This window comes from Vicia villosa, unplaced genomic scaffold (genome assembly GCF_029867415.1).
Source record: "Vicia villosa cultivar HV-30 ecotype Madison, WI unplaced genomic scaffold, Vvil1.0 ctg.002096F_1_1, whole genome shotgun sequence".
Classification (NCBI taxonomy): domain Eukaryota; kingdom Viridiplantae; phylum Streptophyta; class Magnoliopsida; order Fabales; family Fabaceae; genus Vicia; species Vicia villosa.
Window position 1 is genome coordinate 7325 of NW_026705836.1, and position 72089 is coordinate 79413.

The following is a 72089-nucleotide window of genomic DNA, read 5'->3' on the forward strand; positions in this document are numbered from 1 at the left end:
CTTGTTGATTAATTATTCTGAGAGAAAGACAAAAATAAATTATGCCATGCATATGATAATTGGCGGTGGCTTCTAGGGTGAGACACCAACTAAGTCCCTCATGGTGTACCATTCAATCTAACCATTAGATCAAAACAAGTCCACATAAGCTCATTAATCATTGTCATACTAGATTCGTGTTTCTTTTAATTTCAAATACTCTCCATTATCTGCACAACAACCACCATGAATGTTTCAGAGTGCGGCCACTGCAAACTTTTCGGCGTGAGTTAAACCACAAATATTTCAACATAAAAATCATCAACCGAAAAATAAAGATTCACGCACAACAGATATTTGGTTTAATTGAACAAACTTTTCCATTCAAAAGAAAAGAATTAAATAGTCATAAAATAATCTTGACATTATGTTGAACCTTTGCCTGAATTTGACAGTGAAATTGCAATTAAAATGAAAGCTTTAATTGTGATGTCAGAAATCAAAATTATGCATCTCCATCCTCTTCCTCTCATCATGGTTAGAATAAATAGATTTTTTACATTATTTACACTTCTTGTCAGGGTTACTGCTGCGGAAATTGTGTTTATATGAAAACTTTGATTAAAGTCTTTCATGCTAAGATCTACAAAAATTATTGTATTAGTAACCTTGTGAATAAATTCTCTGACAGAATTAAAAACGTAAAACAACCTTCTTCTTACTATTATTTTGGTAATAAAAAAAACCTTTCAAATGCATGGCTGTCATTTTTTCAACTAACTTTTCTAGGTGTGCTTGAGACTTAAAAGTCATTTCTTTATGGGTTTAAATCTATTATTGTTTTAACTTTGATTTATTAAAGTTTTAAATCTGATGTTTGTAAAAAAAAAGCTTTCTAACAATTATCTTCTTCAGTTTTTTTTAAGTTGAAGACAAAACAGAAAAGAGAATGAACGTGTGAGGAATTACATGTTTGTTCTTATTTTTAATATCGATATTGTTGGTTAAATCTAATGGTTTGTCTTTACTGGTTCACCAGTGAACCATTTAATTACTGCCTCATTTTAAACATCACTGATAATTGGTAATTTGATAAAAATAAAAGAGATTAAGAAGGTGAAATGTTGAATTAGAATATAAACTAAAAAATAAAATATTTTTGGAACTATTGATTCTTGCAACATGTTGACCCTGTAAAGACAAACCATTAGATTTAACCAACAGTTGAGATTAATAGATAATAAAAATGAGAACAAACATGTAATTCCTCACACGTTCATTCTCTATCAATTCTATTATTGATGTTGTCTCCTTAGTTGGCCTAGGAATATTATATTTGTTGTTGTCTAGATGGTTGTGTAATCGTGGTCCCTTCCATTATTCCAAATAGGATTGAAAATGTCGACATTATTTTGGTCGCATTGCTAGATAATTTATATATATTATAGGAGTATCATCTATTGTCTGTGTGACCAGTTATGTTTTCACACTTAATTATGAGCATATACATTTTTGGGTTTTTTGTATCAATTGTATTTTTTGTTATGACAAGAGAAAATAATAATATTATAATACCCACGCGAGCCACGCTTTGAATAGACAACAAAGTGATAATTGATCGTCTAAGCTTACCTACTTACTTAAAGTCCTAATTCATCAATTCATTTTGTTCTTGTTGATTAATTATTCTGAGAGAAAGACAAAAATAAATTATGCCATGCATATGATAATTGGCGGTGGCTTCTAGGGTGAGACACCAACTAAGTCCCTCATGATGTACCATTCAATCTAACCATTAGATCAAAACAAGTCCACATAATCTCATTAATCATTGTCACACTAGATTCGTGTTTCTTTTAATTTCAAATACTCTCCATTATCTGCACAACAACCACCATGGATGTTTCAAAGTGCGGCCACTGCAAACTTTTCGGCGTGAGTTAAACCACAAATATTTCAACATAAAAATCATCAACCGAAAAATAAATATTTACGCACAACAGATATTTGGTTTAATCGAACAAACTTGTCCATTCAAAAGAAAAGAATTAAATAGTCATAAAATAATCTTGACATTATGTTGAACCTTTGCCTGAATTTGACAGTGAAATTGCAATTAAAATGAAAGCTTTAATTGTGATGTCAGAAATCAAAATTATGCATCTCCATCCTCTTCCTCTCATCATGGTTAGAAGAAATAGATTTTTCACATTATTTACACTTCTTGTCAGGGTTACTGCTGCGGAAATTGTGTTTATATGAAAACTTTGATTAAAGTCTTTCATGCTAAGATCTACAAAAATTAATGTATTAATAACCTTGTGAATAAATTCTCTGACAAAATTAAAAACGTAAAACAACCTTCTTCTTACTATTAGTTTGGTAATAAAAAAAAAACCTTTCAATGCATTGCTGTCATTTTTTCAATTAACTTTTCTAGGTGTGTTTGAGACTTAAAAGACATTTCTTTATGGGTTTAAATCTATTATTGTTTTAACTTTGATTTATTAAAGTTTTAAATCTGATGTTTGTAAAAAAAAAAGCTTTCTAACAATTATCTTCTTCAGTTTTTTTTAAGTTGAATACAAAACAGAGAAGAGAATGAACGTGTGAGGAATTACATGTTTGTTCTTATTCTTATTATCGATTAATCTCAACTGTTGGATAAATCTAATGGTTTGTCTTTACTGGTTCACCAGTGAACCATTTAATTACTGCCTCATTTTAAACATCACTGATAATTGGTAATTTGATAAAAATAAAAGAGATTAAGAAGGTGAAATGTTGAATTAGAATATAAACTAAAAAATACAAATATTTTTAGAACTATTGATTTTTGCAACATGTTGACCCTGTAAAGACAAACCATTAGATTTAACCAACAGTTGAGATTAATAGATAATAAAAATGAGAACAAACATGTAATTCCTCACACGTTCATTCTCTATCAATTCTATTATTGATGTTGTCACCTTAGTTGGCCTAGGAATATTATATTTGTTGTTGTCTAGATGGTTGTGTCATCGTGGTCCCTTCCATTATTCCAAATAGGATGGAAAATGTCGACATTATTTTGGTCGCATTGCTAGATAAATTTAAATATATTATAGGAGTATCATCTATTGTCTGTGTGACCAGTTATGTTTTCACACTTAATTATGAGCATATACATTTTTGGCTTTTTTGTATCAATTGTATTTTTTGTTATGACAAGAGAAAATAATAATATTATAATACACACGCGAGCCACGCTTTGAATAGACAACAAAGTGATAATTGATCGTCTAAGCTTATCTACTTACCTAAAGTCCTAATTCATCAATTCATTTTGTTCTTGTTGATTAATTATTCTGAGAGAAAGACAAAAATAAATTATGCCATGCATATGATAATTGGCGGTGGCTTCTAGGGTGAGACACCAACTAAGTCCCTCATGATGTACCATTCAATCTAACCATTAGATCAAAACAAGTCCACATAATCTCATTAATCATTGTCACACTAGATTCGTGTTTCTTTTAATTTCAAATACTCTCCATTATCTGCACAACAACCACCATGAATGTTTCAGAGTGCGGCCACTGCAAACTTTTCGGCGTGAGTTAAACCACAAATATTTCAACATAAAAATCATCAACCGAAAAATTAAGATTTACGCACAACAGATATTTGGTTTAATCGAACAAACTTGTCCATTCAAAAGAAAAGAATTAAATAGTCATAAAATAATCTTGACATTATGTTGAACCTTTGCCTGAATTTGACAGTGAAATTGCAATTAAAATGAAAGCTTTAATTGTGATGTCAGAAATCAAAATTATGCATCTCCATCCTCTTCCTCTCATCATGGTTAGAATAAATAGATTTTTTACATTATTTACACTTCTTGTCAGGGTTACTGCTGCGGAAATTGTGTTTATATGAAAACTTTGATTAAAGTCTTTCATGCTAAGATCTACAAAAATTAATGTATTAGTAACCTTGTGAATAAATTCTCTGACAGAATTAAAAAAGTAAAACAACCTTCTTCTTACTATTAGTTTGGTAATAAAAAAAAACCTTTCCAATGCATTGCTGTCATTTTTTCAATTAACTTTTCTAGGTGTGTTTGAGACTTAAAAGACATTTCTTTATGGGTTTAAATCTATTATTGTTTTAACTTTGATTTATTAAGGTTTTAAATCTGATGTTTGTAAAAAAAAAAGCTTTCTAACAATTATCTTCTTCAGTTTTTTTTAAGTTGAATACAAAACAGAGAAGAGAATGAACGTGTGAGGAATTACATGTTTGTTCTTATTTTTATTATCGATTAATCTCAACTGTTGGTTAAATCTAATGGTTTGGCTTTACTGGTTCACCGGTGAACCATTTAATTACTGCCTCATTTTAGACATCATCGATAATTGGTAATTTGATAAAAATAAAAGAGAATAAGAAAGTGAAATGTTGAATTAGAATATAAAGTAAAAAATACAAATATTTTCAGAACTATTGATTTTTGCAATATGTTGAACCAGTAAAGACAAACCATTAGATTTAACCAACAGTTGAGATTAATCGATAATAAAAATGAGAACAAACATGTAATTCCTCACACGTTCATTCTCTATCAATTCTATTATTGATGTTGTCTCCTTAGTTGGCCTAGGAATATTATATTTGTTGTTGTCTAGATGGTTGTGTCATCGTGGTCCCTTCCATTATTCCAAATAGGATAGAAAATGTCGACATTATTTTTGTCGCATTGCTAGATAAATTTAAATATATTATAGGAGTATCATCTCTTGTCTGCGTGACCAGTTATGTTTTCACACTTAATTATGAGCATATACATTTTTGGCTTTTTTGTATCAATTGTATTTTTTGTTATGACAAGAGAAAATAATAATATTATAATACACACGCGAGCCACGCTTTGAATAGACAACAAAGTGATAATTGATCGTCTAAGCTTACCTACTTACCTAAAGTCACAATTCATCAATTCATTTTGTTCTTGTTGATTAATTATTCTGAGAGAAAGAAAGAAATAAATTATGCCATGAATATGATAATTGGCGGTGGCTTCTAGGGTGAGACACCAACTAAGTCCCTCATGATGTACCATTCAATCTAACCATTAGATCAAAACAAGTCCACATAATCTCATTAATCATTGTCACACTAGATTCGTGTTTCTTTTAATTTCAAATACTCTCCATTATCTGCACAACAACCACCATGAATGTTTCAGAGTGCGGCCACTGCAAACTTTTCGGCGTGAATTAAACCACAAATATTTCAACATAAAAATCATCAACCGAAAAATAAAGATTTACGCACAACAGATATTTGGTTTAATTGAACAAACTTGTCCATTCAAAAGAAAAGAATTAAATAGTCATAAAATAATCTTGACATTATGTTGAACCTTTGCCTGAATTTGACAGTGAAATTGCAATTAAAATGAAAGCTTTAAGTGTGATGTCAGAAATCAAAATTGTACATCTCCATCCTCTTCCTCTCATCATGGTTAGAATAAATAGATTTTTCACATTATTTACACTTCTTGTCAGGGTTACTGCTGCGGAAATTGTGTTTATATGAAAACTTTGATTAAAGTCTTTCATGCTAAGATCTACCAAAATTACTGTATCAATAATCTTGTGAATAAATTCTCTGACAGAATTAAAAACGTAAAACAACCTTCTTCTTACTATTAGTTTGGTAATAAAAAAAAACCTTTCCAATGCATGGCTGTCATTTTTTCAATTAACTTTTCTAGGTGTGTTTGAGACTGAAAAGACATTTCTTTCTGGGTTTAAATCTTTTATTGTTTTAACTTTGATTTATTAAGGTTTTAAATCTGATGTTTGTAAAAAAAGTTTTCTAACAATTATCTTCTGCAGTTTTTTTCAAGTTGAAGACAAAACAGAGAAGAGAATGAACGTGTGAGGAATTACATGTTTGTTCTCATTTTTATTATCGATTAATCTCAACTGTTGGTTAAATCTAATGGTTTGTCTTTACTGGTTCACCGGTGAACCATTTAATTACTGCCTCATTTTAGACATCATCGATAATTGGTTATTTGATAAAAATAAAAGAGAATAAGAAAGTGAAATGTTGAATTAGAATATAAAGTAAAAAATACAAATATTTTCAGAACTATTGATTTTTGCAATATGTTGAACCTGTAAAGACAAACCATTAGATTTAACCAACAGTTGAGATTAATCGATAATAAAAATGAGAACAAACATGTAATTCCTCACACGTTCATTCTCTATCACCTTTCACAAATCAAGAAAATCCCTTGCAATGCTTTTTCTTTTTGAGGAACTTAGACTCCTTGCAAAAACGCATATTATAACTTTTTTGTTGAGTGATAAATCCTGTCTTTTTTCTAAGTGTAAAATCCCTCACAATGTTCTTTAGGATTACAGATAAATTGTCAGCTATGTAGTATATATATTTGACATGATTTGAAGGGATTATATTCCTCGTAACACATAATTTTATCAAGTGAAAAATCTCTCGCAAACACATTATACATGATGTCGTGTCAGATACGTTGTTGGAGTTTTTTACCTCTCACAAATATCATATTTGTAATTAAAAAGAGTAGTTATTATATTTATATTCTTATAAATATTAAAATAAATACTCATGCACTACAAGAAAATTGACTTTTTGTGACACTCAAAAAGTGTCACTAAAAGTCAATAATCCGTAGGTAAAAAGCTTGCAGACATTGAGTGACGCCCACCCCTAGCGTCAATTATAAGGGGGTGTAATGCTACGGTATAATAAGTGTCACGATAGCTTTTAGCTACGGGCAAATATTTACCTGAATGTCACTATATCATAGGTTACTGTTACAAATATTTTTCTTTTTACCTACAGTTTTAGTTTTAATAGGTGTCACTAGAACTCTGTTAAATAATATTTTTTAATTTACCAAAATATAATAAAATTATAAATTATTTTTTTTTTTTTTATAATTGAAGAATATAATATTAAAATTCAATTACTCGGTAAAAAATTTTACAATACATTTTCTATTATTTCAATTTAAATATGACTAATTAACTTAATATTAAAATTAAACTATTATATTAATTTCAATTAAATTCAAATATTTCAATATAATAACAAAGAATTTCAACTACATTTTCTTATTTTCTATTTGAATAAGTATAACTAGAAAGACCACTATTTTGTATGAATCTACAATTTTGAATGGTATTGTATCTTCACTTTCATATATTTGAATCTAAATTGTGGTCAATAGGTGACACAAAATCAAACCTCTTCAGCTATAGCTCGTAAGACCTCGTTAACTTGTGGATCTTCAGAAAACCGCATTTGAAGAACAGAAACTAGATTTCCAAGCAAATTCTCTAATGTTGCAACTCTATTATCTGCATTGGAGCTAGAACTAGCATGTCGGGGAAGCTTGCCAAGACAACGCACTCTTCCTCTCTTTTCAGGTCCTTTAACCTTTGAATAAGCATCATTCTTCCAGCTTGTAGAATCTTTGGTGGCTTGAGAATCATGTGAGCTGCCTTCCTCCTCTACCATTAGCTTCTTTAACTCTTCCTACATGCAACACAAGTAACTTTTCAAATGTAACTCAATATTATTTCTCGCAACCTATGCTATCAAAACGACAAATAATAACTCAATAGCAAAAAATGGACATTAGCAGAACTCAATATTATTTCTTCTTTGACTCTCTATTGCAACCTTTCTTAGATCACGACATTTTAAAATCAAATTCTGCATTAAAAGGGGATTTGCAAAATAAGCCAAACGGTTACACATAAAAAAGATCAAAATATTTTATGACAGACAATTTGCATCAAGTGGCCATAATAGCTACTGTAACAACATCATTGAAAGGTCTTGTAGCTGCCAGGGGAGAGTCTTCTTCTATAGTTAGCTAATGTTAAAATACTAATTCATTTATTTTAAACAATACATCAAAATATATTAAAGAAAGGAAAATTCTTACAATCACATATGCTGCACTTTCAGTCACAATACTTCCATCTTTTCTAGTTCGAGTATCAATGTAAATTTGTGCCCGTGAAGGTTGCACTCCTCCAGCTTTTGTTGTCTAACATTTATAACAATAATATCATTCATCCAGTATGTATTGAGAAATTAATCAAATGTTATTGATAAATACAAACCATTTCATGAATTAGGCTTGGAAGATTCTTGGTTCCCATGCAATGAATGTCCCCATATTTTTTGCGGTTCATTTTGTTCATGCCACTGATTTTCTATATCCGGTAAATATGTAAAGTCAACAATAAAATCAACATATGATAAATAATTTTTATGTGAACAAAATATTAATGAAATTATATATATATATATATACCTGTCCGTCCTCAGAACACCAATAATGTACTAAATCACGATACTGAGAAGGATCAACCCTTCTATTAGGAATATAGCTTGCCATTTCTTCTTCTTTCTTACTAGCGTCATATCCCTTTGACTTCAAATGATACTTGAATTGCCTCCACTTAATACTCATATTATCCTTTAGTATTTTCTCTGTTCTCTCAGTGAATTCGGGAACAAAACAAAATTTAGTCTGTCAAAGGAACCATTACCAAATCAATAATTTTGTTAGATATATTGCAAGAAAAATTAACAATAACTAAAATGAAATCAAACTTATTATTATTATTATTTATACAACACCTGAATTAGTTCAAGCATATCAGTAATATTTTTCTCAGGCATATCACTCCAGCACACATAATTGATTGGAGCACATTGGTGTCTCCTTACCAAACTTCCAATTGCATTCAATAGAGTTTTTCCTTCCCAACCGATAGGATTTCCCAAATGATCTACATCAACTAGTATAAAGTTTCCAGCCGGCATGTCCCATACATCTAGCATATGTGAATAATCTCTTGTTCTTTATGGTGAACAACATTCAACTTTCTCCGTCTCCCTAAGGCACTTGCTGTAATTAAGAGATCAAACAATTAGCTTAGTTTCCAAAAAATAATCATGAAGACAAAAGGATGAAAAGTAATTCAAAAGTTAAAGATTGCATCTTTAGTTGTTTACTACAAATCCAGCCTCAATCAAGTCATCTCCAAGTCCCTTCCAAAATTAAATAAGTCAACAATGTTGTGATTCCAAGCATTCAACCATAAAATGTTTGATTTATATATTTTGAACTCATTTTAAATCATATTTTAAAATAAACATCTACATTGAAATATAGACTCTTCAATCTTAATCAAACTATATCTTGGAATTCCATAGCTGGGAGTGTTATCCCCTTTTTGGTCAATATGCACACCTATATCTGGAGTAAAATAGATTAAAAATCTAGAATTGTATTTAAAACTTGATGCACTAAACTAGAATTGTATTATAGGACCGCATCTATTCGAACAATATACCTCGCAAAGGTGAAGGCTGGAGTTGACTGTGGTCACTCTCTTGACTCCGTCTAGCTCCCCTACCTTGGATTTTCATGTTAAGATATCTAGAAACAATTGATATTACTTTAGTTAATTAAGATGTCTATTGAACACTAATTACCGTATACACTATTTGATACCTTGACTTGCTTTTGAATGATTTATTCTGCTCCTCATCCTCCAACATCTCTCTAGCTGCTTCCAATTTTCTGCGTTTCTTTCTATGCATATTTTTCTGCATCGTAGATATTTCCATCAAGTAAACATGTAAGTCGGAACAAAGCATACAAGCAATTTTATGTACCTTCTATATCTCACAAAACAAGTCGATTCGTATGTAGAACAACATTGAGAAACACTTCTTACCTCTCGCTCTCGTTTCCTCTTTTTCTTCAATTTGAAGTCTTCAGCTTTCTGAGAAGAACCATTTTCCTTATCCATAGATACCTGTTATCAGTCAGTTCACATCTTATTAACATACGCGAGCATCCTATTTTGTGGGAGCATAAATAACAAATTATCTTTTCAAAATCTACAATCAAATTTTCTTGAGTTTGTCATCCCCAACATGACTTTTTTTCAAGAATATCCCAAAGTTTCCCTTAAATCCTATTACATTCTCACTTTTTCTAAATATTAATTGTATCTATTCACTTTCTTGAAGTCCTTATCCTTTAATTCTTTGTACACAATATATTAAAATTTCATTTGCATCACTTGCCAGATCCTTTAGGTCACTCTAAACCACTCTTATCACATCTTTAAAATCAAATATCACTTTCTTTTGCTTTCCATAGTCATTCAATGATCAAGAATAGTTAATGGACACTTGATCTTGAATGATTATAGATCCAAGATTTTGAAACTCTAGTGATCAAACATATTGATTATTTCATAAATCTTAAAAAAAGAATTATTTAGCTTTAAATCTATCTTGACCTGTAGTATTTTTATAGATAACAACAATAAAAAGTAAAATTTTGGAATCAGACTGCAAAAAAGGAAAATGCAAAAATCTAAAAAAGTTAAAAAGCCAATTCATACAACTTCTTCCTTTATGTTAGGATCCAAAAGTTTGAGAGTTCAAATGAAAAAGCAAAATTACAGATAAATTAAAACTGTCACACATCAAATGCAACAAATAGAGTAGCACAAGCTTTGATTGTATGAGCAATTACTTGGATCCAGATGCTCGGCACAACAAAACTAGTATGCTGCACCAAGAGAACTAACACTAGATCTGTCGAACCAACCATATATCAGAAGTACCTGCTTTAATCATCACTTTCTAAACAACCCAAGTTTAAACTAATGAAACCCCTAATAAACCATAGTTATTGCAACATAGATGATTACAACAAGACATATAACCAGACATATAAGCAAAACATCATTACATATCTAAAATTTCCATAACAAACATTAAGGCTACAGTTTAGATGCATTAGAAGAAAATCAATTGATAAATTGAGAGTGATGAATTGTATGGTTGTGAAATCAATGTAATGGCGTTTGGAGGCGGAAATGTGGTGACAGCACAAAATCCGTACTATGATGCCATATTGATGTAAAGGGCAAGAAAGACAGGGCACCCTGTAGAGAACCTACGGGTATTTCAGAGCCACAGATTAATACTGCTCTCCCCTATATGCTTCAGCCCTAACCTTAATCACTAACAATTCATAAAATCAAACTAACTTGAAGTAAATTAAACAAATTTGATGAAAATGTTTGTTATCTAAAGAAAATACAAACTTGCAAAGTGTAGCCGCGGCAGGATGAAACCCTAATAACTTATAGATGCCGTGCCTCTTCGTATTTAGCCGCGGTAAGATTATTCAGCTATGTCATAGTTCATGCTCAACACTTTCACTTATATCTCTAAATTCTAATACATACATCATACATGTCTAGAACAATGCCACTCTAACCTAAACACATTACACCAAACTTCTCAACAACTCAAAAATCACCAATCAAATTATGATGGATACCAATATCGACAAAAGTAAAATCCGGAAGACGAAGAAAATTAAGCAGAGATGTAGGAATTGAATCCAAATGACATAGCTGAATAATAAGACATGAATTTTAGAATACTCTGACTATGGTTTAACCTAATAAAAACTTCTAATCATTTTTCTCATCTTTGACAAATCATCAAACAACAACAACCACTACACTGTTAATGATGAAGAAAATAAAAACCATCGAAATCGTAAATTGATTTCAAGATACATAAATTAACTACACAAGAAATTGAAAGCAATCGTGAATACATATCGTTATGGTTTCCAATGATTTCAATTACGATAACACAATTCAACAATTACGATTCGGTGCAATTTGAGAGGGCGAGAGAAAACCTTAGAAAGAAAGAGTCGAGTTGTGTGGCGGCGATTGAACAGAGAGTTGACGGTGGCGGCGATTAAACAGAGAGTTGACGGTGGCGGCGATTAAACTGAGAGTTGACGGTGGCGGCGATTGAACAAAGAGTTACGGTGAATTCTACGATTTCAGATTTACATCGCTTCTACAAGCAAGTTGCAGGCTGAAATTGAAATGAAAATGACAATATTAACCTGTTTGTCCTAACTAGTATAAAAACATATATTTTATAATTAAAATTAATTTTTAATTTTTTAATTAATAATTAGTAAAGTTGAGTTTTAACAATGAAAAAAAAAAGTTTTACATTTTTTTAATGAAAATAATAATTTTATAATTTATAAAAAAATATTATTTATTTATAATATAAAATTATTTAAAAATTTAATAAAGTAAAATATAGCCGTAGGTAAAAGTAATATGGGTGTAGGTAAAAGTAATGTATAAAATAATTCAAAAAATTAATAGAATAAAATATCTCAGTAGGTAAAAGTAATATGACTGTAGGTAAAAGTAACATGTAGTGACAAAATTAAGCGTCACTAAATCTGGGTGTCACAATAGGTCAATTTTCTTGTAGTGATGTTAATATTTATAATAATATAGATATAATAAATATTGTAGGCATATTTTTTTTTCAATAAGCAAGATATATTGAAGAGAGAACAATGGGTTCTCTAAACCATTACAAATTAACATAAGATCATAATCTGCCAAAAAGAAAAAATTACAAACCAAATTAACTTACGAGAGGAAAAACAACGGATCCTTAGAGAACTCGTAAAAAGAAAAATCGGAATGTGTAATTTTTCCACAAAATGTCCACCTCCAAACAATCATCTTAATATTTCAAATGGTATCATTAATACTCCATTTATCCTTCCGGAAAGACACCCCATTCCTTAACAACCAAATAGTCCAATTAGTGGCTAGCCAAACAACACCTAACTTCCTCTCTTTCACCTTTTTTAAACGAAAGAACCGGTGCCAATTCATAAAATGTTGTAACATTAAATTAAAACATATTTATAAATATTAAAATTTTGTAAAAATTAAATTACAAATCCTCGCTTATTGTTCCTTTTCCAGAAGACTTAGAAAAATATTAATTTATTATCTCTTTATTCTCCCAACTAGTCTAAAGGACTATGTATTGTTGGAAAAAGTTTTGGATATCATTAGTCCAACAGCTAATCCGAAAGTTTTGAATTTTTTGGTGTATGAAAACACTAATTATGAAAAGGCTAAGGTAGTCAAATCAATAGTCATATAGATTAAGAGCTTTTAAATATTCTTGGAAAACTTATGTGAATTGTGAATGCCCTCATTATTTTGAAAGAAAATAATCTCGTGAATTCGGTTATGAGGACGAAGACTCAAATGAAATTGTCTTTAAAGTCCCGAAGTATCTTGCAAATGAAATTGTCTTCAAGGTCCAGAAATACCTTGCAAATGAAATTATCCGAGTATTAGACATTTGAGGTAGCTTAAAATTAATTCAAAGCTCCAGAAGAGCTGCCATATATACAAGTCCATGAAGGATTAAAGATGTATTGTATCTAGTGAATGATGAATTGAATCACTATACATCATTTTTCAGAGCATGACTAATTTGCTTAACACAAATATTGCAAATCTTAAAGTGGTGGTATTTTCATACGTACCCATGATTTTATTATATAAATGATAATCACTACATTACTGTAAATGAGTTCAAGGGACAAATTGAAACTGTAAATGAGTTCAGGGGACAAATTAAAACGAAATACAAAGTTTACGGAGCAAAATGCTAATTAGCTTAAAATAATTTAGAGTGAAAGTCGTTTAATTAAAAAAAAAAGGAATTTTGCTTTTACATCGCCGTCTTTGAAAACGTGTATTTTTTGTTTTCTATAGTGCTTTATATTGCGGTTTTTTTGTCTAATGTAATGAAACATATAGTTTTTTGACTTAAAAAAAAATGGAGACAACTTCTCTACCCATCACAAAAAGTTGGGTAGTGTACCTTCCACCAATTACATTGCATCATTTTTTACTCCTTTTTTATTGTAAAAAATATTTGCAAACAAACCCCTCACAGCAATTAACTTTTTACCTCACCAACACTTGTACTATAAATGTGCTGACATAGAAGCATTTATTTGAGCACAAAAGGTAGTGCACTTAAAAAAAAAGAGCACAAGAAAGAGAGGAAAAAAGGAAAGAAAATAAGACCATGAGTGCTTTTGGAGTACCAATAACAGATGAAACCTTAAAAGCTATGTCGAGGTATAAAGGCAAAACAATAACACAAGAAGATAGAGCAAGAGAAGCAGTGAGGCTGATCCATTCAGAAGACAAAAATTTGAATGCTCTCAACCATGCATTGACTCTTAAGTTTAATTATGGTGACGGAGTTTCCACACTTTGTCTTCTCTATAATGCTACTGGGGATACCCTTGAGATCGTGGATGGCCAAAAACAGGATTGGCATGGTTCTGTTGAGAAGGAGGAGCCGCCTCGGTCCTTCGACAACGGCCAGTGGGTCGCTTTCCTCCACACACATCCAACCTCGGAAGCTTATGGTTGCGAAGCTGCTCGGGTATACCGCGGAAAGAATATTAAAGGAGATGTGCGTGACTTCATGGTTGCTTGGTCTACCCCATGGGGCTCCATACAAAATGCAGTAAGTTTTCTATTTGCCTTTTTTTTAATGGTCTATAATGCACATATTTTTATATTTTTAGTGATTTGAGCCCCTATTTTAGCTTTTAGAGGAGCTGATGTACATTCTCTTAGCTTTCAACTTCAAATTACTCCAATTACACAATTTAACGTGTTATAACAAAATGATGCTATATCGCTTATATGTTCAATATATGAAGATAGGAAGATAGGAAACAACTCTGTTAAATCTTAATCTTCTTCATATTATGCTGATAATTTTATTTTCTTTCTCATAAATTCTTTTAGGAATATATATAATCAAAACAACTTTTAGGCCCTATTCCTTTCACTTGAATTTTGCAAAGATGATATTGTTTTTACTTATTAAAAATAAATAAATACTTGATGAAAATGATAGTTAGTTGTTACAAGAACTGATTTCTACTGACTCGTTGTTTTTACTTATTAAAAATAGATAAATACTTGATGAAAATGCTTGAGTTTTTAATCAAATAGCCATAAAATGATCATAGAATGGTTTATTGTAGGCTTACACCGAGGTCCGTGAAAGGGATCACTTTCCACCTCATTGGGATTATATTAAAGTGCAAAAGCTAGAAAAAGCTGGCAAAATCACAAAGGATGAAACAGACGAATACTGTGCCTCAACCGTCAGTATTGGTGGCATCACTTCGCCAGAATTCATTGCAATACTCCAGCACAAATTTAGCCCATTGCCATGAGGCAAATCAACCCCTGAGTTCGTTGCTCAATAATTAATAATTAATAATAAAAGTGCACTAATCGTGTTTATGTTATGAGTTGTATGCTTGAATGCTCAATAATCAGTAGGCAAAGTGCACTAGTCGTGTGTATGTTATGAGATGTATGCTTGTATTTTTATTTCTTGTATTTTCTTTTCTGTTTTTTTTTCTTTCTTCAGTGATGTACTCATGTACAAGTATCATTTTAAATTTGTGTTAATGCAGCGAGCTAATATTCTCAAGAGACTTGACATGCTACACATATACTTCCTCTTTTTCTAAATAAGTGGAACATGCCCCTGAGAAGTGATTATCAAGTTCATAATAAGATCTTTTGTAACAATTTGCTATAAATCATATTTCCAAACTAAAATACACAAGTTCACCATTGACTTGAACACAGAATCAATCTCTTATATATTTTGGATAAATACAGTTAAATTGAATAGTAAGAACATAACAGTAACGCCTAAGAAGGCCAAAAATAGAAAAATCACAATCTTGCAAGCAAATTGTCTTTTTGCCGACCACATCTGGTAAAAAAACATACAGGGAAGGAAAAAAATCACAAAGTTTATATGACAGATGCAATTCAATGATACTACTATGTCTTCCCACAAGGAAAGAGGACCTTGGATATTTACAAGTGTGACACAAACCTCATGATCATTCACAACACTATTTTCACTTTTCTTTTCAGAAAATAAACTTCAAACTTTCCAATAAATCATTTTCTCCCCCAAGCAAAGCAGCAACACTGAAGAAGCAAAGAGTACAAAGATTATCATTAGTACAACGAAAACTTCAGAATTATCAATCTGCCAATGTTTTAAAAACCAAAGCGAACAAACCAGTTTCAGGTTAACCGGAATTGAACCAGTTCAACAACAGTGGTTCAAGCTTTGGAAACACTTTTATTTATTTATTTGGTAGAACCTGACTCAGAGGTTTCACCAATTTGACCTCTAGTTGTGTTTTTAAAACATTGAGTTAAACAAGAACTACAGGCATACCTGGACTTTGCCATTGGAAGGTTGGTTGCGGATAACATGTGGCCTCTTGTTAGGTGTGCCGGGTGCATGTCCGGGCCCACCCTGTCTCTCTGCTCTCACGTTGTTGAAAATGTGAGTATAGCCCTCGGCTGATGCAGGGTTACTCAAATCCCATTCACCGAATTTTGGAACAGTCGCGCCTTTCTCAGGCTGTAACATCACAATGCTAAAATCAGAACATATTTGCAATGGAAAATTTCATAAAGATATGCACTTTTTTACTCTTCATGTCATGCATGGTAACAAAATAGGATGGCAGGAAAGAAAACTAACGGTTTCATCCCCTCGATTAACTGGTCTTAGCCGAGATCTTCCTGGTGTACCATGGCTGCTGTCGTAAGAATTCTTTGTTTCCAACGAGGGATTATCTTTTCCCAGAGGTTTAGCTTGACGATGAAGGGGTGATCGTTCAATGTTGTACTCAGACCCAGCAGTACTTTGTCTTGAAGGTCTTCGTCGGTTATCAGCAGAACCTACTCCAAGATGAGGTGTAGAGTCATTGGAACTCTGATTGCCTACATTGTCATGACGAGCTGGAGAATCAACATATTGCTTAGGATCACCATCTACGAGACTTTTACATGTCTCAATTGTTGCTCGAGGTGATCCCTTTCCATATAGATCCTCTGAATCGACTATAGGTTTGGATTTGGACGGAGGTGGTTGTTTAGATGATGAATTATCAAAAACTAAATCAGGATTTTCCTCAGGGTCATTTGGGTTTATCATCTTTGTGCCAGTTCTGCCCTTCCGAGCTTTGTCGAAATATGCCGTATAAGGAACATTGTCACTACCCTCCCAATTGCCAAATTTTGGTACATGAGTACGTTGCTGCCAAATTGACACGTTGAAAACATTCTGTTATGTAGATTTTCAATAAAATCGATTCCAGAATACAAGTTCCAAACACTAATGATTTTCTTTTAACATGGTATCAGAGTCAGGCTAACGATGTCATTGTGAAAATTGTGGTTACTGAAGTTGTATGTCAAAAATGCAAGATTCAGTATATACCACCAAAGTGAAAAAACATCTCTAAGAATTTGCGGATTAAGATTTTACTTAAAAAAAAAGAAAAGACCAAAGTGAAAGTACAACTCAACTAGCATCTTGTTTTGACAAAGTTTGATTCAATCAAAAACTAAAAGTAACAAGTAATCACACTTCCCATTAGAATTATGACTATTAATTATCAACTAGGTAATTGATTTATACTTTAAGAAAAATAAGTAAAAACTCTATTAAGTATTCACAAGGCTAAGCTAAATTAGAAACATATAGCACATACACCCCGAACACGATCCAACACTGACACGGTAACACCGATAATAATTTAAAAAAATGAATAAAATAAATATAATCATAAGTATTAGTGTTGGTGTTCGATACAGACATAGGTATGCTTTTTTAGGATGTGTCGGTGCAACATAGTAAGAAACCTAGCATGATTTAAACTACGAAACTAGCATATTGATAAAAACCTAGAAAACTAACACAATATGATTCTAATTTGAATTGAATTGCTTCATGTTTCTCAGAAACCAAAAAAAGAAAGTTGACCAAAAGAAACTAAAGTCTAATTTTGTTCTAGGGGAGTTCTCAAGAATCTTATATGTCATTTCAACTGACTGTAACAGAGATGGGGCCAATCATACAACCTATAAGAATGTTAGCTAGCAGAACTGTTCTAAGAGGATCACATCAAATTGAACAAGTGTTGGTACAATGGGAAAATGGATTAGAAGGTGAAGATACTTGGGAAGATTTGGACGACATTAAGACCAATTATCCCAATCTCAACCTTGAGGACAAGGTTGGTTTTATAGGGGAAGGTAATGTCATGCATAACAAACCATGTGGGCAAGGAGAGAAGGCAAATGAGGAGGCACATGGAAACAATCATAACAAACTTGCAGCAGTAGTGGAATTGGGACGTGGGAAGAGAGAGAAATTTGCCAGCTGGAAGCTAAGGGAATGAATGGTTATAAAAGAGAATATTATCTATCATATAAGAAAAGTCACTCTACTTATTCCAAAACATGCCAAGTGGATGGCCTCACTTTTCCTCATTGATTTCTCAAATTTTCTTATTTTAATTTCTTTTTCCTCATCGACCAAAAAGCTTCTGAAACTTACAATCTTCATATTCCACATTCAAAACGGTTTCAACCTCCATTAATCTTTATAAACCTTATTGTCTCCATATTCCACATTCAAAACCGTTTCAACCTCCATTAATCTTTTAACAGCCCCATCTACCAAAAACCTTCTAGAACCCATCTACCAAAAACCTTCTAAAACGTTACAATCTTCATATTCCACATTCAAAACGGTTTCAACCTCCATTAATCTTTAGAAACCTTACCATCTCCATATTCCACATTCAAAACCGTTTCAACCTCCATTAATCTTTCAACAGTCCCAGTCATGCGTCTAATATTTATAACCCTCCATACTTTCACCTTCTGTATCATGTTCTTCGCTCAGAATCCTCAAAATCTAGTTTTTTTTTTCATTTATCCATTCCACCGCTATTACATGGCCAGACCTGAGTAAAAAAATCATTGACATTAATGATAGTGAAGAGCTATGGAAGGCGGTTGTCAGAGTGTATCATAGCTGAAACGTTGACTCTAACAACAAAGAACATTTTGAGATGATCTTTGTAATCAATGATAGTGAAGAACTATGGAAGGTGGCTGTCATAATGCATCACAGATGGAACGTTGACTATAACAACAAAGAACATTTTGAGATGATCTTTGTAGAAAAGCTATAATTTAACCTTTATGTGCATCTGTGCATCACATTCTATTTTTTTGTGTTTTGTTATTTTTTGGTCGGCATTTAACTTTTCTATTCATCTGTGCATCACAGTGTGGTGATACACAGTGTGGTGATATACAGTGTGGTGATATTTTTTGGTTGTCCCTCCTAAGTTCAAGACTCCCGACTTCCAGAAGTACAAGGGTTTGAGCTGTCCGAAGAGCCATATCATCATGTATTGTCGTAAGATGGCTTCTCACATCCACAACGACTCATTGCTCATTCACTGCTTCCAAGATAGCTTATCTGGGGCATCTCTGAACTGGTATATGAATCTGGAGCGTAATAGAATCCGATCTTGGAAGGATTTGTCTGATGCTTTCCTCAAGCAATATCAGTATAACATTGACATGGCACCGACTAGGTTGCAACTTCAAAATCAAGTGCAAAGGACCAATGAGACATTCAAAGAGTATGCTCAGAGGTGGAGAGAAATGGCTGCTCAAGTGAATCCACCACTTTCTGAATCCGAACTGGTTGACATGTTCATGAACACTCTTCAAGGACATTACTATGAGAGAATGGTTGGTAGTGTTTCTTCTGGTTTCTCCGATCTAGTCAGGATTGGTGAAAGAATTGAGAATGGTTTGAAAATTGGTAAGATCCAGAATCCCGCCAATGCTGCTGCTGCAAACCAATATGGGTACAAGAAACCTCAGGGTAACTTTGTCAAGAAGAAAGAAGGCGAGACCAGTGCCACCTATGCTCAAGATCAAGCTCCTTGCTATCGAGTGGCCGCCACCGCCCCTCAAGCTTATGTGGCACCTGTTGGTCAACAACCTTGGGTCCCTTATCGACAATATGTCCAACAACAACAACAAGGTTTCCACCAACAAGGTTATCAACAAAGACAAGGTCAACAGAGGCAGAATAGGCCTAAAAGGGTGTATGATCGTGTACCAATGACCTATAGCCAACTTCTCGCCGCCTTGCTTGATCAAAAACTGATTCAATTAGCTGAAGCGAGGCCTCCTCCTGATCCTCTCCCTCCAAATTACAAGATTAATGCCAAGTGTGAATTCCACTCTGGAGGATCTGGTCACACCACTGAAGAGTGCAGAGTTCTCAAAGACAAGGTTCAGGATCTGCTTGATGCAAAGGAGATTACATTCACACCTGTGGCACCTAATGTGGTCAACAATCCCATGCCACCTCACAATGGAGCTTCCACCAGTGGAACATGAAGACTTTTATGTTTGTCAGAAAACATTTCATTTGCATTAGAATAAGGCCAAACTTGCCATTGTATAGATTTCTTTAGTATTTTCAATTGTACTACTTTTGTTGTTATCAAGTACTATCCATTGTAAGAAACTCATTCTGTTTGAATAAATAAAAATGTAATATACATGTTTTTCTCAAATCATTTCATCTTTGTCATTATGTTCATTGATACTTCACTCATTTGTCTTAAGCAACTAAAAAAGGAGAATGATGAAAATCAAAAACACATGAATCACTAATTGTATGCCTTTGGAACAAGATCCTACTGACGATGTACAGGCATTGTTTCCATTCCTAAACACCGGAGTTATAAGGGAGTGAAACCTTCGTCAACCCCTTTGAGCCTAAGGAGTAGTAGTTTCTTTTCAAAAAATAACAAAACCCTCAATCTTAACCAGGGGCAGGGTAGTCTTCAGTTAGTGCGACCGAGCGCTCAACTTTCAGGTATTCCATCAAAGGATCAATCATATCTCAGATCTCACAACAAAAAAAGAAGAGCACAATCCACAATGGATGTCTCCCATTCACTAAGAAGAAGGCAGTCACAACCTTTTCATCAAGTCAATCACCAAAGTCATACAACTTGTTCCCGAACGAGACAAAAAAGAGAATGAAAAGAAAGTTATGAATCATGATAAAAAAAGGGAAACAATAGCCCGCTAAGTCAAAAGAAAAAAAGCTTTGAAGCAAATGACTTAGGCAAAAATCAGGGCATATCCCGCTGGACAACGAAAACCAAAATCAAAAGAAATTTTGTCCAGGCAAAAGTTAGGGAATGCAAAAGACAAAGCAAAAGAAAGGAATCCTCCAAGGGACAAGTTGTTGTGACCATCAACAAAAGCACCAAAGGGTGACTGCCACCTCCATCAAAGCTAGATCCTCATTCATCACAACCTTCCTGAAAGACGAATACTCGTGTCAAACTAACTGAACGTAGGAATGGAGGACATCACGAAGAAGGGGTGGGTTAAGTAGAACTTGAGCCTTTATCCTTTGTTTCTCAAACCGTGAACCCGGCCACGTTACAACCCTCAAAAGTCCTAACTGAAGTAGGGTTCGTTCCGAAAGCATACAAACTGTAAGATCATGTCAAACTGACTCCTTATGTTGCTGTGTCATTTGTGTTAGTATCAGTACAACATTTTGGACTAATAAAAACTTCTCCTTTGAGATTAACATGTGCATTGCATTCTCATTATCTTTTCAAAACAGAATTGTCTCTAACCTGAAAGTAAGTACTTGATACCAAGGAAAGTTCAACATAGAAATTCCATCGAGTAATCTTACAAGGGAAAAGTTTGGTCATCCACTGAGCAAGTATCTGAAGAATATATTAGGTGGAAGAGTTCCTTTCAATCTGGGGCATTCATTCCATGATCAACACTGGGGCATACCATTTCAAGCTTATCAAAAGTTCTATCTCAAAAGATCACGCAAGCTGGGGCAAGATAGAAACAAGTCGTTTCTTCATCTTCAAGCAAGTGTCAGATATGTGTCGAGGAGTCAAGCCAAACACCTCACCCTCAGGAGTCCTATAGTTCAAGCTATGACCTTTCCATAAAGGCATTCTCCATCCACTCCTTGTATCTTGGAAACAATCATTCCATTCATAATCATACATGCATCATGCATATCATTGCATTCCCATGTAACTATGATCCAATCATCAATAAAGCAGGGGCATCCACCCTATCTTGAATCAAGCAGAGTTTCATAACTCCACCTAATCTATCCCTGAAAGTAGAAACCCTTATCAATCAGTACACTGCATATAGAATTCATTGCATTGCATCTCCAAAAGTGCATAAAACAAATCAAGCATCACATATGAAGCATAAGCCAAGTTACTCGTCAGATGAGGTCCCTACAAGTATTCAACTGATATTCCACTTGATCACTCAGAGTTACCATTGTGGTGTCATCTCCCAAAGACAGTCATGTTCATCTTTCTTCAATCCAGAGTTGATGATTTTTGTGTTCAACCCAGAGTTGATTTTCCCTTCATCTCTTAACTCCGAGTTAATTATCTCTTCCCTCTCACCCAGAGTTGATGGATGTCTTTTCTTAGTTCCTCTCTCAACCCAGAGTTGAAGAGTACCTTTTCTTTCATTCAACCCAGAGTTGATCTTTTTTCTTATTCCCCTCTCAACTCAGAGTTGAAGGTTATCTTTTCTTTTATTCAACCCAGAGTTGATCTTTTTTCCTCTTTACCCTCTCAACCCAGAGTTGATGATTATTCTTTATCTCTTTTCCCTCTCACCCCGAGTTGACGGATATTTCTTATCTTTTGTCTTTTCCCACTCAACCCAGAGTTGACGGTCACCTTTTTTCTTCCCACTCAACCCAGAGTTGACGGTTATTTCTTTTTTCAACCCAGAGTTGACGGTTATCTTTTATTCAATCCAGAATTGATTTCTTCTTTTCCCACTCAACCCAGAGTTGACGGTCATCCTTTATCCTTTTCCCACTCAACCTAGAGTTGACGGTTATCATTTACCTTTTTCCCACTCAACCCAGAGTTGACGGTTATCCTTTCTCCTTTCCCTCTCAACCCAGAGTTGACGGTTATCTTTTGTCCTTTCCCACTCAACCCAGAGTTGACGGTTATCTTCTTTCTTTCCCACTCAACCCAGAGTTGACGGTTATCTTTTATTCAACCCAGAGTTGATCCTTGTCTTCCTTTCCCACTCAACCCAGAGTTGACGGTTACCTTTTTTCTTTTCCCACTCAACCCAGAGTTGACGGTTATCCCTTTTTCAACCCAGAGCTGACCTTTCCTTTATTTCTATTATTCAACCCAGAGTTGATCCTTTCCTTTTCCCACTCAACCCAGAGTTGACGGTTATTTCTTATCTTTTTCCCACTCAACCCAGAGTTGACGGTTATTTCTTATCTTTTTCCCACTCAACCCAGGGTTGACGGTTATCTTTTGGTCTTTCCCATTCAACCCAGAGTTGACGGTCACCTTTTATTCTTCCCACTCAACCCAGAGTTGACGGTTATTTCTAATTGTTCATCTTTCCACTTTCGACTCACAGTCATTATCCAACTACTTTCTCTCAACCCAGAGTTGATCTTCTTTCTTTCTTTCTCAACCCAGAGTTGACTTCCCTTTATTCTTCGACCCAGAGTTGACCCACTATTCTTCTTCAACCCAGAGTTGAGTTCTATTTCATTTCTAACCCAGAGTCAATTTGTTCAATCCAGAATTGATACACTTTTCCTTAGTGGAGTTGACACCATTTCTTCCCCAGTGGATCTTATCTCTCATCAGGCAAATTTTCAGGTTCTCTTGGTATTTAATCTTCTTCAACCTTGAATGATCGAAAGGCTAGCGCCAATCTCACCTTCAGGTTTAAGAAGATTAAATAGGGGCAGCTGTTGCACCCCAAAATTTGCCCATCTAAAATCCATTTCTAATTGGTTTATGTTTTTCCATTTCATCTGCATTATCGCCCCATCATTTGCATTTTAGGTCATCTAATACAACTCATACAGTCATTCAATCAATAAACTCAACATGAGATCAAGGGCTCTTGGTGTTTATAATTCGATTGGGTCTTAATAATTGGTTTTTAATCAGAAGATTAGGATTTCTATGGATGATTGCTTGGAAAAGAAGTTATGGTGGTACAATTTATCCTGACATCAAAACCAACTTGATTGCGAATGATTTTGTTCAGGACATGAGTTTTCAAGTACAAGATGGAGTGAAAAGAATAAAGTTCAAATTTATTTGAATTTGTCACATTCAAATCAAAATTCAACATTCTATTATTTAAAGGTCTTCATTCAAGATTTATACAAATGTGATTCAAGCCAATTCTATCAAACTCCTTTCCATCCCATACAAAAGATCATTCAAAAAGAGCATTCAAGTATCTACTACAAAGATTATACATATTTCCATCAAGAAACACTATACAAAAAATCAGTGGCTTTGCTAATCTATAAAACTCCAAGCATCTTCATCATGGCCTTCGTATTGTCTTGAATCTGTCTACACCATTCCATACCCTGCATGATTAAAGAAAAAAGACAGCCAACACATTAATCCAAACAACCCTGCTGCATTCTATCCAAACCCCATACACTCATAGCATTAAACCAGCTCTGCATTTGCTCGTACATGAAAAAAGAAATCACTATTCTGCAGCCTCGCATCAGAGAAGAATACATTCTACCAAACATTCACAATGCATCAAGAAACCAGTATAGAATCAAATACATTTAATACAGGCCCAAGTTCAAGAACCTGTCACATGTTATCCTGCATTCTACAAAATAAGCACTCAATCAGCATTGTATGTCCACAAGTTTCATCTATTCCTCTCCGAGACGGTGCGCTGCCAGTTATGTTCTCAACAAAAAAAAAAGAACAATTTGTAACTACTTAACAGAAGTTAATTGTTCCACTTAACTATAACAACCACTTAACAGAACCGTAACTAACTCCAACACAGCTATAACAGAATCTATGATATCCTAACCATTTCATAACTACCAAAACAGACCCTGCATATATATTTCAGTCACATTCAGTTCACAATTAATCCCTAACCTCTACCCACTTGTTTACTAACAACTTTTTAACCGAAATAACAGAATTCATAACCACCAAGCAGTTACTAACCTAACCACTTCACAAACAGCCTATAACAGTTATAAACCTTTAACTACCATACAATCCCATAACAGAATCAGTTATTAGTCTCTAACCACCTAACTTCTATAACTAACTTCTAACAGAATTTTAACCGCTTTCAACCAACCTCTAACCAACCTCTAACAAACTCCTAACTTCCTAACAGCCTAACAGATTTAGAAACAGAAGCATAACAGAAAATCAGAGATTGAACTAACCTTCAGAATCGATTTTCTCCACCTATATATTCTCTTCTCCACCTTCATTCAAGGGCCCCCACCATTCTTTATCAGTTTCAGATTCTCCACCATTTCTCACTTTCATTCATCATCATCTTCATCTCTTCACACTCTCAATCACCCTTCTCCAACCTCACCTGCAACCATCATCCACTCTTCATCATCTTCACTCTACCTTCATTCTTCATCTCTTTCTCTAACCTTCTTCACCATTCCCATCTTCCCCATTCATCAGATTCAATCTCTAAACCATCTCTTCAATCAACGCCTCCGAATACTGCTTCATCGTCATCACTGCTCATCAATATCACCTTCGACGCAACATCACCATCTTCACAATACCAGCTTCAATTACAAATAATAGCTCACGTAATCAGGATAGAGGAAGATAGCACAAGGAGAAGAAGAGTTAAAAATATACAAGAAACAAATGAAGCACGTCACCTGAGTGTCTCGGAGGTCGTGAATCTCCGCCGCTGTAAAAGGAGCTCCGGTCTTCGGAACCAGGTTCTCCCGATATCTTTCCTTAATCTTCTTCGCAGTTTCATGATGCAATTAATTTCACCTTCGATTTCTGGAAATGCTTGCTCGAATCCATGATTATCGTGGCTTAGGTTTTAGTTTTTGTGTTGCTCGATCCGGATGAACGACGAGCTTTCGGTGTGAATTGATGTTAGAATTGGACTCGGGGCACTTTTTAGCTTAGGGTTATGTTTGGAAATCGTTGATTCTCGATGGAGTGAGGACGGCGATGGTGGTGAGGCCTACCGGAAATCGCTCCGGCGAGATCGAGAGAGAAAGAAGGAGGGTTTACGTCGAGTGAGCTGAATCGTCACAATCTATAACCCTAAATTTACCTTTTTACTTTTTTATTAAGCTAATTGAATAATTGAATTTAATTAGAATTAATTAGGATTAACTAAAGTTTAATTAAGATTGATTGTGCTAATTAGGATCATTAAGCAAAAATCTGATAGATTAGCAAGCATGAAGGTTAACAAATGCATTTGGATCATAATAATATTGGGCCAAAACCCTGGGCCCCTGTGCCTTTGCTAATCACCACCATCAATCTAGTTTACACCCCCTGGCTCTTTAAAAATTAGTAAAATTTAGGTTTCTACTTAGATTTTTCCCATTTCTTCTTAGACTTTGATACACATTTTTGACATATAAAAAATAATCAAAAACAATATTAGTTTAGGCTTGTATTTTGATTCTTTTGCTTGATTAGAATTCTTGTTCTTTGTCATATAAAAATCAATAAATAATAGTCCTTTTAATTCGATTTTGGTACTATATTTTGAATCATTTGTTTTTATGTTTTGTGCTATATTTTCAAGTCATTCCTTTAATCATTTTGTACTATTTTGTATCATTTGTTTACATTGATTCTTTTGACTTATAATATTGTGGTTTCACTTGCGTGTTCCTTTAGAATTTTAGGACCCATAATTCGTAACTTTTAGGTTAGTCTTCCCTTTAGGCAAATCCTATAATTTTAGGTAGAACTTTAATAAGACAATTTAGGACTTAGAATCATTTCTAGATTAGGTTCTTTTCTTTTTTCTTTTCAACTTTAAAACATTAATAAAGGACGACGCGAATCATGCTAAATGCCTTTTTTAGTGGGAAAGAAATGATTGGGGCGTAGGCCCCGATGTATGTTCTTTCCCACTTAGCGGAAGAGAAATGATTGAGGTGTAGGCCTCGGTGTATTTCTCAACCGTTATTTAGAGAAACGATTGTGGCGTAGGCCTCGATGTGCATTCTCTAAATATTTAAAAACTATATTTTATTTAGAGAATCGATTAGGGCGTAGGCCTCGATGTGTATTCTCTAAATATTCAAAAATTGTATTTCATTTAGAGAAACGATTGTGGCGTAGGCCTCGATGTGCATTCTCTAAATATACAAAAAAAAACTCTTTTTTATGGCATGATTCAAGTCACAAATTAATTTCCCTTAAAAAACACTTAACCAAAAAACACTTCAAAATATCTAATAAAGGCTCAGAGCTAATCAAAGTGAGGAAGTGATCCGATGCCTTGTAGTAGGTTTTCGTCCATCATGGAATCACACATAAAAGACACAAACCAATCTCTTTTCTCTCTTGCCTCCGAGGCATTCTTTCTCTTGCCTTCAGGGCATTCTTTCTCCTAATCGGACACGTTATTTCCGCTCCATCCCCAGCTTAAGACTCCAGAGGTCGAGCAGCGGAGTGCGAATGTAACGCCGTCCACTAAAAAACACAAAAACAAACAAAAACTAAAGAGCCGAACTACGGCGCTCTGATTCCTGAAAAGGATACGTAGGCATTAGGTCGCGGGGCCTAAGCGAGCACAACTATTTATAAACCTTTTTTCCCCGTGTTTCTTTTTCTTTCATTTGCATGCATTCCCTTAGTAATTAAGCTTTAGATTTATACACCCTTAGAATAGAACAAACATAGGTGGATACCATCGAGTACGATGGGCGTGAGGGGTGCTAGCACCTTCCCCTTGCGTAACCGACTCCCGTACCCTATCTCTGGGCGAAAGACCTTCTCTTATCCTTATTCTAGGTTTTCTGATATTCCTTTCCCTTATGGGATAAATATATTGGTGGCGACTCTGTTCATTTTCGCGAGCGTGCGGCAGCTGGCGACTCTGCTGGGGACGTTAGACCTATTGCGGGTCCGTATTTAGCGAGTCGATCCTAGCCTTTGTTTGTTTGTCTGTTTTTTGGGTGTGCTTATATATTGCTTATACTTCGCTTCATTTATTTTATGCTTGCATATCATGACTATTTATTGCTCGCATATCATGTTTATTTTCTCGCATTCTGGACTATATTATGGGTCCCCATGGGGGCCACATATTTTATCTGTTTGCAGGTTGGGTGGGTTATTTCTATGAGGTAAAAGGCCCAATACCCAGGCCAGAGTTGACACATAGGATACCTAGGATAGAGTGGATAGTCATGACGCCGATGAGATGTCAGGTCTTGTCTAGTGCGATCATGAGACCCACGCCCAGTCGAGGTTCAAATGGGGTATCATCGTTGGCATGTAGATGCAACAATGGTGGTATCTTAGGAGAACTGATAACGCTTGTTGCCATATTGACCTACCCTGACCTAGACTACACCCGTGAGTGGGGAGGGAATCATATTCTTAACAGGTACAGGTACATGTTCTGTTGGTGACTATTGATCCTCCTGGTACTCAAAAGAATGTCGAACCTTTGATCCTGGAACATTTGACTTATACAGAAGCTCTACATCAGTTATATATCAGAATCAACGTCGAACCTCTGAATCTGGAGGTTTGACCTTATGTGACTTATGCAAAGGTTATCTATCATAATCAACGTCGAACCTCTGAATCTGGAGGTTCGACCACCTTTGACTTATGCGCAAGCTATTTATCTAGAAAGCAACGTCGAACCTCTGAATCTGGAGGATTCGACCATATCTTATTGACCATGAGAAGTTGTTATCCAAGAGGCCTTGATCCTTGATCCTGATTTATGATACATTTGCATCTTCATTAACATTTTTGCATTCATGCATGTGCATCCATGGTTATCAAGACTCTTACCACTCTTCCTCTCCATCAGATCAGTCAAGACGATTCCTCCACACCGATATCTGACAAGAGCTCACAGAAGAAGAATCATGGAGAACTATGAACAAGATCAAGCTGCCATTAGAGAAGAGATGGACCAAATGAAGGGCAAGGTTGATGCTATTTTGGAAGCCCTCCAAGCTTTGAGGAATGAAAGGATTCCTGTTGCACAAGAGGTTCCCGTCGATGCTAATCAAACTGCTGCTAGTCAACCTGATGTCATTCCACCTTCTACTAATCCACTTGAGTTCCAACCAAGGACTAATGCTACTCTTGGAATGCCATTTAACTTCATGACTGTTGATACTCTTGGAGCTTCAAACCAAGGAGTATCTATGCCTGTAACTTCTAGAGTGCCAACTATGACTGGGCCTGTTTTCCCATTTCCTACTCCACCTCCTCATACAGAGATTCCCTATCCTGCTTTCTGTGGTCCTCAATTTGCCAATCCAGAAATGCAAACAATACCAACTGCTGAAAGAGCTCGACCCGTTGAGAAATCTGCTGAGAAGTACAAAATCCTTGAGGAAAGAATTCGAGCCATTGAAGGATTTAGTGCCTATGGGATGGATGCTGAGGATATGTGTCTGGTTCCTAATCTGGTTGTCCCTCCTAAGTTCAAGACTCCCGACTTCCAGAAGTACAAGGGTTTGAGCTGTCCGAAGAGCCATATCATCATGTATTGTCGTAAGATGGCTTCTCACATCCACAACGACTCATTGCTCATTCACTGCTTCCAAGATAGCTTATCTGGGGCATCTCTGAACTGGTATATGAATCTGGAGCGTAATAGAATCCGATCTTGGAAGGATTTGTCTGATGCTTTCCTCAAGCAATATCAGTATAACATTGACATGGCACCGACTAGGTTGCAACTTCAAAATCAAGTGCAAAGGACCAATGAGACATTCAAAGAGTATGCTCAGAGGTGGAGAGAAATGGCTGCTCAAGTGAATCCACCACTTTCTGAATCCGAACTGGTTGACATGTTCATGAACACTCTTCAAGGACATTACTATGAGAGAATGGTTGGTAGTGTTTCTTCTGGTTTCTCCGATCTAGTCAGGATTGGTGAAAGAATTGAGAATGGTTTGAAAATTGGTAAGATCCAGAATCCCGCCAATGCTGCTGCTGCAAACCAATATGGGTACAAGAAACCTCAGGGTAACTTTGTCAAGAAGAAAGAAGGCGAGACCAGTGCCACCTATGCTCAAGATCAAGCTCCTTGCTATCGAGTGGCCGCCACCGCCCCTCAAGCTTATGTGGCACCTGTTGGTCAACAACCTTGGGTCCCTTATCGACAATATGTCCAACAACAACAACAAGGTTTCCACCAACAAGGTTATCAACAAAGACAAGGTCAACAGAGGCAGAATAGGCCTAAAAGGGTGTATGATCGTGTACCAATGACCTATAGCCAACTTCTCGCCGCCTTGCTTGATCAAAAACTGATTCAATTAGCTGAAGCGAGGCCTCCTCCTGATCCTCTCCCTCCAAATTACAAGATTAATGCCAAGTGTGAATTCCACTCTGGAGGATCTGGTCACACCACTGAAGAGTGCAGAGTTCTCAAAGACAAGGTTCAGGATCTGCTTGATGCAAAGGAGATTACATTCACACCTGTGGCACCTAATGTGGTCAACAATCCCATGCCACCTCACAATGGAGCTTCCACCAGTGGAACATGAAGACTTTTATGTTTGTCAGAAAACATTTCATTTGCATTAGAATAAGGCCAAACTTGCCATTGTATAGATTTCTTTAGTATTTTCAATTGTACTACTTTTGTTGTTATCAAGTACTATCCATTGTAAGAAACTCATTCTGTTTGAATAAATAAAAATGTAATATACATGTTTTTCTCAAATCATTTCATCTTTGTCATTATGTTCATTGATACTTCACTCATTTGTCTTAAGCAACTAAAAAAGGAGAATGATGAAAATCAAAAACACATGAATCACTAATTGTATGCCTTTGGAACAAGATCCTACTGACGATGTACAGGCATTGTTTCCATTCCTAAACACCGGAGTTATAAGGGAGTGAAACCTTCGTCAACCCCTTTGAGCCTAAGGAGTAGTAGTTTCTTTTCAAAAAATAACAAAACCCTCAATCTTAACCAGGGGCAGGGTAGTCTTCAGTTAGTGCGACCGAGCGCTCAACTTTCAGGTATTCCATCAAAGGATCAATCATATCTCAGATCTCATAACAAAAAAAGAAGAGCACAATCCACAATGGATGTCTCCCATTCACTAAGAAGAAGGCAGTCACAACCTTTTCATCAAGTCAATCACCAAAGTCATACAACTTGTTCCCGAACGAGACAAAAAAGAGAATGAAAAGAAAGTTATGAATCATGATAAAAAAAAGGGAAACAATAGCCCGCTAAGTCAAAAGAAAAAAAGCTTTGAAGCAAATGACTTAGGCAAAAATCAGGGCATATCCCGCTGGACAACGAAAACCAAAATCAAAAGAAATTTTGTCCAGGCAAAAGTTAGGGAATGCAAAAGACAAAGCAAAAGAAAGGAATCCTCCAAGGGACAAGTTGTTGTGACCATCAACAAAAGCACCAAAGGGTGACTGCCACCTCCATCAAAGCTAGATCCTCATTCATCACAACCTTCCTGAAAGACGAATACTCGTGTCAAACTAACTGAACGTAGGAATGGAGGACATCACGAAGAAGGGGTGGGTTAAGTAGAACTTGAGCCTTTATCCTTTGTTTCTCAAACCGTGAACCCGGCCACGTTACAACCCTCAAAAGTCCTAACTGAAGTAGGGTTCGTTCCGAAAGCATACAAACTGTAAGATCATGTCAAACTGACTCCTTATGTTGCTGTGTCATTTGTGTTAGTATCAGTACAACATTTTGGACTAATAAAAACTTCTCCTTTGAGATTAACATGTGCATTGCATTCTCATTATCTTTTCAAAACAGAATTGTCTCTAACCTGAAAGTAAGTACTTGATACCAAGGAAAGTTCAACATAGAAATTCCATCGAGTAATCTTACAAGGGAAAAGTTTGGTCATCCACTGAGCAAGTATCTGAAGAATATATTAGGTGGAAGAGTTCCTTTCAATCTGGGGCATTCATTCCATGATCAACACTGGGGCATACCATTTCAAGCTTATCAAAAGTTCTATCTCAAAAGATCACGCAAGCTGGGGCAAGATAGAAACAAGTCGTTTCTTCATCTTCAAGCAAGTGTCAGATATGTGTCGAGGAGTCAAGCCAAACACCTCACCCTCAGGAGTCCTATAGTTCAAGCTATGACCTTTCCATAAAGGCATTCTCCATCCACTCCTTGTATCTTGGAAACAATCATTCCATTCATAATCATACATGCATCATGCATATCATTGCATTCCCATGTAACTATGATCCAATCATCAATAAAGCAGGGGCATCCACCCTATCTTGAATCAAGCAGAGTTTCATAACTCCACCTAATCTATCCCTGAAAGTAGAAACCCTTATCAATCAGTACACTGCATATAGAATTCATTGCATTGCATCTCCAAAAGTGCATAAAACAAATCAAGCATCACATATGAAGCATAAGCCAAGTTACTCGTCAGATGAGGTCCCTACAAGTATTCAACTGATATTCCACTTGATCACTCAGAGTTACCATTGTGGTGTCATCTCCCAAAGACAGTCATGTTCATCTTTCTTCAATCCAGAGTTGATGATTTTTGTGTTCAACCCAGAGTTGATTTTCCCTTCATCTCTTAACTCCGAGTTAATTATCTCTTCCCTCTCACCCAGAGTTGATGGATGTCTTTTCTTAGTTCCTCTCTCAACCCAGAGTTGAAGAGTACCTTTTCTTTCATTCAACCCAGAGTTGATCTTTTTTCTTATTCCCCTCTCAACTCAGAGTTGAAGGTTATCTTTTCTTTTATTCAACCCAGAGTTGATCTTTTTTCCTCTTTACCCTCTCAACCCAGAGTTGATGATTATTCTTTATCTCTTTTCCCTCTCACCCCGAGTTGACGGATATTTCTTATCTTTTGTCTTTTCCCACTCAACCCAGAGTTGACGGTCACCTTTTTTCTTCCCACTCAACCCAGAGTTGACGGTTATTTCTTTTTTCAACCCAGAGTTGACGGTTATCTTTTATTCAATCCAGAATTGATTTCTTCTTTTCCCACTCAACCCAGAGTTGACGGTCATCCTTTATCCTTTTCCCACTCAACCTAGAGTTGACGGTTATCATTTACCTTTTTCCCACTCAACCCAGAGTTGACGGTTATCCTTTCTCCTTTCCCTCTCAACCCAGAGTTGACGGTTATCTTTTGTCCTTTCCCACTCAACCCAGAGTTGACGGTTATCTTCTTTCTTTCCCACTCAACCCAGAGTTGACGGTTATCTTTTATTCAACCCAGAGTTGATCCTTGTCTTCCTTTCCCACTCAACCCAGAGTTGACGGTTACCTTTTTTCTTTTCCCACTCAACCCAGAGTTGACGGTTATCCCTTTTTCAACCCAGAGTTGACCTTTCCTTTATTTCTATTATTCAACCCAGAGTTGATCCTTTCCTTTTCCCACTCAACCCAGAGTTGACGGTTATTTCTTATCTTTTTCCCACTCAACCCAGAGTTGACGGTTATTTCTTATCTTTTTCCCACTCAACCCAGGGTTGACGGTTATCTTTTGGTCTTTCCCATTCAACCCAGAGTTGACGGTCACCTTTTATTCTTCCCACTCAACCCAGAGTTGACGGTTATTTCTAATTGTTCATCTTTCCACTTTCGACTCACAGTCATTATCCAACTACTTTCTCTCAACCCAGAGTTGATCTTCTTTCTTTCTCAACCCAGAGTTGACTTCCCTTTATTCTTCGACCCAGAGTTGACCCACTATTCTTCTTCAACCCAGAGTTGAGTTCTATTTCATTTCTAACCCAGAGTCAATTTGTTCAATCCAGAATTGATACACTTTTCCTTAGTGGAGTTGACACCATTTCTTCCCCAGTGGATCTTATCTCTCATCAGGCAAATTTTCAGGTTCTCTTGGTATTTAATCTTCTTCAACCTTGAATGATCGAAAGGCTAGCGCCAATCTCACCTTCAGGTTTAAGAAGATTAAATAGGGGCAGCTGTTGCACCCCAAAATTTGCCCATCTAAAATCCATTTCTAATTGGTTTATGTTTTTCCATTTCATCTGCATTATCGCCCCATCATTTGCATTTTAGGTCATCTAATACAACTCATACAGTCATTCAATCAATAAACTCAACATGAGATCAAGGGCTCTTGGTGTTTATAATTCGATTGGGTCTTAATAATTGGTTTTTAATCAGAAGATTAGGATTTCTATGGATGATTGCTTGGAAAAGAAGTTATGGTGGTACAATTTATCCTGACATCAAAACCAACTTGATTGCGAATGATTTTGTTCAGGACATGAGTTTTCAAGTACAAGATGGAGTGAAAAGAATAAAGTTCAAATTTATTTGAATTTGTCACATTCAAATCAAAATTCAACATTCTATTATTTAAAGGTCTTCATTCAAGATTTATACAAATGTGATTCAAGCCAATTCTATCAAACTCCTTTCCATCCCATACAAAAGATCATTCAAAAAGAGCATTCAAGTATCTACTACAAAGATTATACATATTTCCATCAAGAAACACTATACAAAAAATCAGTGGCTTTGCTAATCTATAAAACTCCAAGCATCTTCATCATGGCCTTCGTATTGTCTTGAATCTGTCTACACCATTCCATACCCTGCATGATTAAAGAAAAAAGACAGCCAACACATTAATCCAAACAACCCTGCTGCATTCTATCCAAACCCCATACACTCATAGCATTAAACCAGCTCTGCATTTGCTCGTACATGAAAAAAGAAATCACTATTCTGCAGCCTCGCATCAGAGAAGAATACATTCTACCAAACATTCACAATGCATCAAGAAACCAGTATAGAATCAAATACATTTAATACAGGCCCAAGTTCAAGAACCTGTCACATGTTATCCTGCATTCTACAAAATAAGCACTCAATCAGCATTGTATGTCCACAAGTTTCATCTATTCCTCTCCGAGACGGTGCGCTGCCAGTTATGTTCTCAACAAAAAAAAAAGAACAATTTGTAACTACTTAACAGAAGTTAATTGTTCCACTTAACTATAACAACCACTTAACAGAACCGTAACTAACTCCAACACAGCTATAACAGAATCTATGATATCCTAACCATTTCATAACTACCAAAACAGACCCTGCATATATATTTCAGTCACATTCAGTTCACAATTAATCCCTAACCTCTACCCACTTGTTTACTAACAACTTTTTAACCGAAATAACAGAATTCATAACCACCAAGCAGTTACTAACCTAACCACTTCACAAACAGCCTATAACAGTTATAAACCTTTAACTACCATACAATCCCATAACAGAATCAGTTATTAGTCTCTAACCACCTAACTTCTATAACTAACTTCTAACAGAATTTTAACCGCTTTCAACCAACCTCTAACCAACCTCTAACAAACTCCTAACTTCCTAACAGCCTAACAGATTTAGAAACAGAAGCATAACAGAAAATCAGAGATTGAACTAACCTTCAGAATCGATTTTCTCCACCTATATATTCTCTTCTCCACCTTCATTCAAGGGCCCCCACCATTCTTTATCAGTTTCAGATTCTCCACCATTTCTCACTTTCATTCATCATCATCTTCATCTCTTCACACTCTCAATCACCCTTCTCCAACCTCACCTGCAACCATCATCCACTCTTCATCATCTTCACTCTACCTTCATTCTTCATCTCTTTCTCTAACCTTCTTCACCATTCCCATCTTCCCCATTCATCAGATTCAATCTCTAAACCATCTCTTCAAGCAACGCCTCCGAATACTGCTTCATCGTCATCACTGCTCATCAATATCACCTTCGACGCAACATCACCATCTTCACAATACCAGCTTCAATTACAAATAATAGCTCACGTAATCAGGATAGAGGAAGATTGCACAAGGAGAAGAAGAGTTAAAAATATACAAGAAACAAATGAAGCACGTCACCTGAGTGTCTCGGAGGTCGTGAATCTCCGCCGCTGTAAAAGGAGCTCCGGTCTTTGGAACCAGGTTCTCCCGATATCTTTCCTTAATCTTCTTCGCAGTTTCATGATGCAATTAATTTCACCTTCGATTTCTGGAAATGCTTGCTCGAATCCATGATTATCGTGGCTTAGGTTTTAGTTTTTGTGTTGCTCGATCCGGATGAACGGCGAGCTTTCGGTGTGAATTGATGTTAGAATTGGACTCGGGGCACTTTTTAGCTTAGGGTTGTGTTTGGAAATCGTTGATTCTCGATGGAGTGAGGACGGCGATGGTGGTGAGGCCTACCGGAAATCGCTCCGGCGAGATCGAGAGAGAAAGAAGGAGGGTTTACGTCGAGTGAGCTGAATCGTCACAATCTATAACCCTAAATTTACCTTTTTACTTTTTTATTAAGCTAATTGAATAATTGAATTTAATTAGAATTAATTAGGATTAACTAAAGTTTAATTAAGATTGATTTTGCTAATTAGGATCATTAAGCAAAAATCTGATAGATTAGCAAGCATGAAGGTTAACAAATGCATTTGGATCATAATAATAATGGGCCAAAACCCTGGGCCCCTGTGCCTTTGCTAATCACCACCATCAATCTAGTTTACACCCCCTGGCTCTTTAAAAATTAGTAAAATTTAGGTTTCTACTTAGATTTTTCCCATTTCTTCTTAGACTTTGATACACATTTTTGACATATAAAAAATAATCAAAAACAATATTAGTTTAGGCTTGTATTTTGATTCTTTTGCTTGATTAGAATTCTTGTTCTTTGTCATATAAAAATCAATAAATAATAGTCCTTTTAATTCGATTTTGGTACTATATTTTGAATCATTTGTTTTTATGTTTTGTGCTATATTTTCAAGTCATTCCTTTAATCATTTTGTACTATTTTGTATCATTTGTTTACATTGATTCTTTTGACTTATAATATTGTGGTTTCACTTGCGTGTTTCTTTAGAATTTTAGGACCCATAATTCGTAACTTTTAGGTTAGTCTTCCCTTTAGGCAAATCCTATAATTTTAGGTAGAACTTTAATAAGACAATTTAGGACTTAGAATCATTTCTAGATTAGGTTCTTTTCTTTTTTCTTTTCAACTTTAAAACATTAATAAAGGACGACGCGAATCATGCTAAATGCCTTTTTTAGTGGGAAAGAAATGATTGGGGCGTAGGCCCCGATGTATGTTCTTTCCCACTTAGCGGAAGAGAAATGATTGAGGTGTAGGCCTCGGTGTATTTCTCAACCGTTATTTAGAGAAACGATTGTGGCGTAGGCCTCGATGTGCATTCTCTAAATATTTAAAAACTATATTTTATTTAGAGAATCGATTAGGGCGTAGGCCTCGATGTGTATTCTCTAAATATTCAAAAATTGTATTTCATTTAGAGAAACGATTGTGGCGTAGGCCTCGATGTGCATTCTCTAAATATACAAAAAAAAACTCTTTTTTATGGCATGATTCAAGTCACAAATTAATTTCCCTTAAAAAACACTTAACCAAAAAACACTTCAAAATATCTAATAAAGGCTCAGAGCTAATCAAAGTGAGGAAGTGATGCGATGCCTTGTAGTAGGTTTTCGTCCATCATGGAATCACACATAAAAGACACAAACCAATCTCTTTTCTCTCTTGCCTCCGAGGCATTCTTTCTCTTGCCTTCAGGGCATTCTTTCTCCTAATCGGACACGTTATTTCCGCTCCATCCCCAGCTTAAGACTCCAGAGGTCGAGCAGCGGAGTGCGAATGTAACGCCGTCCACTAAAAAACACAAAAACAAACAAAAACTAAAGAGTCGAACTACGGCGCTCTGATTCCTGAAAAGGATACGTAGGCATTAGGTCGCGGGGCCTAAGCGAGCACAACTATTTATAAACCTTTTTTCCCCGTGTTTCTTTTTCTTTCATTTGCATGCATTCCCTTAGTAATTAAGCTTTAGATTTATACACCCTTAGAATAGAACAAACATAGGTGGATACCATCGAGTACGATGGGCGTGAGGGGTGCTAGCACCTTCCCCTTGCGTAACCGACTCCCGTACCCTATCTCTGGGCGAAAGACCTTCTCTTATCCTTATTCTAGGTTTTCTGATATTCCTTTCCCTTATGGGATAAATATATTGGTGGCGACTCTGTTCATTTTCGCGAGCGTGCGGCAATTGGTATCACAAGAAATAATTGTCAAATATTTGCATTATTAAAACAATTTAATATTTGTATCATAAGAAATAATTGTCAATTGAATTCCCCTAATAGCTATATTAAAACAATTCGATATTTGTATCATAAAGGGTGATTAATTTTTCTTTAAGGAAGTTATTAATTTTGAAAAAATAAATTGTAATATATATCTACCCACTGTTACGGGAAAAACAAATTTCACTCAAAATTGAATTACCTGATTTAATAATTAAATAGTGTAAATATTAGATATTGAGTGCAAATATCTAAATAAAGTAATAAATTAATTTAAAACAAATAAAAATGCATATTTAATAAACTAATAAATCTAAATAAAGTAAAATTCGGAGAAAACCTCTTTAATAACATTTTAACCTATTAAATGTATGCGGTTCTATTTTTGAAACAATCATAATTAATTTCTAATTTTAGAAGTGTAGAATTAATTTTGAGTGATTTTGATGTGTTTAGTTTATTAAAAGTGTAATTGATTTTTTTGCATTTAAAATTGATTTTATTTAAAGCTATTTGTAGCTTCTACGCGCATAATTGATTCTTGGTGATTTTTACATTGAAATTTATTTGTCAATTCGCTTTTACATAAATTTTACATAAATGTATCTAAACATAAATCAATTCTACTAAACCCAATTATGTTAAAATCAATTCCACCAAATTCAATTATGTTAGAATCAATTTTATCCACCAACAATTCAAACACATCCTACATGCCATTAAATTGGATACCGGAGATGTGACTAATATTTTAAAAAAATAATCTAACACGAAGACATACCAAATCAAGATTGTAGAATAGTTAATCAATTAATTTAATGTTTATATAAATAAAAAATTAGTTAAGTTATCATAAACCCTTCTCCAGTGCTATAATTATAAGCTCAATCCTCCATCCTATTATTGTTGACCAAATAGTTCATCATTTTGAAGTTGAGAAAAAGCTAAGTTTTTTATATGGCTACAAGATATATTTTTTTTAATAAGCAATTTTATTAAAAGGAAAACAAAGGGTTCTCCAACCCAGATACAAGAGGACACGGGAGATAAGAACCCAACAACAAGGAAAAAATTACAAACCAAATATCATTACAAGAGGAAAAACAACGGGTCCTTTGAAAACTCGTAAAAAGAGAAGTTAGAATGAGTAATTTTCCCGCAAAAAGTCCACTTCCAAACCAACATCTTAATATTCCAAATGGTGTCATCTTATATACTTCATTTATATAAAAAACAACATCTTTTTAACAAACCAACATCTTTTTAGTAACAGGAGTGATATTTGAACACCTGAATTTTATCACCGTAACAAAACACCGTATCAAAATATATAAAAAACAAATGTTGGTTTAATTAATTGAAAAGATTCATCATTTTAAATTATTCAACCGTATGAAGATACGATGTCGGACACCTTGTATGGAATATCAATTTTTGTATTTTATATTAGAGTTATTTAGATTTTATATGAATGTGTATGATGATAAATGACTGTACCTGATCAGAAGGATCGTCACGGCCTGCTCAGAACTGGGTCTTTGAGAAGTGAAGAGGGGGTGTACCTGCAAGGTACTCCAATGCCAAAGTAAGAAAACGAGCAAAGGAGTGCAAGTACAAGCTAAAGGTTATAAGAGATTGAATACCTGACCCTCTAGTGAAAGAGGGTATTTATAGCCCCTAGCGCTGGGCCATGATCTCGCTACTGGGCTGGGTTCCCAAGTCCAATTAGGAGACTACCAGGTTTTCTAGGCAGAAATATCGGAGATGCGTGAGTGCTCTCCGTCCTGGTCAACCACTCCGAAGTTTTAGGGAGACGCGGTCTTTTAGGGACTACGTGGATTCCTCATGATTCGGGGGGTTGGGTGTGAAGGAACCCTACGAGGAGAAGGGTCCTCGGCAGAGTAGGTGCTCACGGGGAGCGCTTGTGTCAGACACGGTGTAGACGAGCACTTGTTTGCTCTTTGTGGGCCATGTGATGGTTTGGACCCCCAAGGTTAAGTGGGCCGAAAGTAGATTGGGCCGAATCTTGGCCCAGTCCAGAACAATAAATATGAAGACAAAGAAAGACAAGATGAAAGAAGTTCGAGAAATGTATAATTATGAGACATAAAAAGCAACAAATATTAATTATTGGACTAATATGAAGAATTTAAACCTCCTTACGAGGAAATTAAATCCAAAAAATTATTAAACTTATATTGGGTAAGAAATTCAGAAGACATATTATAGAAGTGGTCTAACGATATGATTATGCTTGTAGCAACTAACGATAAATTTTTTAAGATATATAGAATGGAAGTCAAGAATTTAATAGCATATAGAACAACGGAAAATGTGTTGAAATTTTTAACAAGTATTGATGTTGAAACGTGGAAACAATATACTAGGATTGTAGAAAATAATCAGTAATTTGATAAATTAATAATGAAATTAATATAGAAAGAGTTTATAGGCTACAATACTCTTGAGCATAAAGCATGGGTAAATAAACTTTTACGAGAAAAATGAAGAAATTCATCTAATTAATATACATATATGTAATATGTGTGAAATAGATACTTTTATATGTGAGTATAAAACATACTACTATGAGTTAGATAAAGAAATCAGGGAAATCTATAAGGAGTCTTCATATCTAAGTTACCATATCCACTTAGTGCAAGAATAAGAAATATAAGAAAATCCCAACCAATCGAATTAAAAGATATCTTAACAAAAATTATTCAAATCCTATATAATGAATTAAGACGACAATGTATAAAAAGTACAAGAACTAAACAATTAGATAGAGGAAGAACCTCACTTTGTTGTGATATACTAGATATAAAGCAATCGGGAAATTATAGATGTCAGGTTGATGTGCATAAGGTATATCCTTATGCACGGTGCATAAGTCTCGTATGAGTAATATTTAAATTGTTCCGAGTAACATTTTAGTTAGAAACGAGTAATAATATCATAATCCATGAATAATATATGCATTATTTATACACATCTATTAATTATAATATTTACACCATTATGAGTAATATCGATTTTTAACTATTTTGAGTAATATATTCATTGTTCTAAGTAATATTTATACTATTTTGAGTAATCTGTATATCATTTTGAGTAATAAATATAATACTTTGAGAAATATAAACAATATTTGAGTATTTATGCACCGTACATAAGGATATACCTTATGCACATCAACACATCCCATACTAGATATAAAGCAATCGGGAAATTATAGATGTAATCAACGAAGTAGAAAAAGTTATAAAAGAAAACATAAATTAAGAAAAACTTATTCAAGAAAAAAGGCCTATAAAAATACTAGGAAAAAGTATTTTAGAAAGAGAAAACAAACACTTAAAATATATTGTTCAAAAGGTAAAAAGAAATGTGTATGTTGGAATGGATATGGAATTTAGAAGGTCATTATGATAACGAATGTCCAATAAAGAAAGAGACGATCTTAAGGAAAAATCAAAACTAAGAACGAAACTAAATAAAATATATAATTTATAACCTTTACAAAATGAACTAAGTGATTATGATTGTAGTATATATTGTTGGAAATCTACCAAAAACTATGATGAACTTCTATCAATCTTGATGAACAAGATTGTTGTCACCACACAATAACGATGAAAATAGAAAAGGAAATTTAAAGAAGAAAAGGATTATAGTTTCTGCAGAGTCTCTCTCTGCCCACAAATTATGGAAAACTTTCTTATTTACTTGCAACTGCAAATTCTGTGAATACAACTTATTTGACTTAATTACAAAAATAGGGGTTACTCTCTCTATTTATAGATTTAAGTTAGCTTGCTCCCTAAGTCAAACCCTAAAACTATGAAAGCCCGAAATACCTATTTTGGAGCTAAATCAAATCTATCTAAATCTAAAAACAAATATGTGTGTAACAGTGAAGGATAGAAAAACACTTAGAAAGGGGAGGGGGGATTGAATAAGTGTATCTCAAAAACTTAGAAGATAAAAACAATCAACACAATGATTTTTATCCTGGTTCGTTGTTAACCAAACTACTCCAGTCCACCCCCTTAGAGCGATTTACCTCAACTGAGGATTTAATACACTAATCCAACTGATTACAATGGTTATCCACTTAGAAACACTCTAAGTCTTCTAGAGTATCCTGATCACAACTTGATCACTCTAGGAATCCTTTTATAATCAATGTAAAATAAATTTTACAAGAGTTTAAATGCTTCTAATAAAGCTGTAATCACAACTGTGATATTTCTCTTAAGTTCTATACTTAACCCTCACTAAATATTACAAGAGTTTGTGAGGTGTGAAGACGAAGTTCGTAAGCTTTTGAATTTGACAGCAATTCTGTATATTTGCGCAAGTGTTGTCTTTTGCTTCTGATCAGAACTTCTATTTATAGGCGCTGAGAGGAAATGACCGTTGGGAGCATTTAATGCTTTGTGTGAATAGTACGACGCTGCATTTAATGTTTCACACTTTTGCGAACTACCTCGAGCCTTGCTTTTGCTGATTTTACTGACTTTGCCTTTTGTAGCTTCTAACGTTCCTTTTATCAATCAGAGATTAGACGTTTCAGCCTTTCATCTTGTACTTTCTTCTGGACTCAGATTTTGTAGATAAGAACGTTTGAATATCAGAGTCAACAGTTTTGGTGCAGAGCATCTTCTGTCTTCTGACTTTGAAGAGCTTGAGCGTGATACCATCAGAACTTCAGAGCTTGCTCTTCTGAATTTCATTCTTCTGATGCTTTCCAGTTCATGTTCTTATTCTGCATGACCATCTTCTGATGTCTTGCCAGAGCATGTTCTGATGAAGTCATCCAGAACTTTCTGAGTCAGTTGCTTCTGAGCGCTGATTTGTGCAAACTCTTTATATATTTCCTGAAATGGAAAATGCAAAGGATTAGAGTACCACATTGTCTTATACAAAATTCATACATAATTGTGGTTGTCGTTTTTTTTTACCTCCCCGTTTCACTTGGGAGGACGGCACGCTAGACCCTTCACGCGAAAATTGGAAGGAGAATGCGCCCGTGGTGGGATGAATTTTGTTTCAGTTCTTCCTACGATATCACACGAACTTTCTTATTGTCCTACGAGTAGGAAAGGGAAAAAAAGATCTCAACTAAACCCTAGGAGTTTGCTAAGTGTGGGGATTCACCTAGACTAGAAATTCTGGAGTCTGGGAGGTCGGTTATACATAGGGAAGTGTTTAAACACCCTACATATCTGTAGTACTCTACAGGAACCTTCTCTGTGTCATTTGTCTTTGTGTTTGCTAATGATTGATTGGGAAAGTTTCTCCTTTGTGTTAGGAGAAGAAATTGAATTGAATAAAAGAAAGACAGACAGACAGACTGACTATTTTTGGTATTTTATTAGCTCGCTGAGATTCCTTGTGAACCTCATGCCTACATATCCCTAATGGAAGTCAGAGCTTAATGTAGTTCGGGGAACTAATTAATTATTAATAATTTTTGGGTGCCTTGCTTGAAGCTCAAGGTTGAAGCTTGAATTAAATCTCTGTTTACGGTAAAGAGACATGAAGTTATCTTTACAGAGAGGTATTTCTACTATTCCACCACAAACATTAAAAGAGTGACAGAATAACTGAATTCATTTCATTCAAGAGGGGGACCTTACTTGTGTATGTGCAAGTATACCAGTCAAATGCCTCTTAAATGAAAGAAAGATGCTCATCCAAATTAGGGAAAGTTACCACATGTCTGGGTTTTACTGCCAGCTCATGCCTTTCAAAATCCTAAATGGGAGACTTGATTAAAATGAAATGTAATGTTTGTTTGTTTGAATGTGGTGAGATAGAGGAAAGATCTCTCTATAGAGATAAGCTATGTCTATCTACTGTATAAAAGATTTGATCTTTAACTGGCTTATATGAGGCCCAAGCTTGAGGCTTTTTGATTGATTGATTATTATTATGACTCTAGGAGAAAACTCCAATGGGGATTAATTTACAAGGGGATTTTTATGTTCTGTACAAAGCCCAGAATTGAGGTTGACTCTACTTAAGGAAAATCTATTTTTGATGGGTTTTATTTGGTGTTCTGTACAAAGCCCAGAATTGAGGCTGACTCTAACTAGTGGAATATTATTTTCTGCCTTGTATGAAGCCCAAGGTTGTGGCTGACTCTTAAATAAACTGAGTATGGGTGACTCTATGGGAAAAGATCCTAGATGTTAGGAATCTTTGACACATGAAATATGGTTTATCTGCCTTGTACAAAGCCCAAGGTTGTGGCTACTGAACAATGAAGGACTCACTAGGGGAGACTCTATTATCTGCCTTGTACAATGCCCAAGGTTGAGGCTGACTATTAAGAAGGGAGTTTTATTGTTTTGGTGCCTTGTATGAAGCCCAAGGTTGAGGCTAACTATTTTTTGTTGGATTTTGACTCTATTGAAGGATTTATTTAGAAAGACTGATTTTTTTTTGGAAGCTAACCCTTTCCAGGGATTTTGACTCAGCTGGTGAAATTGTCTGTTAAAAGACTGATTTTTGTCATGTTTTTTGGAGGCTGACCCTTTCCAGGGGTTTTGACTCTTTTGGGGAAATTATCTCCAAAGAGAAATGAATCTTTGGTTTTTGAAGAAGTGATTTTGGAGGCTAACCCTTTCCAGGGGTTTTTATTAAGATGAAAGAATGATTTGGAAGCTAACCCTTTCCAGGGGTTTTATCTCTTTTAAACAGGTTTTTATTAATTGATTTTGGAGGCTAACCCTTTCCAGGGGTTTTTTCTCTTTTAAACAGGTTTTTATTAATTGATTTTGGAGGCTAACCCTTTCCAGGGGTTTTGTTAAAATGATGGCAGAAAGATTATCTAGTGGAGACTTCTTGTTCAAAGCCCAAGATGAAGGCTGACACTTGCTGAGGATAAGCAAACATGGATCCTAGACTCTGCTAAGGAAGATTGATGAAGGTAAGGGTGACAGAGACTGTCCATGTCTCTCATTCCAAAAGGTGTACTCAATGTAAAATTGAGACAAACTTAGCTTGTTTAAAGTCTGGTTTAAATTGGAAGAAACTCACCAGGGTATGTTAAAAGGTGACTAAAGACCTGTTCCTATGTTTATAAGAAACCTGGTGGGTCCTTGTATACAAGCTCAAGAGGAAGCTGGAAATGCTTTTAAGAAGCCTGTGGGTCCTTGTACAAAGCCCAAGAGGAGGCTAATCGAGGGTCATCGAGGGTCCTTGTTATAGCACAAGAGAAAGCTATGTAGTTTTGAACTTATTTTGGCTCTAAGCAAATGGGTAAGAGGTTTCACCAGGAATAATTCCTCTTTGGGTGGATGTGTCCTATTTTTTGGATTCTAAGGTTTTTGCCAAGATGTTTCACCGGGAATAATTCATCTTGGGGGTTTGAACTACAGATCTCTAATTAGGAAAGAGCCTTCACCGGGAAGACATTCTCAATCCTAGGTCATATTCCTATAATATATATATAGTTTAACTGTCCTAAGGTTTATGCTCAAACATAGTTCTAAACTAATATATATGCACAGTTTATATTTGACAGTAATTTAAATAAAAGACTGTAAATTGAAAGCTTGTAAAGCCTAACCTGGATGGAGTGGAGGCCTTTGAAGAAGTATGTACAAAGCCTCAACAGTAATTGGTGGATAACAGTTGAATATATATATGATAAACAGTTAATGGTTTTTTGAAAACAGAAGAAGTGAAGATGGACATAGGTCACATAGGTATCTGAAGAGTTTCACCGGGAATAATGCCCTTCAAATACCAGAAGAATGTTTTAAAACAGAAAGAAGATTTTGTAAATATAGTTTTGGAAAACAAACTAAGAAAAGAAAGAAGGTGTTGGGACTTACACTCTATTAGAGGCCCACTTAAAAAAATGATTTACTGTTTATGAGAAACAGTTGAAAATGATTGAAATGATATAAGGTTTTGTTGTTTGAAAACCTTAACCATCTGTTTAATCAGAGATTGAAAATAGTTTTGAATATTGACAAAAGTCAACTTAATTAAGGCAAAGATGAAATCTATACCTAATTAAGACCTAAATAATTAGGGTTTTATCATAAAATTATTCACAAAGTATTTAGGTTAAAACAAAATGAAAATATATATTTTAAAGTATTTAAGAAAACACTTAAAACATACTATTTTAAACCTAATTAAAATACATGAAATAAATAATATTTTTATGATTTTTTTTATTATTCATAAAATAGGTATATTAAATAACAAGTGTGTGAAAAATGAAGTGAAAATGGATTATTTTGATAGGTTAAATAATTATGTGAAGTTTGTGAATAAAACAAAGGAAAATAGTGATAAAAAAATTGGGTTTGTCTCCTTCAAGGCTTGAACCCACGCCCTATAGATTACCAAACAAAACAAATACCAACTGGGCCACGCGCGTGGCTTGTTTAAGAAGGGAGCCCATATGATTATATGTAGAACAAAGCAATGAATGAGCTAAAAAAGAAAATAAATGAACAAAAGGTCTGAGGGGGGGGATCGAACCCCAGACCTAAGGCAAGGCAAGGCTTTTGGACGCGCGCTGTAACCATTGGGACACTACGATGAATTCGTAGATAACACACCCATCATTCAAAATAAAATAAACTCAAATCTGGGAAATTCAAAAAATGGCGCCACCATCTTCATCTTCAACCTCAAGCTTCAATTTTTGGAATTTGCTATCTCCTTCGTTTCTCAACCAAACTTAAAGATGTAAACATGGATTTTGCTCGTTTTTGAACGAGGATCATGATGGTGTCCTTTAATTTTATTTATTTTCAGTATAACATAAAATTCGCAAGCATGAACACTAAGAACCCTAAAACTAAAATTAAACATGAAATACTATATATGCATGATTTGATGCAATTGATTGAGGGCTAATGATCTATGAAGGTGCAGAAACCAACTCGTAACTTCATTTTAAATTTATCATGCGTGAATCATAGAGTTTGAAGCTTTTGAAACTTACCTGAAAAATGAAGATTTGGCTCTGATCAAAAGGTGTTACAGAGCTGTTGTAACGATCCAGATAGCTTCAATGACTCCTTTGGAAGGTGTTGAGATGCCTGGCTTGGACTGAAAGTGCCCAGAACTTCTTGCTCGACCCCAACTGCAATAGCTCCAAGTGAGAGGTGAAGATGATGATTCTCCACGCCCAGAAGTGTTTCAGAGGTTTGGGTCACCTCTAAATGACTCCCCTAAGGTGTTTGAAAACTTAATTCCAAAGGAAGAGCTCTGGGTTGAAGAATCCGAGTCTTCTAGCCAAAGAACCTTTGAAAATCTTAAGTATGAAGAAAGAAGAGAGAAAGAAAGAATTATGTTGCTTTGGTGTGTTTTCTGAATGAGAAAGAGCCCTCTATTTATAGGCAATTGGTTCAGAGTAATTATGCATAGTGAGCTTGCTTAGTGAAGTGAGTTTGGTTTCTTAGCCAAGAAGAAAATTTGAAAAGATCCCAAATGCAATGATGCATTTTCGGGCTAGCTTCCCCAACCATTGATCTTGTATGATCTAAGGGAACATTTCTGATTCAGAGGAGAGTTCTAATTGGCTTAGAGCAAGATTCCTTGATGATTCATCATTTGCCATAAATTCAAAAATGCAATCATTACATAATCACATGCCTTTATTTTTGGGAATCTTCTCTAATCCTTATGCAATGATGAATTTGGATGCATGGAATGTTTTTAGATGCATTAGAGGTCGTGTAGCATCACTTAGTGAAGCAAAATGCACAAAATTGCAAAGTTTCAAATTGTACATGACCTATAATTTCACTTCATGAGGCCAACTTTGAACAAGCATAACTCTTAGCTCAAAATGAATTTGGAGAAGGTTGAACACAATTTGGAAAGCCCTAAACATCTACTTCAAATCATTAGTTTATGGTTCCTTCAGAATCCTTTGGCAAATTTGTGAAAAATGAGGCCAAAGTTGGAAGAAAACTAGGTTAAAAACACTTAGAAAATTTTCTAAGTGTTTATGACCTAAAACTTCAAAATTCCCAAATCTCTTAAATGATTGATCTTTTGAAAAAAGTTCCATTGTAAGATGTTGTTTTATTTTGCAAGATCTACAACTTTCATGTTGGAAGTTTTTTGAGTTGTGTAGGTGAAATTTTGAGTTCCCATAATGCCCTCAAAAACCCTAATTCCCGACTTTTTGCTCCTTGATGATTCTTCTTGAATTTCTTTGGTCAAATGACTTTAATATCCATATATTGATGATATTGATTTTTGAAAGTCATGGTTTGACCAAAACTCTTAAAAGTCAAAGGTGATCCCATACAGTTGACTTTTTCCAAATAAGGTGAGATTTTGGACTTTTGTGTGGAATTAAGATCTTCTCCTTAAATGAGTGATGTAAATGGGTTATATTGAGGTAGTAGAGGTTCTTGAATCATGTCTTGAGTTTTGGATCCATGCCCTGATTAAAAGTCAACTATCCAGATGAATTAGGTTAAAAACCCTAATTGTCGACCAGATGAAATTGGTGACTGTGGATCTTGAATTGAGGTGTGATGTCCAGTGGATCTTATTGTATGGATCATTTGAAGATGATTGAAGTCTTTAATAGATGTCCTAGAGATTTTTAGGGTTTCCCAAAGGTGATCCCTGATTTCAGTCCTTGATAGGCTCAAAAACCCTAGTCTGGTGACCTGAGTAAACCTGTACTCAGATGACTGGGTGTCTAATCAATCATAGGTGAATATAAAAAGTGAAGCTTTTGAGTCCTATGATTGGGTTAGAGACCAATCCTTCTATTGATTGATCCTTTGCCTGAGTTTCCTTGTCTTTGAACATCCTTGATTAAATGCCAAATGAAGAAGTGACTGCTCTGGGTACTTGCTTTGACCTGATGAAAATCCTGAAGACATGTCATCTCAGGGGGGTCAAAAATTAGGGTATGACAATAATGTTATCATCAAAACACAGAATACTGATCAGAACATTTCTTGTTCTAACAATCTCCCCCTTTTTGATGATGACAAAAACATATATAATTGATATGAATTTGTATCTAGAATATCAGATGAACAAAGACAATTACACAGATATAGCATAAGCATATAATCAGAGTGTGTTAATATGTCTCCCCCTGAAATTAACAGTCCCCCCTGAGATTAACAATCTCCCCCTGAAATTAATACTAGAAAAATTTATAAATAAAAGACTTCCCTGAGTATTTTTCCATTTCAGTTGAGACTTTCACTTTGAATAGAACTTTAGAACATTCAGAGCTTCTCTTCAGAGCTTCCATTGGACAGCTGCAGAGCTTTGAATTTCTGTTTGTGATCACTTGTATCAGAACTCTTTATGTCTTCAGTCTTCTATGTTTCTGATCCATCAGAACTTTGAGACTTCAGCAATAGAGCTTCTTGATTTGATCACAGCATTTCTTGCTTCCGGACTTGAAACTTTAGAGCACCCAGCTTGCTTCAAATCTTTAGGAGCTTTAGAATTGCTTTTCCCCATGTATTTGCTTCTCATTTTGAGCTTGTCCAGAATATCTCATTCCTGCAAAAACTATCAAAGATAGAAAACATGCAATATATTTGTTAGGAATGTTGAGACTTAAGCCCAACAACTGATATAGTAAATCAATTCAATTATCAGATTTCTCCCCCTTTTTGTCATAACATCAAAAAGCATAAAAGGTTCAGATGAAAAAAAACACACAGAGTGAAGAAAGAACAGATATTTCATTGATTAATTAGAAGATAAGAGAATACAAAGGCAGGTGCAATTCAAGCAGATGCAAAAAACAAAGAAAACAAACTAAGACACAAGACAGACTACGACTGGCTAAACTTAGAAGCTAAGACGGCCAGAAGGTTCTTAATCTCAGTAGTGTCTTCAACTTGCTTCTTGGTAGCTTCTTCTTGAGTCTTCATAAAAGATCTGAACTCAGCATTTGTATCATCTTGCTTGTCCAGACGACTAGCCAAGCTTGCTTGAGTTTGTTGGAGCTCCTTCATAGTGTTCACCAGAACAAAAATAGAGGAACCAGCAGAACCAGCATCAAAGCTGTTATCCAGAACAGGATAATTTGCATCAGCTTCAGCCATAAGAACATCTTCATGATTTTCCTCAACAATAATTTCTTCAGCAGGATGTTTTAGGCCTTGAAGAATGGCATCCAGATTCTCTAGAGGAGTTGGAGTCTCAGGTTCTGAAGGGTACACAACTTCTGGGAAAACCATGTTAGGGGCTGTAGCGGGGAAAATCTGATATCGAAGCCATAAGATTGACTCGAATCAATACTTCAGTGAAAGTCGCCACCGCGCTTTATTGTTTCCAAAGGAAAAGGGAAAAGAACGAAAAAAACCCAAAGTTTGTTTTTTTTAAAACAAGAAAGAAGAGATCTTAGGTACTTGAGTAGGATTCCTCTGGACATCCACAACTGTTTGGGGTTGAGTAAAAACTTGTCCACTTCTAGTCACTCTACTAACATCTGCTATATTCTCAACAGAAGACAGAGGCTTAATCTCGACTTCTTTTCCAGCTTCCAACATGGTGGCATTGTATCTGTAGGGTACAGCTTTGTCAGAACTATAAGGTACAGATCCAGGCAAACATATCACAAGAGGTTCTACAGCAGCTTTGCCATAATAACCAATCTCTACACATTCCGGAATTTCAAAGCACGGCTCGATCACATTGACATCATCTTCATCTCTATCCCTCAGAATCTCGATGAGCCTTTGATCTATCATCTCTTGTAAATCTCTTCTCACAATATAACACCCTCGAGGATTAACTAAACAAATCCTACAAGCAGCATGGTTATGCTCATAATGACTATACTCACACAGAGTGGCATGCATCTCTACCAATGATCCTCTGATGTGTTCCACACGATAAATCTTATACTTCCCAGGGCATCCATGCACCATATTCACAGCAGACGCTTCATGAGTTGGCAACGGATTGTTCTGCACATTTGGGCCAATATCACGGAAAGAAAGCATTACAAAACGGACCAATCTCTGAACTTCATTCTTTAAGGACCAACAGTTTTCCAAATCATGCCCAGGAGCATTCTGATGAAAATCACAAGTGGCATCAGCTTTGTACCACCAAGGGAGTTTCTCTGGAACAGGAGGTGGTGACCTTGGTTGAACCAACTTCTTATGAATTAGAGCAGGATACAGTTCAGTGTACGTCATAGGGATAGGATTAATATTAACTCGAGGATACCGATTCCGCCTTGCTGGTTGTTGATTAACAGGAGCTACAGGCACTGAATTCACAACAGGAGTTACTGACGCCACTTTTTGAGATTGATTTCTGAATCGATTATTCCTCCCATGAGAAACAACATTAGCATCTGATTCTTTCTTCTTCTGAAATGAAGAACCATACTTCTTCGCACCACCAGCTGAGTTGTCATTCCGAACCAGACGGCCTTCTCGTACAGCTTCCTCCAACTTAACACCCATACCCACCATTTCGGTGAAGTCTACAGGAGCACTTGCAATCATCTTCTCATAGTAAAACGGACCAAGAGTCTTAAGGAAAATCTTAGTCATCTCTTTCTCTTCCATTGGAGGAATCACTTGGGCGGCAACCTCACGCCATCTTTGAGCATATTCCTTGAAGGATTCTTTCTCTTTCTGCATCATGGCTCGCAATTGATTTCGATCAGGAGCCATGTCCACATTATACTTGTATTGTTTCACAAACGCCTCGGCTAAGTCATTGAAAGTGCGAATATGGGTGCTATCAAGGCCCATATACCACTTAGAAGCAGCTCCAGTCAAACTATCTTGGAAATAGTGAATCAACAGACGTTGATCATCAGTGTGAGTGGACATCTTCCTTACATACATCACCAGATGTGCCTGAGGACAGGAATTTCCCTTATACTTCTCAAATTCAGGCAGTTTGAACTTAGCAGGTACTTTCACATTGGGAACCAGGCAAAGATCATGCACATTCTTTCCAAACAGCTCATTCCCATGGAGAGCTTTCATTTCTTTCTGCAGTTCTTCAAACTGATCTTGGAAACCATCCATTCTGTCATGAATTTCACTTGGAGCTGCATCATAAATGGGCTCTGGGACAAAAGGACCAGTATGAACAATAGGGGACGTGTTGACCATAACAGGAGTCAATGGACGAGTCATCTCAGGAACAGACAAATACCCTTCAGGCATGCCCCAGGGATATCCATTAGGCATACGTTGCTGAGTAGCACCAACAGGAACCGCAGGAATTCTTGCAGCAGCAATTTCAGAAATCACAGTGGTCTGACCCTGAGCTTGGGCATTGGGAGGAGGAACCTGATTCTGATTCTGATTAGCCATCAATGTCTCAACTAGAGCAGTGAGACGTTCCACACCAGATCTCAAAGTAACAACCTCTTCACGTAGCTCACGATTCTCTTGTTCAAGACCTTCCATCTTCTTCTTGCAGTTAGCTCGAGTGTTATACCGGTGAGACAGCTTGATTCTGTATGAAGAACACTGAATAAGACCTCGGGAATACTCTCGGAAGCAAGACCAAAGTGCAGAATGATGCATGAAATGCAATGCAAATGATTTTTATCATTTTTTTTTTGGTTTTCAAGGAACTTTAAGACATTAATTGTAAACATTAGCAAAAAAAAACATAAAACATAACAACATTCTTCATTAATAATAGAAAAGCTTACAAAAGGATTCAAAGATCCAAAATTACAAAACAAAGGAAAAGCTAGAAACTAGAAGGGAACACTTCTGATGAAGATTCAACTCCTCTCTGCAGCTTCCTACGGAGCTTCTCCAACTCATCTTCATAAAAGGCCTTCAAATGAGCATTCTCGACCATCAGCTTATCAGTAACTTCCTTCCATGCAATTGAGTCTTCTTGTTGTCTCTTTCGCTTTTCTCCATGTTGTTGAAGCAACTCTTCTTGATGACGGATTTGATCATCCTTTTCCATCAACCAACCATCTTGTATATCAAGCATTTCATCCTTTTCTTTCAAATGTATCTTCAACTCTTTATTCTCCACTTCCAAAACATTAAACTTCTTCTCCCAAGCGTCTCTTTCCAATCTCATCTTAGCCACGAGCTCTAGATGCCCCTCACTACTTTCAATAGGAGTAGTGACAGATAATGGTGGAGTAATGGGTAGAGAAGGCTCCTCAAGTAAATAAGGCATCTGAAAAGTATGAGCTCTAGCTTGAACCCAATCAGTGTAGTCTTTGAGAGCAACACATTGTTTCGTCCCCAAATGTCTCTTCCTATCGACATGGTGCCAAGCACGCACAAACCGATTTCTCATATCCGAATTTCCATCTTGATTAAGATAGAAGATTCCTGACACAAGAATACTAGCGGGTCACTCCTTCATGGGGTAACAAAATTGACGCCTTGCAAGAATGGGGTTGTAGGTAATTCCTCCTTGTATACCAAGAAGAGGTACATTGGGGAATTCTCCACAACAATCAATAATCTCACCAATGTCATAAGCAGGATTGTACCAATGGATATTCCCATTAGTAAGAGGCATGATCTTCTGAGACCACGAGAGACCATCAGGATAGTTCAAGAAATTCTTAGTCTGAGGTAAGTGCGAAATAAACCACTTATAGAGCAAAGGAGTGCAACAGTTGATAAGTCCACCTTTCTTATCAGTCCTATGGTGAATGGAATGATAAGTATCCCCAAGCAAAGTAGGTACGGGATTCCCAATCATGAAGATCCGAATAGCATTAACATCGACAAAATTGTCAATGTTGGGAAAGAGTATCAAACCATAGATGAGCAAGGCCAAAAATGTCTCAAAATCAATCATACTTCCTTTACTAGCCAACATAGAAGCCTTTCCAATCAAGAACTTAGAAGTCAACCCCCAAATTCCTCCTTTTTTGGTCATGTTTGCTTTCACATCTGATATCTTCAACTGAAGAAGTTCTACTATCTCATCAACCTGAGGCTCCTTCTCTAGACCACTAAACGGTATATCATTCGTAACTGGAAAACCAATCCAATATGAAAACTCCTCCAAAGTGGGCATAAGCTGATAATCCGGAAAGGTGAAACAATGATAAACTGGGTCATAAAACTGCACAAGAGTCTCAAGAATCCCCTTTTCCACTTTGGTCTTCAAGATAGAGATCAATTTCCCATAAATGTTTTTGATGTTGTCAAGATTAGGAATCAAAGTTGCTAGCTCTTTCAATTCCTTTGCACTTGAATTCCTGAAAGTGTACTTCTTGATGCTTCTCTTTTGATCCATGGTACCTGTGATGTTTACAAAAAATGTCTCTAAGTTCCTTGAAAACCATTTGTGAATGTCATTTTTATGAATGCATGAATGCATGGTTTATGCATCAACCACAATCAAGAGCACACAAGATCACATCAAATCACACAAAATCACACAGTCCAGGTTCTTAGGTTCGACGTCACGAGCATGGAGCCATGGGTCTACCCATCCCACAAGGCGTGATCTAAGGAGTTTTGTACCTGCCAATCGGGTTCTACAAAGGTTCCCAGAGTTTTCAATCTTCTATCGGATATTACCGGCACGCACAATTGCTCATGGGCGCCAATAATATGCCTAAAAAGACCTCGTCTGAGCGTAGTATCGCATGACAACAAGCTCAAATTGGTACTTGATCTTGTTTCTGCACTACATCCTAAAAAGGCTTAGATGGGTTAAAAAGGTTCTAGGCCATTCAGCTTCTACGGACACTCACTATTGAAAGTAATAGTGTTATCACGATGGTTCGTAACAACCTCTACTACCTTCCATGAGGCCTCCACTGATTGGGGTTCCACCATATGACGCTCATGGTAAGGATTGCTCCTGACATGCGACTATTGGTCTTACCACCTCCTATCTCAAGTTACTCACCAAAGTTCGGGTTAGAACTTTATCTCATCACAGAGGATCCATCAAGCACCAAAAAGAAAAAAGAAGATAAACAAACAAAGCACACAACAGTATATACAGATAAAGCATACAGATAAACAAAAATAGGCTTAACACACTTAAAACTGGATCCCCAGTGAAGTCGACATTTTTCTGTAGCGGGGAAAATCTGATATCGAAGCCATAAGATTGACTCGAATCAATATTTCAGTGAAAGTCGCCACCGCGCTTTATTGTTTCCAAAGGAAAAGGGAAAAGAACGAAAAAAAAACCCAAAGTTTGTTTTTTTTAAAACAAGAAAGAAGAGATCTTAGGTACGGGTGTTGATTATATGAGGGGAAGGTTTTAAGCACCCCTCATATCTGTGGTACTCCACAGGATCCTTTTTGAAAATCTGTGTCGTGTGTGCCAAAAAACAGTTTGTTTTATTTTTAAAATAAGCTCGACAAGACGTTAAGCCTTGTGCCTACATACCTCCTCGGTGCAATGGAGAAGTCAGAGCTAATGTAGTTCCGCTTAAAGGGAAAACATTTTTAAAACGAATAAACACTTTATCATCGTTGGAGAGAAATACTCAGGCATTAATCTTGAGCATGAGAACAAACGAGTTCTTTGCATCGCTAATGAAAGAAGGGCTCCAACTCGGATAAAATCGACGAGTATGCCACTAGCTCTCTCACGCGGAAAAGATCTCATTATATCAATCAATTTCAAAATCGTGGGGTATAACCACTCGTTTCGACAATTAACAGTGTCTAAACTTTTGAAGAAAAAGAGGAAAAGGCCACTAAGGGCAAAAGATATTTTTAAAGAAAACATTTTGAAAATGATTGCAAACATAAGAAGGTTTTTGAAAAAGGGAGAAGATTTTGAAAATTTAAGAATGGGAGGAGATGAAGAGGCTATCCTATTGCGTAAAATAAAAGCTAAGGAAAGAAACGGTCTAACCGAAATAAGAAGCCAACAGTTGACATTATGAGTCAAGGTAGATTTCCCATCCTTTGGAGTTATCAATACCAACACATTTAACACTTGGGGATCCAGATGAACATATTATCTTAGCACCACTTTGCATTAAGCACATTAAAATTCTGACGAAAATCGGGCAGAGTAACGGCTGTTTTCGGGTAAAATCCTTATATCAATGCCTTGGAATTAACCATTGTCATACCCCAAATTTGTCCTACCCTTTTACTTTCATCTGGTTTAGGCTTTTCATTCATGTACATATCTCCATTAGGTCATTAACACATCATGCATTCATTAAGAATAATGTTGGTTCATTAAATTAGTGGTAGTGGATCAAAGACATCGACTGAATCAGGGTTTATTTCCCTATGAACGCATCCATCAAAGTTTCTATTGAGATCAACTGGATTAGGTGTTTCACTATTCATTTATTAATCAAGGAGATCTTTTTTATGGAACTTGGACGTAATTATTTGGTGCACTGCTTGATTTATAGGTTATGGTACAATATTGAGTGAATTCATTTGGATAAAGATGTTAACCTACCACGAGCCTTTTGCGAATAAGATTCTTATGGTGATTTCTAAAGAAAGATTTATCTTAGGCCAAGACTTGGAAAAGAGGTCATTCAAATTTCATTTGAGAATGTGAAGAGAAAAAGTCTGATTCTCATTGCATAATCCATATTCAAATGCATCATCAAGAGGGCTACAAAAATTAAGTTTAGACCAAAGTCACACTTGTTTGTCTTTGGACTTATCTCATGCCATCATTCAAGAAACTACTTGGAAATTTAAATCCAAATAAGGAGGGAAATGGTACTACTTGAAAAATTCAGCACACAACATTCAAGTCAAGGCATATTCAAATGGGTCAGAAAAAAAGAACACTACAAAAAGCCATCGTCCATTTCCACACAGTCTCATCCCTAATTCCATTACAAGTCATTACAAGTTCTCCTCAATTCAACAAAAAGGATCATTTGCAAGCTCCATTACAATTTCATTCACTGTTTAATTCAAGCTTTGTCCATTACAAAATCCAAGAGTGCATTACAAATAAAATACAAAGTTTATTACAATATCATTATTACATTGCATTGAGGAGTTTACATCTAAAGTTATACGCAGAACCTAACATCTAAGTCTCTCCTCATTGCCGTATACTATTGAAGCTTCACGACATACCACCTCGTTACAGCCATGCTCTTCATATCCTCCTTCACCTCCTGCAATACCAGAAGCTGCATTAGTATAGCAACATCAGAAAGAAATTCTATTAGGTCACTTGTTCTAAATTATTCGTCGGCACTTCAAAACAACAAGACATTCCAGCCAAATGCATTCGGAACCATCAATTTAAACTGCATAAATACCAAAAAACGGACCCTGCATCACCATTAAAGCACAGAAAAATAAACAAGTTCAATTCTGTACCTCATGCACTCACTAAACAAAAATCAAGCTATGCCTACACTAAACCGGCCATACGCACATTCATCAACTCATGTTCAGATTCATCCACCAAACAGTTTCATCCAAACAGTTCAAATCAAAAGCCTAAGCTAAGACCCACGTTGTACTTCACGCCATAAGTACTCATGCAGCAACCCGAGCCAATTCAACTAAGACACATTTTGACATTTCAAGATAAGACATCATTCAATACAGCCTTGAGAACTTGTGCACATATGTCGGTCATTGTGGATTCAACCTGCAGAGAGTAATCAGCAAGACTAGACACTTATTCGGTCTGAAGCCAATATCCACCAACGCGTATTTGTTCGAGCTAACGTATGTTGGGATCTCTACAAAAGAAAGAAAAGAAAGAGAGCAGAAATTCAAAATGAAATTCCAGTAGTATTGATAACCAACAGGCTCACATTTAACATAATTTGGGAACCAACTTTCAGTTTCAGCTATTCTCGTTTACCTCAATCAACTCTCACAGATTTCTAACAACGCAGCAGCCAAGCAAACCAAAACCTGCCACACATCAAAACCGGGTTCAGCAAAGAGTCTAACAATAAAAAAACCAATAAGCTCTCAGAGTTGATAACCTATAACTAACTGTTTTTATTTCATTTACCTCCTAAACAGCCCAATTAAGTTTGTAACAGTCCCCCAAACCAAACTTTCAACTGACTGTTAACAGAATTGTAACCTCCCACTAACAGTCTTCATAACTAACCCCAACAGTTTGTGTAACAGAAAACTAACAAACTCTCAAATCTATAACTAACTTCTAGCATCCAAAACAGAAAAAACCAACTTCAATCCTCACCCTCCATCTCATAACCGAACTTCAGATCCTAGGGCTCTAATCTCTCTTCCCTCTAACTGAACTCACCCTCTCAATCTATATAACAGAACCACTCGCCATTCTCACACTTCACTCACCATCATCTTCATTCACTTTCAACTCTCATCTTCATCACACACTCATTCTCCACCATTACACACGCCATTTCCTCCCTTCACCAATTCACCAGCCATCATCTTCATCACTCCTCTCATCTTCATCACACTCTTCACTACCATTCCTCTACGCCATCTTCCTCTCAATCCTCTCAATTCTCCATACGCTCTCTGCAACTTCATCCCTCACCTCACCATACGCTCAATTCTCAGAGCCATTGAAGCTCATCCTCATAGCTTCAATGTGCTCGAGCTTCAGCCTCTTCCCTAATTCAGAGATACAACAACTATTCGTCTCACTCAACAACAACTTCGACACACACAGAAGACTCCCGAAAAAACAAAAAGATAGAAGAAGAAGAAGAAAGAGGATTGCGGTGAACACGGGATTAAGAGGATTCAAGAACGTTACCTGAAGATCGTCGTGTCTCCCTGCGTTTATTTCGCATAGGATCTTCATCTTTGTCTTCGTATCTTCATCTTCGTCACAAAAATAAATTCTCCATACATTCTTCACTCGAGCTTCAACGAGAGGACCTTCATCTTCTCCCTCAGTTTATCGCATCCACCTTCGCACCGGCTTCGCGTCACAATAATCTTCCATTCATCTTCACCACGCTTCAACTTCAACTCACCGAATAATCTGCAAACAATTTCAATCGACAAATCGCAAGAGAAGAAGAGCGTCGGGGAAGCATCCGAGAGAGAACCGTAATTGATTCGAAGCGGTGAAGACAAAGATGACGAGGGAGAAAGGTCGGAGTCCTCCTCTTGGTTCGCGGCGGCTTTTGATTTGAGGTGATGGAGGTTTGTTGCCGGAGAAGGAAGCACTGCGCCGTCGCCGAGGTTCGTCGTAAAGGGGAAGGACAAGCTGAAAGGTCACATTGGTAACCCTAATCCCCAATCTCAACTTATTTCTTTTTTATTATTTTAATTAATTGTTTTTGATAATAAAATCTGAAAAAAAAACAAATAAGTCAACTTGGATCAAAAGCTTCTTGGGCCACGAAAATCTTCTTTGCACCCCTATGAGCCTGTCACACATCCTCTTCCTTTTGTCAAAATATGATCAAAACAATCGCCTGGGCCGAATCTGTATACACCCCCCATAGGCCCGTAACTCTCTTTTTGGACATAAGGAACTATAACAAAAACAGGCATTTGGGCCAGATTTGATTGGGGCCCTGCGCCCTTACTTTTGCCAGCACCACTATAATTCAATTCACACCCCCTGTTTCTATTTCTTTTAATAGCTAGAATTTTAGGTCCTTTTAATTAGATTTTTACCAATCTCTTTTAGGTATAATAATACTAATTTTCTTCTAATTTTAGACCTTAGTGCTAATTTTTGACATAGAAAATAATCGATAAAATTTGTTAGACTTTTAGATCATTTTTAGGAATTAATCTTGGTCACTTTAATTGATATTTTTCACAATAAAAACTCATAAAAATAGTAGATTTTTTAGGTAATTTTGACATTTAAATTTCTTTCATAAAAATGCCATAAAAATAATAGTACTTTTAATTTCACTTTTGTGCTATATTTTGACTTGTTCTTTCTTCATGCTATTTTCAATATTCTACTTGGTGCTTTATTTTTCATGTTTCTTTTACTCCTAACCTTAGGTAGAAACCATGATAACATTAGGTAGAAATTCCCTTCATACTTAGGCTAGTTTCTTTTCCCTTTCAACTCTAAAACATCTAAAAATACTCAAATAAAATCCCTTTAAAAAATACAAAGAAAACACTTAAAACATTAATAAAAAAGTGAAAATCTTAAAAAGGGAATGGAAGCTTGAACACCCCTTGCTTTAGGGAATGTTCGAGTGCTTGGATCTCCCTTGCTTTAGGGAACCATTCGAGCGTAAGTTCCCACTTCTAAAAAACACAAACCATAGAGTAACTCGAGTTTCCCTTGCTTTAGGGATTTACTCGAAACACTCAAACTCTCTCTCTTCTCTCTCCTTTCTTAAGGGCATTGTTATCTCCGCTCTATTGCATCCTAGGTCGATCCCTTATGCAGGAGCGCGAGCGTTAATGCCGCCCAACTAAAAAACACAAAAACAAACAGAAAATCTTTAGCCGAACTACGGCGCTCTGATTCCTGAAAAGGATACGTAGGCATCAAGTCGCGGGGCTTGAACGAGCACACTTGTAAATAATTCCTTCTTTTCCCCGTATTTCTTTTTGCATGCATTCGCATATAGACATAGACATAGTACACACCCTTTAGATAGAAACAAACATAGGTGGATACCATCGAGTACGATGGGCGCGAGGGGTGCTAATACCTTCCCCTTGCGTAACCGACTCCCGTACCTTGATTCTCTGGTCGCAAGACCCTGTGCCTTCTTTTGTTAGGTTTTCTGATATTCCTTTCCCTTATGGGATAAATATATTGGTGGCCACCTCGTTCATTTTTCGCGAGCGTGCGACAGCTGGCGACTCTGCTGGGGATGTTGCTAGACCTATTGCGGGTCCATTCTTAGCGAGTCGATCCTAGCCTGCGTTTGTTTGTTTATTTACTGGGTGTTTACTTGTTTTATGTCTATACCTTGTATATATGTTTGCATGCTTATTCTTTGCCTGCATATCATGTTTATTTCTGTTTGCACATCATGCATATGGACTATATTTTGTGTTCCTTGGGGTCTTCTGTTCTGTTTTGCAGGTGGGGGGTTTGTGTGAGGTAAAAGGCCCACTACCCAGGCCAGTGACACATAGGATTAGCGTGGATGCTCATGTTGACTCCCGTGGCCCTTGCTACGATCGAGTTCAACATGGGGTACCACAACTGGGCGAGGTTCTTTCATGGAACACTGTGTCTGGCACCCTTGCTGCCTCAAACACTTTGTACCCCATGGGAACTGTAGACCCTAGTGACCATTAGGGACCACCTGTCCGTGTCTAGAATTCATACCCGTGAGATTGGGGTGGGACAGGAAACCTTGGCTCCTACATACCATTACTTCTTCATACTCGAGGTTGGACCTTTATTTGGTTTATTCTCCTGGTGCTTGATATTCTGGTATTCCAAAAAGGCGTCGAACCTTTGATCTTGTGACATTTGGCCTGTACAGAGGTTTCACATCAGTTATTCAGAGGATTGTGCAGTGGCTACTCAGATTATATGGACCTTGATCCCATGCCTTTGCATTGCATAACATCATTCCTTCATCCACTTCATTTGTGGGGGATCCTAAAGTCTATTTCCAAAAAAAGAGAAAAAGAAAAAAAGGAAATAGAAAAGCAAAAAAAAATAGAAAAGATGCTATATACAAAACAAACCTTGATTCAAAAAAAAAACAAAAAAAAAGAAAAAGAAAAAGTGTGAAAAGACTTTAGGATCCCTTGGAAATGAAACATGCATTCATACCATCATGCATTTCATGGCTCTCTCAAAGACTTATGGGACCCTTTCTATATAAATTTCAAGATCAACAACGGATTTGACTTCTCACTACCACAAGCTCCAAGATCAACTATGGAACAACTCCGTGAGGTTTTTGACTAAGATGGGAACAAAATGAGGGTTAACATGAATCAATCTATGGAGGATCTTCAAGTTTTTCTTTTAGACATGAAGAGTTAAGACAAGTTCCTCAGAGGCCTAATGGGATGTTGATCTCACCTCAAGAGAAGGTTTTGTGAATCAGAATGTTTGAAAGGATGTTGAGATTCTTGTTCTTGGTAAGGAGAATTCACATCATTGAAGTCTTCGAGTTTCCGAGTATGGGAATTGACAAAAGATTCCACCTCTTGGAGAAAAGGTTGAAAGTCATAGAAGGTCGTGACTCCATTGACTTATACATTGTGTGTTTGTGCCTAGTGCCTGATATCAAGAAATGCAAGGATCATCCACTCTCACTCCTAATGATGGATATTGAAGCTAAATTGGTAATCACCTCCCGTACATGTGTGGAAGTTGCTTGGGGCTCCCTCACGAGGGATAAGCAAGACGTACTCTTATCTTGAGCATCGCATCATTCGCATTGCTCGAATCCCTAAAAGCGTTACAAATTCCTGGATGACTTTGTCAAAATCTCTTTCCATGTGGTAATCAAGAGTGTTCTTCACAATGCTTCTCATTCTCAAGGTTCTACTTCATATATCAGTTGCCTTTTCTCAAGATCTCCTTCTCAGTGGCCTTGCTAGTTAACAGAGACAAGAAGAATATGAGAAACAAATTGATGTGATTGCCTTGTGCTCATTCGTTTCCTTGTTTTTTGGAATCACAATTGGTTAAGATTCTAGTATTGGGTCTTCTTCACCACAAGTAGCTCTCTTGAGTTGATGATCATACAAGATTCTTCCCATTTATGATGGCGATTACTACTCTAGCAACTATGCTTGGGGCTCCCGCACGAGGGAAAAGCAAGACGTACTCTTATCTTGAGCATTGCATCACTCGCATTGCTCGAATCCCTAAAGTAAGGCAAAAGTTTACAACTCATGGGTGACTTTGTTGGAGTTCTCTTTTGGAGTAATCTGAAGTGTTTGGAAAGAACTGCAAAAAGTATTCAAGATCAATAAGTCCAGACGGAGTCAAGTCTCCTCAACAATGGCATGCATTTAGTTTCTTTATTGCATTCTCATTTGTAACATTCCATTGTTTGTTTAAGCATTTATAGCATGTAAAAACTTGTTAATTTCTGAATGAAAATAAAATACATTGTTTATGTTTGTCTTGAAGAAACCCATTCGTTTTCACTCATAAAATGATTCGCTTGCATACGATACCAACTTTACCAATTACTTGCTTAGGCAAAAAGCTGAGGGAGAATGATGAAAAATAAAAACGCAAAAATCTCTAATCGTGTGTTTTTGAATAAAACCCTACTGAGGATGTACAGGCATTGATTCAAATCCCCAAACACCGGAGATATAAGGGAGATAGACCCTCGTTTACCCCTTTGAGCCTTGAAGTAGGAGTTTCTTTTCTAATCATAAAAACCCTCATTTTGACCTTGGCGAAGGGTAGTGTTCATTTAACTTGATCGAGCTTTCAAAACTCACCAAAAGGGTGTGCATCTAAGGATACAACAATGGTTATCCTTCAAAAGGTTGAGGAATGTCAAAACCGCAATGATTATCCTTATTCCACCAAGAGATCAAGAGATGACGATACCACAATGGTAATCCGTCATCAAATCAAAGGAGTGAGGCAGTCGCAATCACCTCCAACGAATCAAAGACTATGCGAGGTCACACGACTTGTTCAAAAAAAGAGAGCAAAAAAAAAATGGCGAAAAAATAATGAAAATAAATAAAGATGAAAAGAAAATGGCAAAAGAAAAAAAAAAGACGATGAAATTGCCAAGCGAGAACAAAGCCGTGTGACAAGGAATCAGAAGAATAAAAGGTGAGCGACCGCCATGTCCAAAGAACCTCATTGATTCCTCAACCATTTCAAATTCCTTGTGAGGGATGAGAACTCGTGACGAGTTAACTGAACATAGGACTGGAGAACATCACGAAGGGGGTGGGTACAAATAATTTTGAGCCTAAAAATCCTTTGTTTTCTGAAAACCGTGAACCCGGCCAAATTACAACCCTCAAAAGTCCTAATTGAAGTAGGGTTTATTTCGAAAACGCACTCCGATGAGATAACATTTAGCTGACTCCCAATGAAGCGTAACCCATATCTATGTTGGTATTGTATGCCCGCTTTGCATTTCGTTCACGAGAGGTGGCCACCTCATTGCATAAAAAGTCTTTTTAAAAAAACTTCAAGACTAACATAGGCTTTGCATTAGAATTATCATTCTTAGAATTAACATTCTTTTGCATGCGAAATATGTGCTTAACATCAAGGAAATTACCATGATGAGAATCAGTGAGTAACTTGATCATATCAAAGTACAAGAGACTTGAGAACTCCGAGGAGTAAAGGCTAATCATCTCAAATGTTGACCATCGAGGGGAAGGTTTCCTGAAAACTCCATCGGGCATGAACAGTTAATGCTTTCCTTGATTACCTTGAAGGGAAGAGTTTGAAGACTCCGTTGAGCGTGGTAAAGTTGTTTCCACGTTTGTTTGACTTCAAAACGAAGAAAGCTTGAGGATTCTAGTAAGATGTACCTAATCAGGGGCAATTGAATCGAGGTTTGACCTCTCAAATTCAACATATCTGGGGAAATCATGTCGATAAATCTCTTCAAGCTTTGATCAATCTGGGGCAGTCATGTCGAGGAATATCTCTTGAGTTCGACCAATCTGGGGCAGTTACGTCGAGATTCGACAAATCTCTCAAAGGATCCTTTAGGGCACATTCCTTCATGGGTCAAGAAACTTGGGGCACAATCTTATGAGTTATATCATTGCTCCCGAATACAAGAGTTTATTTCTCCTAGAATCTTGGTCTCTCCCCAAGCATGGAGTTTATTTCTCCCGAGAGTTTGTTCCATTCCTCAAGCATATGAGTTTATTTCTCCTAGGAGTTGTCCTACTTCCCTAATCAAGGCTCCTTGTCTGGATTTCTCATCCCCAACATGGTGAATCAAGGGAATCTCCTTAAGCTGAAAATCCTCCAAGCAGTGGCACATGGTGAGAAGTCAGAAATCATTCTTCAAGTCAAAGAAAAGTGCATCTTACAAATCAAAGTCCAATATCTATTGGCACCTCCACATGATCATTAACACTAAGGGGATTCTCCCTGGTATTTATCACTCTAATGCCTTTATTTGGCACTCTGCATATAGTTTCCATTGCATATAACATTGCATCCTCGAAAGCGTAGCATATCCATCAAAATGGAACATTACGCCATAGAAAAATTCAAACATGCATACAAAGCATAAGCCAGATAATACAAATCAACATTCAATCAAGACAACGATACTTCCCCACATAAAGGGTTGTCCTTACAAATTCCGATTGATATCTGCTACTCCATTACAAATCTCCTCCAGCCATGGTGCCAATACCTGGTGTCCTCAACCCCAAAAGAAATCTCCCCAAAATGGATCGGGTGCAATGTCTTTCTCCGTCAGAATCGTTGTCTCCGAGGTTATTTCCCGTGTGCCGCACGAAGATTAGAGTGCGAATGAGGGTGGGCATTCAACCCATCTCATTTTTCAATCGTTTGAATAATCATACTTGGTGTGTGGCGATTCGAACGATTGCCACTCTTGAAGAGTTACACCCCGCCTTTGGCCTGAGGGATTAATGTAATTCTTATGCTTCGTAAGCATCAATATCCCCGTAATCCCCCGTGGTTACTGTCATCTTATTGCCGAGCCTAGTCGTCCCTAGTCTCCGTGATTCCTTCCCTCGTACGGGAAAATTTTTCAGATCCAACCCCCGTGTTGCGTATCCTTTGCCTTCCGTCCTGGAAAATCATTTCAAGACTAAATCCCAATCCCCAGTAAGTCCATCTACCAAGCTTCTCAAACACTCGTCTGTGTCATTCCTTTGGTACTCGTCTGTATCATCTTCCGATGCTCGTATGTGTCATTCTTTCGATACTCGTCTGTATCTCCTTTTGATGCTCGTCTGTGTCATTCTTTCGATACTCGTCTGTATCTTCTCTTTGATGCTCGTATGTGTCACTCTTTCGATACTCGTCTGTATCTCCTTTTGATGCTCGTATGTGTCGTTCCTTCGATACTCGTCTGTATCTCCTTTTGATGCTCGTATGTGTCATTCCTTCGATACTCGTCTGTATCTTCTTTCGATGCTCGTATGTGTCATTCTTTCGATACTCGTCTGTATCTCCTTTTGATGCTCGTCTGTGTCATTCTTTCGATACTCGTCTGTATCTCCTTCCGATGCTCGTATGTGTCATTCCTTTGGTACTCGTCTGTATCTTCTTTTGATGCTCGTATGTGTCATTCCTTTGGTACTCGTCTGTATTTTTCTTTTGATGCTCGTATGTGTCATTCCTTTGGTACTCGTATGTATCTTCTTTTGATACTCGTATGTGTCATTCCTTTGGTACTCGTCTGTATCTTCTTCCAACACTCGTCTGTGTCATTCCTTTGGTACTCGTCTGTATCTTCTTTCGATGCTCGTATGTGTCATTCTTTTGGTACTCGTCTGTATCTTCTTCCGATGCTCGTATGTGTCATTCTTTTGGTACTCGTCTGTATCTTCTTTTGATGCTCGTATGTGTCATTCCTTTGGTACTCGTCTGTATCTTCTTTCGATGCTCGTATGTGTCATTCCTTTGGTACTTGTCTGTATCTTCTTTCGATGCTCGTATGTGTCGTTCCTTTGGTACTCGTATGTATCTTCTTTCGATGCTCGTCTGTGTCGTTCCTTTGGTACTCGTCTGTATCTTCTTTCGATACTCGTCTGTATCTCTCTTAAAACATTCGTCTATGTTACCTTATCTTTCTGTCAAACCTATTTCTCTTCCAATCACTTTCATACATCAATCACTCCCTCCGAGAACCTTGTATTGGCACCTTGGCTACGTTACAAGCTATCACCATCCAACCATCCAACTATTTCTTACCATAAATCCCTCCATCATAAAAACAAAAATTTCTCTTTCCTCAGCAGATATCAAAAAACAAAAAAAATAAGGATAACACTTGCACCGTCTTTTCAGGAAAAATTTCTGGTCTTGGTATTTAATCTTCTTCTACCTCGAATGTTCGAAAGGCTAGCGCCTGTTGCACCCCAAAATTTGCCCATATAATTTTATTTCTAACTGGCTTTTTGTTTTAACATCACTTGCATTTTAGGTCATCCATAAAATCATACATCATTAAGCAACCATCGGCATTAAAATCAAAGATCTTAAATTATTAAAGATTCGTTGTTTCTATACTTTGAGACTAATTCCTATTCAAGAATTTCTTCAAAATATTATAATGGTGGTAGATTGAAATTTGAGTACTACATTATTGAGGATTGACTGCTTCATTCATTATGGTACAATTCATGGTTTTTATCATATATTTGTTACTTCAAAGGAAGGTTAATATGGGATTCGTTGAGAAGTGAGGACCAATCAAGACAATATTATGGAGAAGAGTTTCATTCAAAATAAGGTCAAAATTCAAGTGGAAATCAAATAAGTTTATCTCTTTCTCATCTATTTCATCCATGGACTTTGAGATTTATTCATTCTCTACCAAGTTCCAGTTCAAGATTCTCAAATAGAAGGAGCTTTGCAATCATTCAAATCCAGCCGCGTTTCAATTACATTTATCAGTCAAGTTCGAATTCAAAATACAAACAAAACTCACTATTTGCAATACAAACTCTGGGAACTATACATCCAAATCTATCATCGCCATCATGTTCGAGTTCATCTAACATATATATATACAATCACAACAGATTCACTAAACAAGTATTGCTAAACTTCAAGCTCTATCTTCTTCCACTGTTGCCTCACCCACCCTTTCTTTGAACTTTATGCCTTAAGCCTTCACCTTCCCTCTTGTATGCAAAATCATAATCCAAAACCTGCATAACTAAACCAGTTCAGAAACAATTCATAAAAGAATAAAAACAGAATTTCCTAACCATACTAACTTCCCCAACTGAATTCATAACAAACCAACCTCCAACTAACTTTCAGTTACTTCTCCTAACTAACCCCTAACTGTTTTATAACTAACGGTTCTAACTTCTAACAAACTAACTGCCATAACAGAAATCAGTTACACTAACTAACTCTTCTAACCAATTCCCACAGATTCATAACTAACCTAAACCACCTCTAACAACTCCTAACTGAATCTAACAGAATTCTGAGAAGAGGAATTACCTATAAAAGCAGAGCTGCAACTCTCTTCAGATCTTCACGCCATTTCACTACACACAATTCTTCACTCTCAATCTATTCTCTCATCTTCATCTTCCACTTCTCACCTTCAACTCATCTCCACCATTCTTCCACTCTCAACCACCATTTTCACACTTCATCTTCACTTTCACTCTCTCCACCATTTCTTCATTCATCTCCTCCATTTCAATCTTCACCACTTCCACTCTCTCACCATTTCACCACCAGCTCCACAACCCTTCTTGATCGACCTTCTTCTTCACCTCTGAACCATCACTCTCTCTTTATCTCTGAACCACTCTCAATCCTCTCCAATCACATTCTTCAATCTTCTTCAATCATCTTCAATCACCAAAGAAAATTCAGAAAAAAAAGAGAAGAGAAAATCGGATAACAGAAGAAGAAAATCGATTGGAAATAACCTTATAACAGAAGAACCTTCATCTTTTTCTCCCTGACTCGATCTGCAACATCTTCGTCATCACCATAACTCCTTCGAACGCATCGTATCATCATCAACTCTTCAATTCACCTTCTCCATGAGCTTCAACGGTATCACAGACCTTTACATCATCTCGTGCTCAAGAACGACAACGCTTCGGCTAAGCATCATCATCAACTTCGCGTCTGCGGCAACCGATTCAACAATCTTCAACTCCTTCATCCATCAATCTTTCTCTCAGTTTTCATATATCATGAATCACAACTCACAATTCTACAGCAACGACATTCATCATTTTCGCGATCTCGCGACAATCAGAAAGCGGATATCGAATAGAAAAGGAAGGAAGAAGAGAGAAACCGAGACGGAGGCTAAACGAGAGATGATCGGAAAAAGAGATGAGAGTTTGAGGACGGACGCCGTTAGAGTTTCGACCGGAGCAAGGAGTTCGCCGCCATCACGTGAAGAAGAAGATCAGAGTTGAAATATTTCAATCGTCACAAGTTAGAAAAACCCTAATTCCCTTTTCACTTTCATTTTATTATTATTATTATTAATGTGATTAATCTGATTAATTGGTATAATTGGCATATAACATAAGGTTTAATTTCCCATTAATGGACTTAATTCACATTAGTTGAATAAAATTTGAATTAATCAAAGTGGTTGAATCAGAGCTAGGTCTGTGGGCCTAATTTACATTATACACCTCTCTCTGGCCCGTGAAATCCCTCTCAGTATCTATAACAATGACACTTGGGCCAGCGCCTCGCTATGCACACCCCCTGATCCCAGCATATTCCTTTTTTTTACATCATAAAATCTGTAACAATAAGAAACCTGTGTGGGCCGGTCCCTTGGGCTTGCGCCCAATTGCTCTTCATCACCCCTATTGTTAGTTTTCACCCCTTCATTTCATTAGTGTAAATTTAAGTTTTAATTAGATTTGTTTCTATTTCTTTTAGTTAATAAAAACACTATTTTTCACTTCTTAATTTTAGACTTTTAGTACAATTTTTGACATATAAAAATAAACACAAAAATATTAGTTTTAGGCTATTTGTTTTTTAGTCTTTTGCTTGACTTGTAATTCAATTTCCTTCATAAAAATCAATATAAAAAATAGTAGTATTTTTAATTCATTTTGTACTATGTTTTTGAATTGCTACTTCATACTTGTGTATAACTTTGTACCATTGTGTTACTCACTATTGACTTCTAATTGTGACTTTTATTTTCATGCTCCTTTATTCCTAACCTTTAGGTAGAAACCAGGATAACATTAGGTAGAAATTTCCCTCATACTTAGGTTAGTTTCTTTTCCTTTTCAACCTTAAAACACCTAACAATAATCAAATAAATTTCCCATAAAAAATACCAAGAAAACTCATAAAAAATGACTAATAAATACTTTGACTAATAAAAAGGGAATGGAAGCTTGTAACTTCTCTTGCTTAAGGGATGTTCGAGTGCTTGGAGCTCCCTTGCTTAAGGGTTCCATTCAGGCGTAAGTTCCCGAATGTTAAAAAACACAAACCAAAGAGTAACTCGAGTTTCCCTTGCTTAAGGGATTACCTCGAAACGCTCAAAATCTCTTCTTCATCTCTTGCCTCAGAGGCATTCTTTCTCCTGCCTTCAGGGCATTCTTTCTCCTAATCGGACACGTTATTTCCGCTCCATTCCCAGCTTAAGACTCCAGAGGTCGAGCAGCGGAGTGCGAATGTAACTTCGTCCACTAAAAAACACAAAAACAAACAAAAACTAAAGAGCCGAACTACGGCGCTCTGATTCCCGAAAGGGATACGTAGGCATTAGGTCGCGGGGCCTAAGCGAGCACAACTATTTAAAACCCTTATTTTCCCCGTGTTTCTTTTTCATTCATTTGCATTTAGCTTTATATAGTACACACCCTTTAGATAGCAACAAACATAGGTGGATACCATCGAGTACGATGGGCGTGAGGGGTGCTAGCACCTTCCCCTCGCGTAACCGACTCCCGTACCCTATCTCTGGTCGAAAGATCTCGTTCTTATTCATCTTAGGTTTTCTGATATTCCTTTCCCTCTTTGGGATAAATATATTGGTGGCGACTCTGTTCATTTTCCGCGAGCGTGCGACAGCTGGCGACTCTGCTGGGGACGTTGCTAGACCTATTGCGGGTCCATCCTTAGCTAGTCGATCCTAGCCTGCGTTTGTTTGTTTATTTACTGGGTGTTTGCTTGTTTTATGTCTATACCTTGTATATATGTTTGTGTGCTTATTCTTCGCTTGCATATCATGTTTATTTCTGTTTGCACATCATGCATATGGATTATAATCTGTGTTCCTTGGGGTCTTCTGTTCTGTTTTGCAGGTGGGGGTTGTGTGAGGTAAAAGGCCCACTACCCAGGCCAAGTGACACATAGGATTAGCGTGGATGCTCATGTTGACTACCGTAGCGCTTGCTATGGATGAGTTCAATATGGGGTACCACAACTGGGCGAGGTTCTTTCATGGAACACTGTGTCTGGCACGCTTGTTGCCTCAAACACTTTGTACCCCATGGGAACTGTAGACCCTGGTGACCATTAGGGACCACTTGTCCGTGTCTAGACTACATACCCGTGAGATTGGGGTGGGACAGGAAACTTGACCTCCATCATACCCGGATTTCTGCTATTCAATAAAAGGCGTCGAACCTTTGATCTTGGGACATTTGACTTATACAGAAGTTCTACATCAGTTATCTATCAACGTCGAACCTCTGAATCTGGAGGTTTGACCTTATTTGACTTATGCAAGGGTTATCTATCAGAATCAACGTCGAACCTTTGAATCTGGAGGGTTCGACCACCTTTGACTTATGCACAAGCTGTTTATCCAGAAAGCAACGTCGAATCTCTGAATCTGAAGGGTTCGGCCATATCTTATTGACCATGAGAAGTTGTTATCCAAGAGGCCTTGATCCTTGATCCTGATACATTTGCATCTTCATTAACATTTTGCATCCACGCATATGCATCCATGGTTACCAAGACTCTTACCATCTTCCTCTCCATCAGATCAGTCAAGACGATTCCTCCACACCGATATCTGACAAGAGCTCACAGACAAAGAATCATGGGGAATTACAAATAAGATCAAGCTACCATCAGAAGACTCCATGCCCCCTAAAGGGGGGCACCTTCCACCAAAGGAGCCTGAAGACTTTATGTTTGTCAAAGAACATTTCATTTACATCATAATAAGGCCAATCTTGCCATTGTCTAGATTTCTCAAGCATTTTCAATTGTAATACTTTTGTTGTTATCAAGTACTTCTCATTGTAAGAAACTCATTCTGTTTGAATAAATCAAAATAATGTAATATACATGTTTTTCTCAAATCATTTCATCTTTGTCATTATGTTCATTGATATTCAACTCATTTGTCTTAAGCAATTAAAAAAGGAGAATGATGAAAAATCAAAAACACATGAATCACTAATTGTATGCTTTTGGAACAAAGATCCTGCTGACGATGTACAGGCATTATTTCAATTCCCAAACACTGGAGTTATAAGGG

General features: G+C 36.4%; 3 protein-coding genes across 4 annotated transcripts; 1 reads left to right on the forward strand and 2 right to left on the reverse strand.

Moving 5' to 3' along the window:
• Positions 1-7193: 7193 nt before the first annotated feature.
• Positions 7194-11971, reverse strand: LOC131637836 (uncharacterized). 2 transcript variants are annotated; one of them, XM_058908410.1, is made up of 9 exons: positions 11786-11971; positions 9786-9851; positions 9560-9654; positions 9399-9484; positions 8680-8950; positions 8351-8569; positions 8157-8249; positions 7976-8080; positions 7194-7560 (listed from the first exon to the last, which is right to left on the reverse strand). In XM_058908410.1, exons 5-9 carry the CDS (start codon positions 8881-8883, stop codon positions 7264-7266), a joined length of 918 nt encoding a protein of 305 aa, XP_058764393.1. In that variant the 5' UTR covers positions 8884-8950; positions 9399-9484; positions 9560-9654; positions 9786-9851; positions 11786-11971; the 3' UTR covers positions 7194-7263. The 2 variants fall into 2 exon arrangements, with proteins under 2 accessions (XP_058764393.1, XP_058764392.1); XM_058908409.1 differs by having other exon boundaries at positions 9786-9866.
• Positions 11972-13945: 1974 nt separating this feature from the next.
• LOC131637842 (23 kDa jasmonate-induced protein-like) lies at positions 13946-15463 on the forward strand. The gene is made up of 2 exons (XM_058908414.1): positions 13946-14472; positions 15002-15463. Exons 1-2 carry the CDS (start codon positions 14023-14025, stop codon positions 15194-15196), a joined length of 645 nt encoding a protein of 214 aa, XP_058764397.1. The 5' UTR covers positions 13946-14022; the 3' UTR covers positions 15197-15463.
• Positions 15464-15944: 481 nt separating this feature from the next.
• LOC131637840 (RPM1-interacting protein 4-like) lies at positions 15945-50307 on the reverse strand. Its single transcript, XM_058908411.1, has 4 exons — positions 50092-50307; positions 16543-17127; positions 16231-16419; positions 15945-15974 (listed from the first exon to the last, which is right to left on the reverse strand). Exons 1-4 carry the CDS (start codon positions 50305-50307, stop codon positions 15945-15947), a joined length of 1020 nt encoding a protein of 339 aa, XP_058764394.1.
• Positions 50308-72089: the final 21782 nt, after the last annotated feature.

Excerpts from the sequence above, each read along its gene's own strand:
- LOC131637836 (XM_058908410.1), bottom strand. The coding sequence starts at position 8,883 with ATGCTAGATGTATGGGACATGCCGGCTGGAAACTTTATACTAGTTGAT. Across the intron at positions 8,250-8,350 it reads GGTGTTCTGAGGACGGACAG|AAAATCAGTGGCATGAACAA; the intron begins GTATATATATAT and ends TACCGGATATAG. Across the intron at positions 8,081-8,156 it reads CAAGCCTAATTCATGAAATG|ACAACAAAAGCTGGAGGAGT; the intron begins GTTTGTATTTAT and ends TATAAATGTTAG.
- LOC131637842 (XM_058908414.1), top strand. The coding sequence starts at position 14,023 with ATGAGTGCTTTTGGAGTACCAATAACAGATGAAACCTTAAAAGCTATG. Across the intron at positions 14,473-15,001 it reads GGGGCTCCATACAAAATGCA|GCTTACACCGAGGTCCGTGA; the intron begins GTAAGTTTTCTA and ends GGTTTATTGTAG.
- LOC131637840 (XM_058908411.1), bottom strand. The coding sequence starts at position 50,307 with ATGGTTTTCCCAGAAGTTGTGTACCCTTCAGAACCTGAGACTCCAACT. Across the intron at positions 17,128-50,091 it reads GTTCCTCTATTTTTGTTCTG|AATGTTTTCAACGTGTCAAT; the intron begins GTGAACACTATG and ends TCTACATAACAG. Across the intron at positions 16,420-16,542 it reads TTAATCGAGGGGATGAAACC|CCTGAGAAAGGCGCGACTGT; the intron begins GTTAGTTTTCTT and ends GTGATGTTACAG.